Here is a 64,989-nt window from a genome sequence, read left to right on the forward strand (position 1 = left end):
CTGACTGATTTCCAGGCAAGCAATAACAAGCGCTCTGGAGGGAGCTGCTCTATCCTCAGATGAATGGAATTAATAAGACACAGAAAGCTGTTTAATAAACAAAGTCCCCCTTTTTCTCATGTGAGCTGTACAGGAACAGAGTATGTGAGCAGGGAAGCCTTTGCTCCTTCTCTGGATTTCCCAGACTGTTTCCTCATCAAGCCTTTGCCACTCACTTTAAGCCCATCACTTCTAAGCCCCAGCTGCTTTGATCTGCAGCAGAGAGCCCCTGGCACTGCTGACACCTCCCGAGAGGGTTTGCCACCTCTGTAAATCCACATGCTCCACACAAGGCAGTATTTTGACTGGTGTCTCCCTGCCTCCGGGGACAGAATGGCAGGGTTTTGGTTTAAATCTGTTATTCCCCTCTAAGACTCAGCCATTTGTAGCTCATAAATTGCAGTTTAGCAGATAGATTGAGATGTTCAAGTTTATCTTCCCACACAAGTAACAGCAAATTGTAGTGTGAGCCCTGTGTGCAATTTTGCTCAAGTGCCCTGAGGCTGGGAAGTGGCTCAGGGAAGCTGTTTTGCTGGAGATGAGCACTTTCCCAGGCCCATCTTTCCAACACAAAGCTCTTCTCCCTCTGAAGTGGCTCTGGGAAAAGTGATGGATACACTGCAGGCAGAAGCTTTGTAAATGGCCCAAACTGAAACCAGTGAGCTAAAACTGCTTGTTTGAGAAAAACATCTCAGAACTTCTTACTGAGTTGGAAAAAAGGTCATTGGACTTCTTTTAGTTGTGCCTAAAAAGGTTCTGTACATTCCTGGGGAACAACAACAGTCCTGCTGAATCACCATGAGGAAAAGCCTGTATCCAGGCAGATCTGGCTTTGCAGACAAGAAGCCTCAAATTCCTTAGGACTGGAAGGATTTGAAAGAAGAGCCAGCTGTGCAGACATTTAACATAGGACAGCTGGATCCTACAGCTGCTATCACAGTGAAGTTTATCACCACGGGCAGAAATGAACATGGGAAGCTTCTTTTCCTGAGGCACTTCCATGTGGAACCATGGCTGTAATCACATTCAGTTTATCTATAAAGTGCCTGAAGCAATCTCAGGCCCTTCCACGTCTCCACAGCTGAAGGCACAGAGATAGCACAGTCTGGCTGATATCACAGCAAAGGTAATCTAGATTTTAATAAGACAAAAACTAAAGACTTGTGGCAGATGTTGTTTTTAGGGCCGTGGTGGTGTCAGACTGGAAGGAGCATTTCTGTCCCACCTGAGTTCTCTGTCTGTGCCAGTGTCATGGGGTGATCAATCCCAGAGGTCAGACTGGCACACCTGCAAAGCCACAGGAACAGCCCAGGTGTCCTCATGACCCACTCCCAGCCAGAGCTGGGTTTGCTGTTTATGGCAGCACACAGCAATTCCCCGTGCAAGACCCCACCGGGCAATGGGGAGGATTTTGGCCTCATGTCTGCTAAGCCTCATCTTCTGTAGGGAGACACTGCACCAGCCTGGGATCCTGGCCCCCTTCTGCCACTGCATGTCTGGGGGAAAGCAGAGAGAGATGGGGCTGGCCAAAGCCCCCTGTGCCAGGTTTCTGTGGCAGGTTCCAGACCTACAGCACTGGTGGGTGCAGAGCCTGACCAGCTCCCTGTGGAAACTGGCTGACCAAATCTGCCTGGCTTTGCAATTGTCTGCAAATCTGCAGCTCATGAACTGGAACGAGCAGGGAAGGGGATGGCACAGTGCTCCGTCAAAGGCTCCTCTCTGAGAAGCAAACCCATCACTGCTGCTGCTTCCAGCCAGCTCCAGCATGACCTCCAGTATTCACCACGGTTCTCCACAACCCACAGAGACATCAAGTGGCCAAGAATCCACTTGCACGTACTGAGCAGACTGCAGGCTTGCTGAGGAAGGTTTGGGAGGAGAGTGGAACATCTGAGTTTAAGCAAAATTGGGCCATTCATTGGCCAATCCGGCAGGGATTATTTTCTCCACATTTTTACTCAACGTTATTTCTTTTTATTTTTCCTTTCTCTCTTTTGATTATAAGCCTAGTAAAAACATGCCAAAAAAGAAAAAACAAACCAAAACTAATAAAACCACTGAGAAAACACACCCAAACCCCCCACCAAACAAAACAAACAGAAAAGAAACCAGGTGATCCCTGAAGACTGAGTGTACACACCCACCAGTCCACAGACACTGCAGGGTGTGTGACAAAGCCCCTCAACACAACAATCTGCAAAAGGAGACCCTGGCACTGGGGCATGTGCTCAGGCAAGAGAGGCAAATTGATTTCCTGGAGTCTGCCCTCCCTCTCCTTCTCCCTGTATAAAATTAAACTGGTTGTTGTTGTTGTTGTTATTATTATTATTATTATTATTATTATCATTATTATTATCATTATTATTACTATTACTATTACTATTATTTTGTTTGGGGGTTTTTCCCCCTGAATCCCTGCTGTGATGTTATCAGCAACACAAAGCAGAACAGAATAGAGGGGAGATGTCTTTCTTTCAGAGAGTTGGGAAAAAAAAATTCAAAGCTAATCCAAGACCAAAAATCACATCACTTGCTCCTTTCTACACCTTCCCTCTGATAGGGACAGGCTGTAGCTGGGGACCTTGGCAGGAGGTTCAGGAGCCCCAGAGGCACTGAGAGGTACCACCCCCAGCTGATGGTGCTGCCAGGAGCCTGCCAGCACCTTCTGGGAACCAACTTAGAACATCTTGTATTAAATCCGGTGGTTCAGTCTCACACCAGAAGCGAGGAGTTGAGGAATTTGTGGGACAAGCGTTGTGTGCAGGTGTCAGAGGTGAAGGACACAGTCACAGCTTTGCAAGCCAGCCTTACAGGTTTCCTGTGCTTAACTCTGAAACACCACAGCAGGGTCTCTGCTCCCAGCAGGGCTATTCCAGAAGAGATGACTGCTTTCCCACTCCCAAGCAACTCCCATCATAGTCTGCAAAAGAGCTGAGACCGTGCTCAGCTTCCTCAGGAGCCTTAATTAGATGCACAATCAACCCCTCCTGCTTGGAACAAGTAACTCCTCAAGTTTTCAGTTTCCTAGAAGGAACAAGAAGGAAGAGTCCTGGGACAGAGACCGTGGGCTCTTGAGCAGAGAGGCCAGGCTGAAGGCATGAGGAAATCTGTCCCCAGCCACAGGGCAGAGGAGAAGCCGTGCACCAGCACCCACCAAGGACCTGGCTGGGTCAGCTCCCAGTCTCCCTGCTGCTGTAAGCTTGCCAGTGTACAAGGAAAGCATGTCTGATGGGATTGCTGCAGAAAACCTGGCTTAAACCTGCCAGGAGACCGGTGTTTCACACAGGTTCGGGCACTCATCTGAACCAGCAGCCCTTGCAGCCCTGAAACATTAAATCATGACAAATTTCCCCCTAAGACACACCTTCACTTCTCCTTCTCCCAGTGTTGCCTGTGGAGGTTTAATACCCAACTCAAATTCAGCTGCCTGGCTCTGGGGAGAATCAAACATGCATTGCTTCCTGAGCAGCAGAACATGAAAACTGATTTTCCTTCACAAGCACTGCTGTGGATTCTCCTGGTGAGCACCCACAGCAATGCCTGAGATGCCTCTGCCCAATTTCACTAAAGCTCACCTGCTGTAGGTTCAAAGGGTAGAGGAGCACTGACAGAGCTTCAGCTCAAGCCAGGCAAGGAAAAAGGTCTATCCCAAAAGAATTTCCACAGAGGAGCGTTCCTCCAGCTCAAACCAACACCTCCACAGTAGCTAGAGACAATAACTGTGTTTGACAGAGCAAAGCTTGTTCTACTGCACTTCAGATGTCCTCTCTGGGGAGACCAGAGCTCCCCAGGGCTCCCAGCAGTGCTCTTTCATACAGGTTTGAAAATAGCATCCAGATAAACTCTTTCCAGCTGGATCTGTCCTTCCTATTCAGGTTTAGAAGCTATGCAGTCTGTAAGAACTGGCGTTGCTGAAGTCTGAGCCGCACGAGGAAATTCCGCTTTTAAAGAGCAAAGTCTGTCCCTCAGTTCAGCACAGGTTCCAGGAGTGCAGCTGGGATGGGCATCACCCCAGGATGTTCCCTCTTCTGGCAGTGGCACCTCTCTGAGACTGCCCCTGCTGTCTGCAGGCCAGGACAGAGCTGCACAGAGCTGCTCCAGCCCTGTGGGTGTCAAACACACAACTCTATTGAACCCAAAGGACAATTGTCCCCTCTGTGTTTCAGATGGGTCTCAAACTGTGCTACAGGGGACAATTAATCTTCAAAATCAATTTTTTGTCAGGAGGCTACATTTCAGTTGTCTCAGGAATGGTGGTGCTGGGCTGGTAATAACTGTCTGATGAGGCAGCCTCTGAATTCCCTGCCCAAGAGAACACTTCTTATTAATAAGAACTTTTGTCCACAGGTCGTTTTTTTGACTTTGAGAAAACACATTGGTTTATTTACTGTGTTAAAAATCTCACACTGCCAGGAGTCAGAAGATTTGCTTTGGATTTTCATTGCATTGTGAGACAGGGAGTATTTTAAGTAAGATATTCCCCTTTCCCCAGGAAGGCAAAGCAAACCTCCCCAGTTTCTTCTAGAAAAAACACAATAGAAATGCTCTTTTCCCTTCCTTTGCATTTGTGCCCTTTTCCCCCATGCCCCACTCCACAGTAATCCTGATTTCCCTGTTCTCCCTGTGTTTATTTACCCACACAGTTGTTTGCTGTCTGGCTGCTGCATGTGGCCCCCAGGCTCTCTACTTGCCACCATCCAGAGGGACACAGCTCCCAGAAGATCCTTGGAACCTTCCTAAGCACCAACTCCATCCGTGTGCTGAAGGCTGGGCTACCCATGCAGCCAGTGCTGAGCTTGGCTGCCCACAGCCTGGACATGTCAGGATTCATCCAGTGACTCTGCCAGTGCCTGGACCACTGCAGAGGCAGGACAGAGCCCGGGCTCCCTCCTTCCCAAGGGACACCAAGGCTCCCCCTTGCACTGCCTGCCTTGGTCTGGGAGCTCAGCTCACCAAAAAGCAGCAGGGCCTGGGGAGCAGAGTGTTATCAGAGCAATCCTGTGCAGCCAGCACTCTCTCCTGGCTCAGTGGAGACATGGCTTTGCATCTCAGAGCGCAGGCAGAAGAAACCCCAGCTTTTCAGCTGGCCAGCCCCTCCTTTCTGGCTGCAGGATGCTGCTCTGCTGATGCAGAGGGTGCTGCCTGGAGCGTGTCTGGATGCCCTGGAGCCACGGGAGCTGCTGTCAGCCTGAGCCAGGCACATCCCACACACATTTCCTGGTCAATAGTCCAGGGTGTGTCAATACACTGACCTCCTAAGGCGTGCTTCCAGAACCCCAGATCTCCCCAGGAGAGGTCTGCTGTTGGCAATGTGCTTCACATCCCTGGCTTGGCACCAGGCACCTCTCACTGCTACCCTCAACCTTGCCAACACTGCGCTTCCTCTGAACTGGAAGATGGCCCCACATCTCCCCTTTTCTGCTCTACTGTCCTTCCTGTGGAGGAATCCCCAGTGTTTCAGAAAATTGGGCTCTTCAGGAGCTACTTTTTACTGGCAGAGGAATACTAATGAATCGAATTGCCTTTAAGTCTCTGCATGTTCTTTATTTCCAGCTTACCCAGCTAAAGCTTATTTGATTTCAAAGATAATCCAATAAGCATCAGTTAATAAAATTAACTTTGCAAGGATTGGATTTCCCTAGTGCATGAGACAGATTAAGGGCCAGGCCAAAAGGGAAACAGAGCTAAAACTTCTGTTATAAAAAGGCATTTCTGGTAAATCCTGGACATTTTTCTTTGTGCAAGGGAAGGTTCAAAGGACTCCTGCCCTGCGGAAGGCCAGGCCAACACTGTCTGTGGGTGAATAAATGCCTCCCAGGTGTTGAAACAGGCACTGCACAGGTCCTGAAAAACTCAGCTTGTGCAGGCTGGGGCTGCAGGCCCTGAGAAGCAGGAATGATGCTGCAGAAGTGTCACAAACAAGGCAGACCTGCCAGGTCCCCCTCACTGTTGCAGGCTCTGCTGTCCCCAGGTTCACTCTGAGCCCTGCCCAGCCCACCCAGGCTGGAGCATCTCCAGCATGGGAGCACACCATGGTTATCCTGAGGAATGAAACAAAAGGAGGACTCAGGAGGAGAATGGAATATGCAATATGCTTCCAAGCGAGGACAGCAGTGTCTGGAAGACCTGCAGTAGTGCTCCTTTGCATCCTGTAACATTTGTATTGCTGCTTGTGCTACCTGATCACAGCTGGAAGAGCTCATTCTCTATTCAGACCAAACTGAGCTTTCTATAAGCCCTGAAAACGAGGGTGTGGTAAAAGCTCCCTGCTGTCCAAATATGCTCCTGAATGATTAGCACCAGATTCACTTTTAACCACAGAACCATTTTCTTCTCACAGCCAGTGTACTTTTGAGACAGTTAACTCTAAATGGCTGAAGGCAAAACCCATCACAAGGACTCTCCTGAGCTGCTGCAGGATTTTCAGAGCAGGTTGGCTTCTGAGCACTGAAACAGGAGTAATCCCTTTAGTGACCCCAAATACATTCTCAGGCACAAAACATACTTTGACACTTCAATTCACATATCATAAAAACAGCATTTATGTCAAGAAAAAATAAAAAAGGAGCAAGATGCTTAGTTACAAGGAAATGCCATTTACCAGTAGTCTGGGGTTGCTGCAAGCCTGAGCTCAGCCCATGAAAAATTAAAGGCAAGAGAGACCTCTAATGCATCACATATCAGGAGAACCATTAAATAATCAGTCAGCATCCAGTTTTATAGGCATTTTGGGCATAATTCAATCTTCATTCATTTTAGATCATTTCCTTAATGAAGTAATGCGCTGGACATAAATATTTCAGCGCAACTCTCCAATGCTCTTTAAGTAGTAAGCAGCTTTCAGTAACACAGAACCCAATTAAGCTGTACAGGATAAAAACTGACATACAAAAAAAGCTAAAGAAGGACGAGATGCAGGAATAGTGATGGGCCTAAGTCCACAAGACTGGCATATAGATACAGCTGTGCTCCTGAAGAGCCATTAAAGACAATAAACAAAATCAGAACAGAAGAAAAATCTGGGGTTATTAAGATGCTATTCTATAGCTAGATTTCCTCTCCCTTGCATGTGCACCTCAAGCAATTTGAGGTAAGAATTGCTTTTCTTTTTCAGGTTTGTACAGCACCAGCACAGTGGGATGGGTATTTTGAAGGGAATTTCCCACTGATGCTTTTCCTGACTTCATGCTCAGCAAAAAGGGAATGGGTGAGTAAGAAACAGGTTTCCTTCAGTGCTTTTTGCTGTCGTTCACAGCACTAAGTGGTAGTTTTGCTACAGAACACCTCTCTTCCACAGGTTATGGTAGCTCAGTAAGACATTTAAAATCCTTACTAGGAGAGTTCTACAGCAGCCATGTCCCAGCCCATACCCAGCCAGACCCTCCTGCACTGCAGGACACCCACTCCTGTCCCCTTTGGAGGGGAGGCTGCCAGGCCAAGCTCTCAGACAGGGTGGGGACCCAGTGCAGCCTCACAGAGGTGCCACACACCCAAAGTCACTGCAAGCTTCAAAGCTGCAGCCACAGGTTTCTCTGGGATTCACACCACAGGATGATAAGAGTCTTCAAAACAGAAAGCACTGCAAGTCCAAGAAAACTTTTTACTGCCTTTGAGCCACAGGCTGAAGCACTTCACACCAAAAGTTACAGCAAACACGGGGGAGGTAAGCTAGGGAATTAATTTTAGCCTGTGAGAGTCAGATTTGACTCCTCTGAAGAGTAAACCAAAACACTTCACAACAAAAGGAGAGAAAAGTTTAAATCCATCAGAAGGATGGGAAAGAGTCTTTCCAAGTGTGAAAAAGCCGATTGCCAGGGGAGCAAGCTGGGAAGGGCTGGTGATAAAAGGGAGCAGTCGCTGGTGGAGAGTGGCTCCCAGCTGGAGCAGGGTGTGAGTGGTTGTCTTATTTGTCAAGCAGAACTCCCTGTTCATTGGGGACTTTTGACTTCATGTAATGCTTTAAAACTTGTCAAATTTTCTTTTTTTTTTTCCCATAATGTCCTAGTAGCTGATGTGTGGTAGTGAGCAGCATTCTGGGGCTGCCACCCCAAGCCTGAGGTCATGGCATCTCTGCTCACAGCTCATCACACTGGGAGCTTGCCCTGGGCCTGAGGCAGGAGCCCCAGGAAAAGTACTGTCCCTGCTCTTCCCTGGATTACACTGTGTACTGGCTAAGGGGCTTCTATGACTTCCATTCTGCTAACTTTTTTAAAGTTTTTGGGTGTTTGGCTTTGCCACGTATTCAACAATATTAAAATCCACATTTTCCTGCAGAGTTTCTGTAATGAAATAAACAGAAGGTGTTCAATACTGCAAATAAGAAAATTGCCTAAATACTACCCTGCAAGCTCTCAATACTTTAGGTGCCAATGGCTGCTACCACCCGTGCTGCCAAATGATACATACAAAACAAATTTAGAGGAACACAGGACTCCAAAGATGGCTGGTCAGCCTAGAGGAGGAGCCCTCTGTGCTGCCAGCTCCCAGCTGCAGGGTGTGGAAAGGCAGAGGGGCAGCCCAAACTGGGCTCTGTCAGAGCTGCCTGGCACAGCCCTGCAGGGAGCAGCCGCCCCATCCAGCTGCTCAAGGGATGCTCAGCCCGGCAGTGCTCCACTGCTGGGGGGTTTCAAATGCCTCCCCCCAACACAGCCCCCTCGCAATGTTCTTGTTACCCTGAGGACTGGGCAGGACTAAAGCACCACCGACCCCTCTGTTCTGGGGTTATTCCTCTCTCTGCACACGCCAGAAGCGTGGGCTGCATTTCCCTGTGTCCCTCTGGTCCCCTTAGGAGGCACATCCATGAGAGGGGAGCACACACCTGTGTGCTGGGGCTGCCAGCACCCGAAATCCCAGCCCCTGGGTGCACGTATCTGTCCCTGTGTGCAGGTGAGAGTCCCCAAACCCACAAACAGGTGCCTGTCCCGGGTGCAGGTGGGTGTCCCCAAACCCACAAACAGGTGCCTGTCCCGGGTGCAGGTGGGTGTCCCCAAACCCACAAACAGGTGCCTGTCCCGGGTGCAGGTGGGTGTCCCCAAACCCACAAACAGGTGCCTGTCCCTGTGTGCAGGTGGGTGTCCCCAAACCCACAAACAGGTGCCTGTCCCGGGTGCAGGTGCAGCACCGCCTCTGCTGAGCTCCTGCCCAGCCTTTCCTTTCTGGCCACTAGAGAGAGCCCTGGGATAGAACTGGATGCTGCTGGAGCATCCCGGGCAAAAATAATCACTTAAAGGCAGAATAAAGCATTTTCCCGCCTTCCTGACTCTTTTTTTTGTTTTGTTTTTTCCGCCACAAAAATTGTTGAATTTTATATTTATTAATCCAAGTTAATTTTCAAGCCTTTTTTTTTAATTAGCTCAATTTCTCAAGGGAGAGCTGGATTAAACTGACAAATTTCCCTTGTTAAGGATATTTGGGAGGGAAAAAAAAAATCTCACCAGGAAAAACTTGACTGCACACCATGGCTGTCATGAAAACTGAGTAGAGTTCACTCATGTGAGAAATGCAAAGGTTAATACACCCAGGAAGTGTGGGGTAGAGGTATCAAAGCATTTCCATGGGAGTTTGGGAGTGCAGAGGTATCAGTGTGAGCTCTGGTGGAGTTTTATCTGAAGGCAAAAGTGGGGGGGGTTTTTGCCACACAACATTTGAATGTTCGCCTTGCTGCCGGGCTGGGTTGGAATGCTGCAGCCCCGAGCTCTGCTCACACAGCTCCCACTTTGGCACTGACTCCAAACCTGCACAGAGCAATGCTCTGCACACCTCCAGGTGTTCAGCACTGACTTCAGTCTGGGCTGTGTGGGACAAAGGAACACAATTTAAGGAATAAGGCATCCAGCTTCTTGCCTGGCTCTGTACTGCTTTTATAAATAGTCCAGTAGCCCACTAAAATGGTGACCATATGTACTTAAATTTGTTGTTCTTTTATTTCTGCAAGAACTGCCAACACTCTTATTTTTAGGTTTAGTAGCTCATTTTGAGTGTTTTCTGTTCAAAATTCAGGTGGGCCGGACTGTGTCACAGAGTTTGGCCACACCAATTTTCCCTTGGTCCTGGGGACTTTCTCTCCTTCTCTCCCAGGGAACATGTGCTCTATTTGTACAGCTGAAGTGCATGAAGTTAGGAGAATATTTAGAGAAACAAAAGTTTTCAGCTGAGCACAAAGTGACTTCTAAATTACAGCGGGTGCTGGGGTCCTGTCAAGCAGGACATCCTGACTTCAAGCAGACACCTTCCCAAGCCCAGCTACCACTGTGTCCCACAGAAAAGAAAACCACCCCTTGTTGGCTTACCAGCTTCCAACAGGAGCCACTGCTATCAGCCTGGGCCCACAGGGGCTCTGTATTTCCACAGCTAAAGCAGAAACAGCAGGCCAGGAGGGTCAGCTCTGGCTGGCTGTTCCTGCATCCTTGTGGATGAGACAAGCTGGCATTAACGTGCACCTTTGCACAGCTGGTTTAACTCCTGACATCAGGAGAGCTGGCTTAGCTCCCCAGTGGAGCAGGCACCTGCAGAACCTGGTTTGCTGTTGCTGTTTGGCCATTCCAGTTTTCTTTAGCAGACAGAGACCTGCCCACCTCAGCAGCCTGCACTGCTGCTCCTGGTCCCTGTTATCCCCTGGGGATGCTAACAGGACACAGCTGCTGTCAGATCTGCAGTCAGGGCCACGCTGGAGCAGCTGTGGGTCCTCTCTGCCCCAGGTGTGGCAGCAATGCATCCCTCTCCTCCTGTGGGATGCTCTGCACCAACTCATCCAGGTTCCCTGTGGCAACAGTGACAGTCCTGTCTGTGCACAGCACTCCCAGCCTGAGGCTGGGGACTTTTCCAGTAGGACAGTGTGTCTAGGTTTGCTGGCAGTCAGGAAAAGTCACTTGGAAACCCTTGTTCTTGGTGCCTCCCTTTGCCTTTGCAGGAGAGGGCACTGCAAGGAGCCCCTTCCTCCAGACCCGCCTGATGGGAGGGATGTTCCTGGACATTAACAGGCACCTGCAGGCTGGCCTTCAGTGTTTCATCAGCTGTGAGCAATTAACAATTAAGTAAAAATACACAATCAGGGGCTTGGGTGGGGTTTATGTGTCCCTTGGCAGGCTGAGCAGAACCCTTTGAGATAATGTGCTGTGTAGCCAGTAACTGGTGGCCAGTGCCAGTGGTGGGAATAAACCTTATGTACATTTCATCCTCTTCCCAAAATCCACCTCCCTTAGTAAACCTCCTACTGCTGTACCAGCACCTGTTAAAGCTTCTTTTGGCTGGGACAAAGCTCACAGTGCCCAAGCACCCTCTGGTGTCATGCACATACATGGCCATGTCATCACTCTCTGGACGCTGTCTGCACCTGGGGAGGATGAAGAGGGGAGGAAGGAAGCACTGCAGAGCACTCTTGGGTCACAACCTGTCCCAGCTCCAAGCTCGTCCCAGGGAAGGAGATGCTGGTGCATTTCTATAAACCCCACAAGTGAGACACACACAGGTTCCTCAGGCTCACAGTTAAACCCTGCATATGTCAAACATGTTTGCAGTAAAATGAGAAACCATGAAAGTCCAAAGTAGCCAGGAAAAGCTGTTCCTGTGACATGGCATGACGCTGTTGACACAAACAGGAGTCACGTGTGGCATGGCCTGGAGCCCCCAGTGCAGCCAGGGGCTGGCTGCGCCTGGCCTGGCCTCAGAGGGCCACGAGCTGAGTGCCTGAGGAGCAGCTGGGATCTGCCTGGGGGGAAAGGACAGGGGGGGAGCTATTACTAAGCAAAAGCAGTGCCAGGGGAATGGAGAATTTGTGAAAACTGGTGTCAGTTCTCAGAGCTGCCACTCACCAGCAACAACATGAAACAGGAGCAGGTTTTGGCAGAACTGCTTGGGTGCTTGTCTGGGGCTCTCTGGGGTCAGGGAAACACTGACATTCACCAAATACCCAGCTGCCAGACACAAGTTCTGTGCTTGTTTTAAACTTGGTTTGCAGCCTGATCCCAATTCTCATTTAGTAAATCTAATTTTTGCCATTAACTGTGACAGGAATTCTGGCCAGAGTGATTCAGGATCAACTGTTCAAGGGCACTGTTCAAGGATCACTGTCTCTAAAAGAAGAAAGCAGAGTGATGGACACATGCACCTCAGACCTGAGATAACTGACTGGTGTCAGGAGCTATCACTTGTGTGCTAGCAGGATAGTGCACAGAATGTGTTGTTTGCTCAATACTGAAATTGAGAAGGAATAGTTTCAGGAATAAACCAGGGTTTCACATTGGCAGAGGGGATGTTCCCACCTCCAGCCACCTTGTAACCCACCAGGTCTCTGGAAAATGAACTGGGAATGGTGCATACCTACCCATGTGTACTACAGCAATCATTTGTGCCTCAGATACCTCACCTGGTTTAGGTTCTGGGTGTCTGCAGCTGTGATTTGCCTTCTGAACAAAAGGAGCATGGCTTCCAGGTAGGGAACCCCTACCAGCATGGAGCTGGGTGGGAGATGAGGACCTGGACATGCACACAGGCAGGAGTCAGCAGCTGCCACCTGCAGCTCCTCTTGCAGGGCAGTATGAAGCAGCCAAAGGGGCAGTCAGGCTGCTGGGCACTCAGCAATGCTGACTTTGAGCAATCTCCACTGGCTTTACTTTTTTCACAGAGGGAGGATACGTGGGAAGCCTTGATCCATCACCAGTGGCACAGTGGATCCATCCACCACGGCACACCCACAGCCTGGGAGGTGCCTGCAACTTGAAAACCGAGAAAGCAAAGTTCTCTGGTACAGAAAAAAGTTCCCAGGGGCTCTTCAGTGTTCTTTTTGTGGTCCCCACACCCAGTTCCATGTGCACACCACTGCACCAGGTGGAAGATGTTTCTAAGGACTCCAGCTGGCCTTGCTCCCACCACAGCCTAATGCTTCAACAAGTGCCAAGGCTGGCATGAAAGAAGCCTTTCAGAGAAAACAGGCTGACCCAGTCACTGCAGACAAGAGGCTGCAATAGGTTGTAAGTTGGCAGAGCTCTTGGCACTCCCAAGGGCCCTGTTTTTACAACCAGGCTCTTCCCCTGCCAGCCATGTGTGTTTTGCTGACTCCCACTTCCACTCACTGATAATAGCCAAGGGACTCTGAGATGCAGCTGGTGGAAGATAAAGATGACATCGAGGCACTTGGAAGCACTGGGGTAGTGGTGTGACACAGATCCAACCCAAAAGTGAACTCTGTTGGAGTCAGAGCACTCACTTGTGCAGCCCAAGGCCCTGGCCCACAGAGGGAAAGCCTGGTGCACCCTGTGCTGGGGTGCCAAAGGGCTCTCTGCTCCCCTGTGCAATGCTTAGTCTTGGCAAGCAGAGAGAAATGAGTAAATAAGCACTTAAGAAAGGTTTACAGTCCAGAAGCAAGATCCAGAATTTATATCGTGTAACCTCCTCTCTATTTCAGAATGCTCAGTCACAAACTGAGTTTGTGACATGACAATGGGATCAGGTCTGCTCACGTCTGAGCTGGATGTGGCTGCATCCTCAGCTGATGCCTTTGAAGACAGCAGTCAGTCCCAGGGCATGTGCAATTTTTACTTCTTACATTCTGTCCCACCACTGTAGGTACATGTTGTTTGAGGGAATCTTCAAGCAGGCTTTTTGCAAACTTAAAAGTTCTGTTAATGAAATAAGAAAGAGCATCCTATCCTTGCAAATAATCATACTGCTTTATTTTTCAGTATCACAGTCTCAGGAAATGAAACAGTCCAGATCTTTTCCAAGATATTACATAGCCTTTTTTCCATCTGTCTGTCAACAAAATAATCAAATTAAATACAAATTTGTTTGCTTGCTACATCTATTACAGTGGAAGAACATAATTGTTGGTAGAAGCAGCTACGTTTCAGGAACAAAGGGTGGAACAAAGTCTTATTTTCCCCTGCTTCTGTGTAACCCACTTAGGTTTCCAGAAAAGCACACGGAGGGACAGAAGGAATTGGTGAATAACAAAATACAGCGATTTATTGAACAAAATGGGGCAAGGCAATGTTCCCTTTACATTCTATGACAATTCAGGAGTATGAAGCAAAACATGCATACACACACACAGACATGATACTTTGGTTAAATGTCATTCAGAAGTTCTATGCCAAACCTGGTAAAATTATAGAGTGAACAGTCAAAAGAAAACCAAGAATAGGCTTGCATAGACAGATTATTGTCAGTGTGCAATTCATATTTAAGGATTAGCTGTTACAATGCAGGATACACTTGCAGCTCTGAGGAATTTAAGCCTTCTGACTAATCCACCTCATTCATGGCTAATATTTAGATTCAACAGGCTGAAAGTTTACCCTGAAGAGCTAAATGAGACAACTGCAGTTATTTATCTGAGGCAATTAACTATATTGCAGTGCACAGATGCAGCTGGAGACAGACCATGGAGTCTACTTAGAGTGAACACTGATACAGTGGAACTTGTTTCCCATGAAGTAGAAAATATTTATTTATGTGTGCCACTGTCCTCTCTGGGACTCTCCTGAAGAGCCCAAACTGCCCAGCTATGCCTTGCCTGTGCTACTGATGGGGAGGAGGTGGCTGATAGTATCTCCAGCCCAGAAACTGAGGCTTGGGCAGCTCCTGAACATGAAACCCATATCCCACCACCTGCTCTGGGCAGGGCAGTCCAAGTGGCACCTGTGTGCAGCACAGCTAGTCCCTCCCCAGCAGTGCTGCACAGCCACAAATGTGCTGGAGTGCAGCAAAAGGGGATCTCTGCAGGTTTATGCCTGTCCTCTGCAACAAAAAGAAGACAAGCTACCCATGGTGTGCTCCGTGCGAGGGATGTGTCCCATACCCACCTCCCACAGCAACAGCAAAACTAAGCCCTGAACACCTTGGGAGAGTGGGGCAAAACCACTGGCTGGGGACAGACAAAGAGCAAAGCTCAGCCAGCACCACCCTGCTGGGCATTCCTGCCTGGCACAGGGCAGCCCCGAGCTCAGGCACCCGTCAGGCCGTGCTGGGAGCTGTGCTCCAGTTCCTATTGCATCCCATACAGTCCTGCAGGGCCAGTGCTGCCAGGAGGGACAGCAGGGGCCATCTTCTCAGGGGACAAACACACAGGAGATTGCTCTCTGAAGGAAACAGTGAGTTTCATGGACTGGCTGTGCTCAATAACAAGAGTGTAAACTAAGTAGGGGAATCCTCACACTGTCTCCAAGTGCTCCCCTTTATACATATATAAATTAGCAATCCACAGTTAGTTTGCATATAGGATAACATGAATTAAAATAAAAACCTTGATAATAAAAATATATAATATACACATTGATGAACAGCAATAAACTGAATGAAAACACTAGAATGTAACAGTGGCTGTAATTTGGCACAAAATAAATGCACTGACGTCTAGCACTGTAAAAATAACCCATTTTTTTCCATAAGTAGAGAATGTTATCAATCCTGATTCAAATCCTGATAGATGGGAATGCAGAGATATAAAAATACTGTACATACAAGATCCCTTTTATAGAGAGAGAAGCAGACTGCAGCATCCATAACTTCTATCCTTCTTCCCCAAGAGGAGAAATTCACTGATGAGAATTCATCTATCCCTTAAGAGCTGGTATTTCCTCACCCCACCAAGTTCAAACCCATGAAGTTCTTTAAAAAAAAGATGAAATCAACCTGTTGGATCTATCCCTGTGACGAGAACTGCTTCTTGCTGCAGGAAGCTGTACAGTCCACATTAAGACAGTGTTTCATAGCAAGGTGACTCAGGTCAGCCTGCTAAAGACATCGAATATCCCTGCGTGTAAGGCACGATCCCGCCAGGTCACCCGACCTCTCTTCTGCAGACCATTGTGCTTTGGACGGAGGTGAGGAGGTGGTGAGAACTCTTGCTGCTGAGATGAGCCTACCAGGAAGGTCAGGAAGTGCCAGGATTTCAAGGAGGTGAATTTTCCACGTGGTGCTGGATGCCTTGTTAATGCACAGAGTCAGAAAGAGATGCAGGACCCAAACAACCTGGGCAGGGGTCCCAGCAAGGGCCTCAAAATGCTACTAAATCCAGAGCAAACCCATAGGCAAAGCTACTGAAACTTGGCAAGAGTAAACAAGTAAAAAAAAAAAACAAAAACAAGATACTTAAACATTTTTCTGTCATAGGAAAGAAATATTGCTGAGTGTTTTTTTAAAAGATCAGTTTCATTGTGCCTCTTTCCAGGAACACATGTCCAAGGTGCTGATTTTGCATCTCACCTACATAAGCTGCATCTTCTTGACTCTCAGCAGAACTGCGGCTGCTGAGCCCCAAGGAAAGCGGCTCTTTGTTCATCCATAATCTTAGCTCTTGTTGACTTCAGTGGGACCATGGAATCCCTTTTCAAAAGTGGTCACTAAAGATGCAAGTCCAGTTACAACCTCTGCCTCAGGAGGTCTCTAACCTGCATGGCTGCATGAGGATCCCAATATGCATAAGATGAACAACTGCTCTGTTTTTATCCCATTTACTACCTGCTTTCCTCAGCTGCCATTCCTAGCATTTCTCTCCCTTTTCTAGCAAAGCCTTAGGAACCCCCTTTTGACAAGGACTATGGAGTAATAAAACAGGAGAAACACTTACAAGGAACAGCAAATGAATAAAGGTAGGCAGAAAGAAAAAAGGATGAGGACTAAAGGAGGATACAGAGCAAAACAGCCCATAAAGCATTCAGCACCCCTCAAAGGCATCCAAGAAAGCAGCAACTGCTCCTGGGATCCTTCTCTTGGGCTCTTGTCTCTTGGTGTCTTGGCCAGAGAGCTTGACTGGCCACTAAGGAGAGCTTACAGATCCACAGAGGAGGCACTGAGGTGTTCTTCAAACTACCCAGCTTCCAAACTAAACCAACCAGAGGTTTCACTCACTACCATTGACACCAATAACTTGGATACTCCCAAGCATCCCTCCTGAATTGATAGGTTCTTCAAATGTCAGAGGGCTCAGGGTATTCATGACTTCTCTGACTAGCTTAAGACAAAAGCTTCACCAGCCCACTGCAGTGCAAGAAAGTCCATCACAGCCAGACACAGAGGCCCATGGAGGGCTGAATTCCTAGCTGGTGATTTCCCCATGCCTTCTGCAGAGAATCACCAGTTTTCCAGCTAGTACAAAGCTCAACCTCTTTCTGATTTGGCAGGACTTTTCTCCATCCAGTTTTCACAAGTGCACGAGCAGCAATGCCTGGACTAGGGTGTTTGTAGGAAGTATTAATTCTTACAAAGCCACCAGGCATCCATTTCACAACAATAATTACTCTGATGGCAATGAAAGGAAAAAACCCACAGGAAAAAAAATGGCATTTTCAGCAGTAGAAATTTTGACTGTTACATGAAATAGAAAAATAAATTCTTACAAAATAAAACCTTGGTAGATGAGGTTACCAGACAGGGCCAAGTTATCAAATAAGAAAGAAAAAAATAGCATCTAGGTTGGTTTTTTTCTGAATTCTTTTAAACAACATGAACACTTCTGAATGGACAGAGACAGGAGGAGAAGTGGGAACAAGGCAAGGACAGGAAAATCTAGCTGCTGACTGGGATATTTCCTGAGAAGCAGCAGCAAGCAAGACCTTGCAAGTCACTTCGAAGCCCATGCAGGCAGGTAAGCCACAGTCTGGAAGCAAGGGTATGCAGGCAGCAGGACTCTGCCCATACACCAAGTCCTACATGGCAAGGTTAGGGTATCCCTGGAGCAGAGATCCACTGGGGTTCTGTGGCTCTTCACAGGTACTGAACTGCTGCCAATGGGCCAGTGGGAGTAGGAGATGCAAGTCTTTGAGTTATCAGTCAAGGCAAGACATGGCCTTGTTATGTGGTATTAAACCTGCCCCTGAAACTTACGTGAAAAAGGAGTTGCCTTGTCTTCCCAGTGATTTGGCCCAGTAATTATCCTGACCAAGAACAGCCAAGGTTAAAGCCTTACAGCTGCCTTGGGGCTTGAGCTGTGCGCTAGAGGAACAGCAGACAGCCAAGCTCTCTTCCTATTTCCTACAGGTGCTCCCTCCCCACAAAGCTCCAGAGAGCTGCCAAGGCCCCTTTCCCAGGCAGATCAGTGGTGAGGACAAGTCCATGTTTCCTGCCCTAGACACAGGTGTCTCCCCTCCTCTGCAGAGCCAGAGGCAGAACTGCAGCTGCAAGAGCCAACAGAGAGAGTGGTGAGACAGACTTGGTGCTGGCACTAAGGCTGGGCTGTAAAGGCAAGGCAGCCAAGCTCTCTGCCATGAACTGGGCTGGCCCATGGATAACCAGCCTGCCCTGGCTGAACACAATCCAAGACAGTGTCCAGATGTTCAGCTTTGTAGTTCAAAAATACACCTGAAAATAATGGCAAAAAAAAAATTAAAAAGACGAAAAAATTTAAATGAGAGGAGGCCAGGGGAAAAGGCTACTTTTTAGTGCAAGAGAAAAATTATTTTCAAAGAGCGGAGGGAAAACAAGTCAGGATGGAATCACTGCATGGGAAAATATATACAGACAGCAAACCTGCAGACCCTGCTGTGCCCTAGAGAGCAATGATTTTTTATTCCTGACTGGAGCTTGCCTGGGGTGCCGGATGGAGCAGTGGAGAGGAAAAGCAGTCAGCACAGACATTGTGTGGACTGATCAGCACTCCGTGTCTGGCTCAGGTTGCCTGTAACTGATTTTGAATTTGATGCTCAATGCCCACATGGCCCTCTCTCCATCAGCCCCATGTTTACAAGACATATCCAAGTTCAGAAACAAGTTACTCTACTCAAGTGCATCAGCAATTGAGCTAAGAATTACAGGAGATCTGAGTTGGCTTTAATGAAATTCCTTGGCTTCTACCACACTGAAGCTCAAAGCAGGTGACCACAGAGGTCCCTTCACACACAAAGACTGTTTGTATGAGTCTTCCCAAACCACAGTTCACAGCTTCTTGAACTCCCTGGCAAATCCTAAGTCATGCACACAAGGTCTAGCTTCAGTTGGAATTGTCTTTCCTTTTAACTGTTCTATCCTATATCCTGGAGCTGAATGCCTAACACACTCTATTCAGATTGTTGGAAACCCTAGAAAGAAATACAGCAGTTAAAAAAAATCTGTTTCATAGGCCATTTCTGCCTCACCAGTCTCAGAGTTTGGCTTTTGCTGGTAAGGCTCTCTCCTTCCTGCAAGCTCATATGACTGGAGTCAGGTTGGCTCAGCTGTCCTATCCAACACAGGAAGAAACTCAATTCCTCTTATAACTCTCTTTGCTAAGTTATCCTAATGTAAAAAGGACTTGTACTTCTGATGTTCTGCTGCATTGCCATAACCCAATTCATTTCCTCAATTTTCCTGTATTGTACATGCATTTCAACTTGTCCTATTCATCGGAACTCCAGCCAAACTTCAAAAGAAAGCCTCAAAAGAATGTATGAGGGAGCTGTTGAGCCAGTTGGTTGATTGGCACAGCTCAGTGGCAGCTAAATTATACTGCACTGCTCAAGTCATCACAGATGAGTAACAAATTGAAACAAACAATTTTCCTTAATATGACGACACTTAAAAGAGATGATCCTGGGAGTGGAGGGTGGGCCTCCCATCAGGTCAGGGGTCGAGAAAGTTGCCTGGCAATTCCAGTAATGCTACAGAAGAGTCAGTACCAAAGCAAAGGCTAGCACAGTTTACTGCTTCCTACGGGAACCTGGAAAACAGAACAGAAACAAAACAGTCTGTGAGGCTAAATCCTGGTGAAAAAATTACTACCTGCAGTCATATTTTACCTGGCCTGCTCTCTTGTCTGTCTGTCTGTCTGACTGCTAGGGTACTAGTCAAGTCAAAGGCCAAAATAGGAGCTATATGTTACATGGCTCAAGCAAAAGGAAGGACAGATCCACGAGACAGGCAGACATATGCATTTCTTCAAGGGTGTGAATGGTGCTGCAGCCCCATTGCACAGTCTCACTAAAGCAAAGAGACCCTATAAAGTGCAATCAACCTTCCAGCTTGCTTGATGAAGACAGAACATAAGTTTACCAAACTAAATTTTGGAAAGGAAAGTGTCCACATTTAAGTCTCACTAGTGGAGTTGGAAGAAATCTGAGATAGAGTTAAACTCAGACTGCCCCCTTCCTTCCCCAGAGGCTCTACATATAACTCAGACAATGGGCATTCAGATTTAAAACAACTCCAGGGGCAACACTACCCACACTGCTCTGTGCCAAGTGATTTCAGGAAACAAACCAACAAAGCAATGCTGAAGTCCTACAGGAATAAAACCAGCCTGCTCTCAGGACAAGTTTCTGTCTGATCATCCCATCTGCTCACCAGATAGGTGAGGTTCTGTCTTGTATTGGATTGTTTGAGAATAGTGAGTCACCTAAAATCCATCAGAATGTTGTCTTCATGACATTTCTTTGTCATTTTCTACCTGAATATACAGTAATTCATCATTAAGAGATCACAGAGGACATACACACAGCACCTTGACAAATTCCAGGCAGACCAATTCAGTTTTTTAGTCTCACAACGTGCTCAGCAAGTCCAACCCAAACACTGCCCAGCATCACCTGCCTGCTGGGGCATTAATTCCCCTTCTTTATTTGCATCACTTTCCATCACTCTGTCCCCTGCAGGCTCTTTGTGTGAGGAAAAGAGCTGACAATAACCCAAGCGCTGGGCAGCCCTGGGGTTGATCCTACCTTTAGGAGAGTGCTCAGGTTTGGGGATCTGGCGCAAGGGGCTGGGCTGGCTCGTGTAATACCGAGAGTGTTCAAAGCCATCGAGGAGAGGCTGTGACCTGCCAAGCACAGTGTCAAAGGAGTGTTGGGAAATAACTCAAAGTCACAACAGTGCAGCAAGAGCAACATCTCAGCTGTCTGGTCTGTTACTGCCAGTTTGATGCAAACCTTGCCTGGCCCAGACCTTCCACCTGCAGAACAGCTCCTCTGAGCACAGCTCATTACTGTTTCTGCAGTGAGAAAAGCAGAGTATGTACTGATTGTCATGGACCTCTTTCATTTAATAAAGGTTTCAGTTATCAGGAAATAATATCCATTATGAAGTTTACCGCAAACTTCATTCAAAAGGGCAGTGTTTTAAAGTGGTTAATGCTTGCACAGTTTTACCCCCAGAGTATTTTAATATGATCTCTCTCAATCTCCACCTGCACCTCCATTTGTTGTTTCTTTTGCAAGCTCAACAAAAATTCCTAGGTTCATTTCTGGAATGGAAATCAAAGCCACTTGGGTCACTTTCAGGGTTTAGTACCTCATGAAGAGCATTGAGCCAGGGTATCAAGGGATTCAGAAGCAGCACTAGGCTACAGCATGTTCCCAGTTTGGGATGAGACACCCCAAAGCACAGTGCTCTTGCCTGCAGGGTGGTGTTTAAATGCAGAAGTGGGAGCTGTGCACAGGGCTCAGCTGGGAGCAAGGACCAAGGGAGCAGCTGTGCAAATGCATGGTGATTACTCCTTCCTGCCCAGAGATGACATTTGCTTTCACATCCCCAGAAGCTGTTTAACCCTCTCAATGTTTCTCTGCCATTTAACAAATGTCACTGCACAAGCTCATCAATCTCTGTCAGCACTGGGCATGGGGACCAAGATGGGCAAGTGCCACAAGCACAGTGAGTGACGCACGTCACCAAACACCTCATGAGTTCCGTGCCTCTCATCGCCCTGCTCTCCACCGAGTCCCTTCTGGGTGGGTCAGGCTGGTCATCCCACACCTCCTCCCAAGGACTCAGCTTCCCAGCTGCATTCCCCATTCTTGCCAGCCAGTTCAACCTCACCTTGAAGGCCTGTCACTTCTGTGCCGCTGGGTTTCAGGCCCTTCTCTTGACCTTGAGCGCGTGGATTCGCCTGCATCAGACTGATGAGAAGAAGGGAAATTAGCTCGTCTGTGTGCCTTGCTAGACACCAGCCAGGACACTGGGACTACCACAATTCCACGCAGCCCTTTTGTGCTTGGTTTACACACAAAATTAACTACAGCCAGACATGCAAATGGCTGCATCAGGACTCATTTTCAGTAAAAACCCAGCCTCGCTGAGCCAAACTCAATTTCTGCGGTAAAACGTGACGGCAGTAAGGGACAGCTCTGAAGCTGGGGCTGAACACAGTCTGGGTGTGATGACAGTGCACAAGGCTGGGCTGAGCAGGAGGGACCAGCTGCAGGCAGCTGTGCTCCTGCAACCACGGGAACTCAGGAAGGAGGCTGAAAACACCAGAGCTGCTGCCATCTGGCCCCAAGATTAACACCACATCCCCTTTAGCACCTTAGCAGTGCTGACCATAAAATCTGTTTCCTAGCCCCTTCCATGCTGGCCAGCCAAGTTTCTCTGGTGTTCCTCCTACCAAAACCAGGCATGATAGACTTGGGACTTTCATTACACAGCCAGTTATGAGGCAGAGTGACAACTGAAGCAGCTGCATTGCCCTTACACAAACAGAACCAACGAATGCCTTTATTGCAACAGTCAGGATTTCAGCAAAGGGAAGGTCCTGCACCAGGGACTGACAGTGCTTCAGGGAGGCCAGAAGGTGCTGTGACATCCACTGCCATCCTCCAAGGCCACAGCCCCAAGGACTACCTTGCTTGAGGCTGAAGCCAAAAGTATCTAAGGAAGAAGGTGGCTCTAAAAGGCTCAAGAAGCAGCTGAGTAACAGACAGCAAGACCCTTAGATGCATCACCACCTTTTGCTCTCACCATACACTCACATCCCTCTGAAAATAGGAATAACATTATAGCACCTTATTTGTGGTGCCTCCTGAAGCCTGCCATACCTTCCAATCTTGATCATGCCTCCTCTTTTCAAAGGAAGACTTTTCTCTGTCTTTCTCTTTTCTTAAAGCCTTTTTCTCCTCAGCCATCAAGAGACGAGCAATTTCCTAGAAGGGAAACACAGACTCTATCAGATAATTTTACTGCTCTTGTACGTTTCAGTTATTCAAACCCTTTCCCATGGACAGCTGCTGAATGGGAAGGATGCAAATCCAGGATTTGATCCATCTGTGATCAGAAATCAAGTGACAGGGCAAAATTAAGACTGGTGACATGCAACATATCCAACAGCTCCCTGATTTACCGGAACTGCATTTGCAGAACCTTTCTGCCCTCTATCCCTTCTCCTTAAGCAGGTCAGTGGTTCATCTCACAGCATCTTGGATAGTCTCCCATGGGGCTTAGTTACAAGAAATGCTCTTACAGAACCATGAATTTCCTGCCTTTGTCATGGTTGCAACAGGCAGTGCAACTCTCTCACACAAAACCCATCTGGGAGAAAATCACACTGGAGCCCCAGGCTTCCCCTACAAGGAGAGAAATTAACAACTAGAGGGTCAGAGAAAACAAGGGCTGTTTAGCAGATTCTGCAAGTAAAGGAATTCCACAAGTATTTGACTTGTTGCTCACCTCATCTTGGGCTACTTGAGCTGCTTTCTGATCTGCTTCATTAGCCTGGAGGGGGGGGGGAAAAGTGGGGAAGGAAAAACAGAGACAAAAAGTTACTATCTCTGAATTAATCATACTCATCAACCTACTGGGCAGGGCAAGTATGTGACCATACAAATAACACCATCATCCTCTCCAAATACACTTAACTACCCCAATACTTACCTCACAACCCAACTCCAATCCGCCTTTTCAGCTTTTCAGCTGAATTCTGCCCTCATGTGTCTGCCTGGCCACACCACAATGCATTTCGCACTCTGCTGCCTTCTCCAAGATGGGCAATGGCCTGTCTCAATTGTGAGCTGCTTACACTGACTACATGCCATCTTCACCTGCCTGGAAACATTCATTTAATATCACTTTGCTTCAGCACTTTAATTTTGGGGTGTTTATTTCAAAAAATAGGGCTTGTTATTTGGAAGCCAGCTGTCACTCCATATTTGTGTGTATGGAAAACAAAGGTAATTAGCAGAATGCACAGGAACAAGACCTTAGGTCTTACAGTCATTCTTATATATTAAAGGTTTACAAAGTAAAGTTGTCTGTGCTGGTTGCCTTAGTTCCTTTGAGTTGACTCTCTACTTACCAGGAGCTCTTCCTCCTGCAGCTTCCGAGCAATCTCTGCATCAGACAACTCCTGTTCCATCCGGGGACCATCGTACATGGCTTGTGTCCTCCCCCTCAAATTAGTGCCTACAGAATTGAGAAAACAATCAACTCAACCATTCTCCAAATCCTTTGGTAAGGAGATTCCCACTATCTCCTCAGCCACCTGCAAACCCCCCAGTCAAGAGAACCAGAGATCATCACAGTGTAGCTGCCACACCCTGTCTCAGATAACAAATGCAACTCCAAAGCAGAACAGGCCATGTCCCTTGAAGCAGTCTTTGGTGACAGCAGTGCTAGCAAAGGAATTGAATTATAATTTGTCACTCTCTGCATTGATACAGATACAGTGGCAAAACTGGGCAGCAGAGAGCAGCCCAACATTTGATATGAGCACAGCAGAGTCTGAACACACTGCTGAAGCAGCATGGGCTGCAGGGGTTACCCAGGACAGGCTCACATGAGTTTTCAGATAATTTCTTCCTTGGGATGACCCATGAATTTTACAATTCAATGAGAAAACAGAAAAGGAAGCATTTTTGAAGTTCATATAATGCTCAGTTCTTGTTTTGAGTATAGAGTTCTGTTATTTTAAGGCTAAACCTGATTAACACCTTCTATTTCTCTAAGGAAAGTGTTTGTATCATGAGGAAGAAAAGTAATTGTCTCAGTATCTCCAGAGACAGACACACATTATCTTCCTCACCTTATTCATGTGAAGTTCAGTTACATGGCTTAAAGCATAAGCTGCCCCACACTTTGACAGATATAGATCTCTAAACTCTTACTTTAACTAGGTCACCCCTACTCCACTGTGGCTTTAAAAGTAGAAAGATGGATCTGGATCTGTAAAGCCAAGTGCTTGTTGAGCAAGAACTACACAGGTACACATTTCCCAGAAAATTCCACTTACACTGAATTTGGCAAGAATCTTGCAAATAGAACCTAGCTGGATGCCCAGTGCCACTAGTGAACTTTGCCCAAAGTGAGTAATTAAGTTGCCAGCAGGGTTTTCAATAAGAAGTGGATGAAAATTGCTGGTTTTTTTCATGCTAAAGCAAAGTGTCCTCACTTACAGTCCTGCATCTCAACTCCACAAAATACAACCATAACCTAGCATTCAGGGTTTTGTCCTTTTTTTTTCTCCTTACAAGGAGCCACCACACAGAATTTATTTCAAAAACAAAAGCTGGGTGTTAGTTGCAGTTTTCTGGGGGGTCTTTCTTTGGGGAAGGTGTGGTGGTTTTTTTGGTGTGGGGGAAGAAATTTTTTTTCTTAAACAAAAGGATACGAAGGGCACCACCTCCAACAATGCCTTCTTACTCATCCTCTCCAGTGCCGTGGAACATCAGGATATAGAGCAAGAACATTAATGGATAAGAAGAATCCTGCTAAATCAGGGAGAAACCTGGGCAAGATTCCCTGTTACACATTGCAGGGAGATACTGGAGAGAAGCATCTTCAAGGAAGCCAAACATATCTCAGACACCAGTATGGGGCACGCATAGGTCCATCCCCACGCATAAGCACACCTTCCCCATCACTTGGTTACCTGGGTCTCGCTGGCAGTCTCCAGCCTTCCCCTGGCTCACAGCATGAGGGGAGGGGGAGTGTCTCCTGTGTCCTGCCCTTTTGTAGGCTCTTGCCTCACCCCTCCTATGGTCATCTCTAGATTCAGCATCATAGAACTCCTCGTCACGCGCCATCCTGTGTGACGAGTGGCCCTGATGGTGAGATCTGTGTTTCTGGGGGTGCTGTCTGCCACCCCAATGCCAGGTCTCCTGCTCTGCCTCCAGTTCCATCTCAAGGAGGGGAAGGTGCTTTTCTCTGTCTTGCCTTGGTGGCTTTCTGCTGTGCCGTGCTTCCCCTGTAAGTCCATGCTCCAAGTCCGGGTCAAGACTGAGAAGTCTCCTCTCCTTCTCCCTGCCAGCTGTCCTTCTCTCCTGCCGCTCCCAGCTATTGCTGTGATCATAGGCATGGTGCTCGGTCTCTCTTTCCAGGTCAAGGCTGAGATGTCTCCTGGACCTTCCCTGGCTGTCTGTCTTCTGCTCCTGCTGATAGCCACTGCTGGCCTCTCTCAGCTGAGGAGACCTTCGACGGCCCTCTGAGCTGGAGCGCCCGTGTGTGGGGGCACGGCTGGGCAAAGGCGAGGGGGGTCCTCGGCGCTCTCTCTGCTGGTGCCTGCACCTGCCATGACTGTGTGCTCTGGGAGGTTCAGAAATCTGCTCTCTGGTGTCACCCCAGGGCTGCTCTGAGCAATGGGGGGACAAACAAGGAGGGGGGGGTTAGTGGTGCAGGGGTTAATGGAAGTTCGAGGCCAGACTCATAGCAGGGAGAGGAAGACGCTTGATACAAGGTGCTGAAAATGCAGGCAAAGCATGATGAAAGAAAGAATGGTAACAGGGCCAGATAAGGCTTGCAGGATACAAGAGAGGACACAGTGAAATGGCAGCCTGGCTAGCAGGGCAGCACAGGAGGCAACAAGGTTGGAGCAGAAAGCACAGGTCCAACCCAAAAGTGTCTGAACACTTCCTGGACAAGGACAACTCAATACAGAGACAAATTACTTTTAATGATGCCACTGGGGCTGAAAAACTGCCAAGAGAGCAGCTCATCTCCTGATGACACATCACTGCTGAAGGATCCTGAAACCACCTGGGAAAGATCTGCAAAGAAGGGCACAAGATGCTGGAAAACTTGGGAGACAATGAGGGGCATAAGGCTAGGAGGGGCTAAGCAGAGTGGTCAGGTTGGACCTTGGTTTATAAGCACGGGTGAGCCTTGCCCTGGTTTCAGGCACAAGACTCAAATAAAGCAGAAAAGAAGTAAACAGGTAAGATAGGATTTTTCATTTTCTTTAAAAGCAAGAACAGGATAGCTGCAGCATCCAAACATCCACCACAGACTGTCACGTTTCTTTTGCAGACCCACAAGTTCCAAGGCCTGCACTTATTCGTTGTCCAAAAAGAAGTTTCAGCTCTGAATGCAAAGACAGTTATGGATAGAAATTTTAGGGCAGATTAAGACTTCAGAAAACCCAGGCTCCTGACCTCAGCTTTGTAGCTAGAAAAGCTGCTTACTTGGCATTTTAGTGGGATTATTTCCTCTGTGCTTTCCAGAAAGCAGGTAGAATTTTTCTATGCTTTTAGTTTCAGTAATAAACCTGAAACAGCTACGAGGATGCAGCAATCTGCCTGCATACAATCTACTAATTGATTTATTTTTTCAACTAACCTATTTGCTAAGAAAAATCATTGCACTGAGTGAACTATTATCTCTCTACAGCAGCTTTTCACAATGAAAAAAAAATGCCTTGAAGCAGAGATTGATTTGAAACAGAACTACACACACAACCCCCCACCAGAAAAACCCTGCAGCAGCAGACTTTCCTCAACTGTCCAGAGTTTGTTTTACAGTATCTCAAAATATTAAAAATAGATTTCACTGCACATGAATTGCATTCTGTTTTAACAAATAGCTCTGTCTCACTTACAATCTATCTAGATTTCAGAGGGAGAAAAACAAGCCTCGCTCCAAAACTGAATGTTCCCTTCGAGTCATTCTATTCAGAAAAAACTTTTTCAGAGCCAGCAAAAACAGAGCCTACAGAAAATCCACCTTCAAAACAAGTCTGTGTGACTTTTATCCAGAACAGGTGTATTTTTAAAAGTCCAAGAACGGTAACAGGAACTGCTGTGGTCACTCTTTAACTGGTTGGATTTTTTCTGTTCAGTTTTAGATCATACACATGATTTACAGAAAACAAATACCCAATCAAACAATCCAAGTGACTTACTGAACAACAGAGACCAGAGCCTGAAAGCAAGAGTCAGTTTTTCAACAATAGTCACAAGGGTCTAAGAATTAATTCAATTTTGTCATTGAGGAAAGCTCAATAAATACAACAGCAGAGAGCAGGGAAACACAAAAGAGCAAAGCCTGGCTGTGCTGGGAAAGGATTGCTGCAGGTAACACAACCATGCCTGACAACCCAAGCAGGTAATTTGCTTTGGGGGTATCTCAGGGTGATTAATTCATCAACAGGTGCTGGTTCCTGTGGCACCTTCCATGGGGGCCATGTAAACACTCCACAGACCCTGGTGTTAACTCTCTGAAGCAGCAAGTGACTGAGTGAATACAAAAGTGTTTTTCATGGCACAGGCACTTCTGGGAGGAACTCTGCCTTTTCTCATGTTTATTTTTCCACTTTTAAAGAGCTCAGATGACTTTGGAGCAATAGGCCTAATCCACATTCCTCCTGGATGTGGATAAATTTTACCTCAGTCTCAAACAATTAAAAAAAAACCAAAAACACACTTCACCCCCACCAAAATGAAAGAAACTTAAACAAAGCGAGGGCTTTTTGTTTGTTTCAATTCACTGCTAATGAGGACAATACAAACCAAGGCTGCTGAAGCCTAATCAAATGGTGCTCAAATAATTAAGAGTTCCCAGAACAACAAGCTAGATGATCCAGGCATAAAATCCACTCCAGTTCTTTATAGCTTTTAAGAAGCACAGATCAACAGCAGCACTGCTATGACTGGTCAGTCAAACACCTCCTGTCTAACATTCAAAATTATGGATTATTGCAGGAAGAAAACTTAGACCCACAAGATATCCTACCCTCCAAGTCCAAACCACAGTCTTACTTCAGGAAGTCATAGGTTTTGCCAGCTGATTTGTAACAAAATCCATCCTGTCCTACCATCTCTGCATGTACACTTTTGCCTATGTTGTATTTTTTCAGATTTCTCCCATTTATTTCTGAAAACCTGAAGAGTGGGTTGGCCGTAGGACTCCAAGATCAATTTTTCCCAGCTTTGTACATGCAGAAGGACTTGTGATCATGAAGTTTCCACTTGGTTACTGTTTTGCACTTTTGAACTTGGTGCTTTGTACTCTCTTGGCTATCTTTGAACTTCTTCCAAATTGAAACTAAAATACTTTGTGTAAGTTCAAATAAAGGACTTTAAAACTGCCAATGGCATTGATGTTAAAATGAGAAATGAGGTTTGATCTTCATCTTCACAATCTGCTAATCAAAAGCAACCCATCTTCCCCACCACATTTTTGAAGAAGGAACACAGAAACCACCACCAATGCATAGCAAAGCCATCCCCAGATTGCTCCATAATTAAATACACCCTGATTCTCTCCTCCCAGTTTAAAGAAGGTCTGTATTCAATCACAGAAGCTGACCAAAAGGAAGCAATAGAGCACTGTGGATCAAATCATTTCCACACTGTACAGTCCCAGATGATAATCAGAGCAGAGACATTCTGTGGAGATGACCTTGTTCTTCAGTAAGTCATTCAAGGCAGTTGTGCTAATTTTACAGCTTGGGTACATACCTGCAAGGAGCTATTTTTGAAACACATCTCCATGAACCAGCATTTATTCCTTCATGTAGCCGTGCCAGCATCACAAATGAGCACATGTCTCTCTTCAAATACAAGCATGGAATTTCACCAGCATTTCTCTCCACACCTTTGGTGTCACACAGCAGTAACTACTTTATCAGCCACTGTCTTTTTCCACAAGCACTTCTAAAACATGCATGTGTGGCTGTACTTGCACATACACAAACCACATTACCTGTCCCTGTCATTTAGGTCACCTTCAAGGACAATAAAAACTATTCAATTGTCTTCTCTGCCTTTTTTAACTAAATATTTCCTGATTATAAAATAATCTGATTCTGACCCCAGAAACTGATGTAATACTACAGTGCTAAATGCAGGACTGTAGCATAAAGTTGAGTCCTCAGGATAAAGAGTTGTCAGACCACCAAGTTCACTTACACTGCCATGATCCTGACCTTTTATCTTGCAGAAACATACCTCCATTTTCTGCATAATAGCTCTCTTCATAGCCTGTGTGTCCCTGGGACTCTGGGTAGTGCTTCTTGTGCTTTTTTTCTTCCTGCTGTTGTAGGAGACGGGCAATATCCTGCAGAGATAGAAGAAAACAGACATTAAATCACCACTAAAAAGTATCTCCAGATTCTTTTGATCAAATTCTTTATTCAATTATTAAAATCCTTACCAAAAAAAAAAATCAAATTTTCAGACACAATAACAGTTACTCAAATTCAACCCTCCGGATGAGGCTTTCAAATTAATGGGTGACCCAAGGGACCATGTCAGCAACCAGTAGTCAACCCAGTCAGCAGACAACCAGTCATCAGCTCAGTCCAGTATTGATATTCCAACACCATGGCAAACTTCCAGGTTCCTGCTCCTCCTGCACACAAGCCTGCTACGCCCTAATGGCCAAAGCAGGGCAGAAGAGACTGCGTGCGCCATCTCAGGCTTTCCGCGAGGATTTGAAAGTCACAGAAGTGCACAGCCACTAATGGGAGTGGTCTTGATCTCCTCCCTGCACTCTACCAGGGGAAAAAAAAGCACTGAGGAAAGGACTGTCCAGCTAAAGGCACTTCTGACTGGAAGGAGTTCCCCAAGCAAACTGTGAACTCACTTCACGCTGGCTGTAATTTGCAGGGACTACAGGATGCCAGGCAGGGAGATGCATCAGTTTGACAGACAGAGACTTGAAGGAAAAGAAAATCGAAAGGACATTAGGAAGAGCAAACTAGGCACAAGGCAGGAGCACAGTGGGGACTGCAGCCATTTGTCTCCTGTCGCAGTTTTGGTAGATATGCCAAAGAGAAGAGCACTCCATTTTCCTAATTGGTTTTCCTTCGAGATGACTAATGGGTCAACAAGGCCCAGGAACCACAAACAGCTCCCTGGGGCTTGCTCCTCTGAGGCCCATGAGCTTGTGAGTCAGTGAAGCCAGTCTGGAGCTAGGGAGCAAAGCTGGGAGATACCAGCAGGGCATGCTGTCCCTTTGGATGCTATTCATTTAAGCCTTCGTAATCCTCAGGACCTTTACAGAGCCATGCATGTAAAGTGGACATTGCAGGCAGGAAAGGCATGGCTGAAATGCAAACTGAGAGTCAACACCCTCGAGAGCCAAGCCAGCACTGGAGGACATCGGATGGCTGCTCAAGTACAAACTATTATTTCAGGATTCAGGTAAGATCTGCTCTGAGGAAAATCTGGGGATGCCACAGGCTCCTTCCAAAAAAAAAAAAGCCCGAAACAAAACCTCCCCAAACTCCTTCCCCTGACAAGGTTAACCTTTCTAGCAAGTACTGTAAGTCTATAAATATATGAACTAAAGCACATTATCTCCAGGACTGAGACAGCTCAGGACTTGCAAATCCACACAAACCACTTCTTACAAACAGGATTCATAAGCAGGCAGGGCAGGCAGGCTTAGTGCTTCATTTAAAATACCTGCACTTCATTTAAAATATCTGCCTCAGTCCTCAGCTACATTTCAGACTGCCTCAGTCCTCAGCTACATTTCAGACACACCTGGGAACTTCCCATGTACCAGCGGGAAGAGAGAGAATATTTATGTCTTCTCCTTGCTTTAAGGCACAGTCAGCTGAAGCCTGCTCCCAACTGCACAAGATGGTCAGCAGGCAGGTTCGACAGGCTGCAAGGACCTGTTGTTACACCGCTGACATCCCTGCAGTTCTCTACATAAAGCAGGAAGAAAAGGTGCAATTCCACAAGTCAACACTAGTTTTGCATCTCCTTCACCTTCCTGATAAAAATATGACAGATCACTACCTTTTAAGCAGAAATCCTGAAGCCAAAGTGTTCCTCCCACCCTGTTAGCATAAGCTCCTCTTGGAAGCCAAGCCCTTCCCATCTGTCTGGGCAGCCTTTCAGTGCTTGCTTGGATTTAACGGTAGAAGAAGAAAATGAAGTCTTGCACAAAACCCTAATGCATCTGTCAGGTAAGGGCAGATTCTTATTTCAGGCTCTGCCAGGAAATACAGCCTTATGTTCAAGCTCTTCCTGACACAGAGAATGCCACCACGTGCCTCTTGAACATCTTGAGACAACTCAGGCTTCTCAGAAAATCATCTGAAACTCCAGGTTCTCACAGGTGTTCCTCTACTCTTTCTTGAAAACTCAATCTGACAGGATGATCCATTGAGGTGACCAATAAGCAAACCCGTTTGTACACTATGAACAAACCACACCACCCACTCTCAAGCAAAAGGAGCAGAGAGACATTCTGAAGTCACAAAAGGAATCTGCTTACAGATTCCTTACAGCAAGAAACTGTAACAGAGTGTTCAGGCTGTGAAAGACTAAATTGAAAAATGGAGAAGCCAGAAACAGATGGCTGGGCTGAGAGTCCTACTGAAATCTTTGCATTAAAGATAAAGAAATAATGGCCCAGGATTCTCCCAAGCGCAGTCCTTGTCTTCTTGCATTTGAGAAAGCAAGCAGGTCTCAGAGTATACAAACAATTACAACTTCTTACAACAGGGCAATAAACACCTCAGCAAGACTTACCTATTACTTGACCTCTTCATTAGCAAGGCCACTGTCATCAACAACCCTTATGACCCTTGAGTGTGAGGACTATGACTGTATCTTATTCCTGTAACAGGACTCCCCAAAATCTCTCTGCATACAGAGATCTGTCATGACAAGGACTGCCACCATGCAAGCCAACTCCTGTGGCTACTGGCCAAGAAATGTCTGCCCTGAAAAGGCTGCTACAAATAGCCCTGCCATCCCTGCAGCTTTAAAGGTTACCTCGTCTTTTTCCTCTTGCCTGCGGCGCTCCTCCGCTTCAAACGCGAGCTTCACTTGGATTTCCTGAGCAATCTCGCAGTCCTGGCGTTCCCTAGAAGGCAAGGAGACAGGGATTATAGGCAGCTGCAGTCACAGGCATCAGTCAGCCTGGAGAAAGGGATAAAAGAACTAAAAAAAAATCCACCCAATTTACACAAAAGAATTATTACTCAGTGTTAGCGCAGAGCTATGAATCCTCACCAGGGACCAGGACTCCCTGTACTTACTGGTGGCCAAATTTAGAAAATACTTCCCAAAACATCCACGGAGTAAAATGCAAAAGAGATTCATGGGCAGATTGCTAAGAAAGGAGATAGGTACCACAAAATAGGGCAGGCCAAGGTAGTGTTCAGGAGTCTGCAAACAGCCTAATTCTGCTGAGTTTTTGTCCATGTGGTATCTAAGGAGAGGTTCAGAGGTATGGTTAATGCAGGCACTTCTGGGAAGTGGCTATCACATGTAAGCCAAGGAGAAGGAAGTGCAGGAATATGGTACATAGGCCAAGTAGAGGCTGGAGGTGGCAGTCCAGTAATGAATGAGAAATGCCACTGAGGTGGGACAAGATACAAAAGCAGGACCAGTGCCCAGAAGCAAGGGAGCAACATGTGTCAAAACAAGCCACAGTGCCAGTGTGGATGGAGGAACACAAGACTGCATTAACTGGGGACAGGGAGAGATCAGAGCAATTGAGACATGAGAAGTTTGGCTGTGCAGACAGACCAGGAAGGCTGAAAAGCATCTACAAGAACAGTGCCACACTCAGCAGTATGGTCTGATGTCCAGCAAACAGGCTGGAACAATGGCCAAGGATTCCTCAGTGCAATTCAGAAATGGGCTGGGGGATCTGAAAAGAAAGACTAAAAGTTCTCTTTCAGCGCTGTTGAGAATGAGCTAAAGACCAGCTCTAAACATGTCAGGAAAGTCAATCCCCACAATTGCAACTACTGAGAGGCAAGGCATAGGAGGAGAACAGCTGTGAGCAGCAACAAGCAGAGCCTGCCTTATTAGAATACAATGACAATGACCAGGTAGGTGATGAAACCACTACCAAGAGTGGAAGACCAGCAAATAACTGAAGCAGACTGAACTATTTCAAAGCTGTGCTATGTGTGATGGAGCAACTAGTTCTAGGTTTGAGCAAGAATCTGGGCATAAATGACCTAGTGAATCTGGAGGCAAAGGACTGGGAGAGAATCTAAGACATGAGAAGAGGAAGTTAAAACACCGAAGTGCAGACAAGCACATTTTGTTGCAAAACCAAGAAATGTGGCATGGTGGGAGCAGCCAGTGGCACAACAGAACCTTCTTTTACAGCGAGGAAAGAAGGAGAGAAGCAGAAGGGGTGGATATGTGGCAAGGGTGGAGAGGAAAGACAAGAGGGTTTAGAGGACAGATGTCACTAAGAAACAACTCATTTGTCATAGGCAACAAAAAGGCACACACAGCAGGAAGGAAAAGAAGATTATTTCTGTCAACAGCTCCTTGGAAGCAGACCTCTGGACTGGAGTTATCAATAGGTCAAACATTTCAGGACACGAGTTTCTTTCATCCAGGTAATAAAACCTGGACATTTTTGCGTGTGCCTGTGTGTTTTTCATTTGACTCTGGGGACAGATCTGTTCAAAGCCACAAGAGTTCACACGCAGCAAATCTAGTTCTTGAACTTGCTTTTTAAAAAGAGACTTTGGCAAACCTGGCACCAGCAGAGAATCACAGCTCCCAGGAAAACAATACTTGAATAAGCAAATCCTAGGGAGCAGGCTGTCAGTGAGCCTGGTAGTGGATCCTTTACAACCCCAGGCTCTGAGGACATGAAACTAGGTAGAAAATAAGTTAGAAAGGTCAGACACATCAAGGCATTGCACGTCTCCAGTTCCCTTGGCACCTGTGAGCAGAGCTAAGGTGCCAAGTTCATCAGCACAAACTGACTTGCTAAATGCTTAAAATACATCCTATTGAAAACAAACAGGACAGAAAAACAACTAATCATCTTTCAGAGCTAAGGCAACAAGGTCATTCCCTCTCTGTTACCAGCAAGGTACACCAGAAGTATTGCAAACACAAAAGCATTTTCTTCTTTCTGATGACACATCTCGGAATACACCACATTAAATCCTAAGAACAGTTACAGAGGATTAGATTTGGAGGTTTATTGCTCAGCAGTAATTAAATACTGAGACTTGATTACTTAGTCGACACAAACTAATGTATTAACTTGTGTGAGCAGAAGAAAATAGGTTCAAGAGCTTTGACAGCCCTTCTTGCCCTTCAGTTTCCTTAATGTGAGCTTAAGTGCCAATCAGACCCCAGAAATCAGCCAGAGCAACATAAACATCACCATCCCTGAACATCCCACTCATGTGTCCTTCAAACCTGGGCAGCCAGGAGTGTTAAGAAAGTCGGAAAAATTCCACATCAGTTTACAAAAAAGAGAAAAATACCTAAAAGTTTGTGTGATCAGAAAGCTCCCTCCCATTCACAGTGACTGAAACTAGTTGTTTCCAGATGAGGAGAAAAAAAGGGATTGTTTAAGGGAACTGTTCAAAGGAACTGTTCACATCAGTGCAACAGAACTATCACACACTGAGAGCAAAACAGGGAAAGAGCATATTTTCACACTATTTTATTTTAGTAATCTTGCTACTATGCTTAGAAGTGTGCAGGCTGCTCAGCTAGATGCAAGAGATGCTTTTAAAGAAGCATGAAAATCAGGTTTGATGCTTCCCTGAATTCTTAAAAAGAGATGTTTCTGTTCTCTCATTTATCTTCACAAAATATTTCTGAGAGAAATTAGGATTTGAAAGAGAAAAGAAAGCCAATAAATTTGAAGAGCTTTTTTGCTTCCTGTTTCTCAAGACCCCTTAGTTCTGCCCTCTTACTCCTCCCATCACCTTAGCATCTAACTGTCCTACATGACACAGAAAGCAACAGCAGGGATTATTTTGTTGCCAGAGCATGCTACTCTTGGACAAGGAAGAAACAGTGAGAATGTACAAAGCAATAAGGAAGAAAAAGATCCAATTACAAAAGGATACCTCCAACTTCTTTTACTACTCTTGCAGAAGAGCTCCTGCTCTCAGAAGCAGAACTGCTGCGGACATAACATTTTACATCAGCAGTTCTGCCTGTGCTTTAGCTCACCAAGTTTGTAAATCCCATTTTACAGAGTCCTACAACAAGAAAATTGTTTGCAGCTCCCAGCAAGTAACAAAGAAGAATCATGTCTGCCATACAAAACCAATTTTTATGTTGTCATTTACTCACTCACATCTCTAATTGGTAAGAAATAAAACTATTGAAAAAAAGCACAGACTTGAGAGATACATATGTACACAAGGTCTGTCCCAGTGTGCTGGGAACATTGAAAACAGTGGATGATCTGTCACGCTCCAGCTTCAAAGCTTTCATGAGTTGCTGCTTTGAAGCCAGTCCTGTATCTCCCACATCTGCAACACAGAGCTCTTCTGCTCTGTCATTGGTTCTGTCAGATGAGCCATCCAGGCTCTGTGATCCACCACCAACTGCACCTGGTGGGTGGCATTCCAGAACTCAGCAAAAGTTAGGAGGCAGCACAGCTGTAGGGAGATGCATCCTGCCTAGCAGGCCGTGTATTTGCAGGGACCCCCATCCACCCACTTCTCATGAGTGGGATCTGGCTGAGCCCTGTCCCATGAACCATCTGCTACATCCAGTACTCTGCAAGTCCACTCTGGACTGGAAAGCACAGTTTGTTTTGCCCTGTGCTGCCGTGTTTCACTTCTACACCAGCTCCACAGCTGAGAGCCCTGGCACACAGAGAGCCAAACCACAGACCACAGGGTTAAGATGTGGTGTGTGGGGACTGAGCAAACCTGCAGAGCAAACTGGATCAGTCATTAAACACCCTCCCACAGTTACTGCAGAAGTCAGTGACTCCAAGAGAAGGCCTGTCCCCCAACACCCATCCCCATCAAGCCACCCTGGAGCAGCAATTCCCCTTGCCAGGTCACTTCACACTGAATAGCTGCAAGCACACACAGGGGCTGTCAGTGCAGCAGGACACCAAAAGCATCACACCCAGCTCCTCAAAAGCATTCACCAGGCACAGGGCAAACACACCAATATCTGCAATTTCCACACAAAAGAGATTCCCTGTAGCACTGGGTATTTCTGCGGCACGGTTCCTTCACTCTCAGCCTTCAGCCAGGGACCAGATTGACACAAGTGGCCAAGTTACCCCATTTTCACAACAAGCAGTAGAATGGGAAGGCTCCTTCTCATGGACAGGCAACAGTATCTAAGGCAGGATGGGCTCCAAGACCACCTGCTCACACACTGCTCTCATTCCTCTGTGCCAGAGCCTGGTATTGCTACTTTTACAGCAGTGGACAGCCAAAGGAAAAAAAAAAAAAAAGCAAAAGGCTGATGAACCCCACACACTGTCAACTCAAAGCAGCTGATATTAATTAGTGCTCTCTCCAAATGGGACTAGCATTCCCATTCCAAGATCTCCAGCACAAACTCACAAGTCTTTTTGGTGTTTCTGGATTTGAGCACGGGCTTTCTTATCCTCCTCTTCTTGCAGTTGCTTGGCCATCTGCAAGTCATGTTGCACCAGACGATTACGCTGAACATTCGTGGCCAAGTGATGCTCAACTGGAAATAAACACAGACAAGAACCCTCAAATCAGGCTGCAGAACTTCACTGCCTGAACACGATAAACCAAGTGGGAGGGAGATTCCAGCCCAGAAAGGAAGACAGATCTTGGCAGGGAAACACCAAGCAATCTCTCTAAAGGTGGGAAAGTCCTGAACTGAAATTATGCTAGCAGATTGAGATTGCCTCTTTTCAGCACTGAGGGGGCTGTATACGGATCTGAGAGCAAAACAAGTTCTGCGTATCTTAAACACATCCAGAGAATGGTTTTAGGCTTTGAATTTCATTTTCTGACCACAGAAAATCACTATAGACAAATGAAGTGGGTCTGGGAGGGACCACCAGAGGCCAGTGAGGATGAGCTGAACCTAAACCACTTATTATGGATAGTTTTCTAATTTGTTCTCAATAACCTCTACAGAAGAAAACTCCTCTCACTCTCAGCAGAATCAGTTCCAAAAATCTCCCTACCTTTATATTTAGCAACAGAGCAACTTAGTGCTCCAGTGAGTCCTTTACCATACATGGATATTGCCTGCCAGAAAAAATGGCTACATGAGCTACAGCCCAGAGTCCTCTTTAATTCAATGGTCTCAGGTTCCAGCACCAAGGGCATGAGCAGCTGCACCCTTGGTGGAGCAGCACGAATGGCATTAGCACCTGATACTGGCAGATACTAAATCCATGAGAAGCTGATTAGAGAGGCCACCACACCTGAAACTGCAACATAAACATACCCAAACTAACAGATGAGCATGTTAAAAAAAATCATTTTAAGATAAAGCACCAGTCACTCTGAAGTTTCTGGGTGTCTTTTTTTTCCTCCTTTATAAACTCTTCTAGTGTATAGCTGCCCTACTTCAAAATGTCTGAAAAGGAAGGCTCCTTTCAAAAGGCAGACACTGGTAATTCTGAAATAAGTAAACAAACAGACCTCTTCTGGTTGTACTTTAGGTCAGACTATAAAACTTGAAGCTTCCAAAATTGCTAGTCATTTCTAAAAACCTTGCACAGCAACAAAACCCCAAGTGCACTCCTACATGCAATTTTATCATAAACGGCACAAACAAACTCAGCTCTAAAGGAGAGCACAAAATTGAAATATAAAATGCAGCTATCTCTGGGGTACAATGTGAGCTGGAGCAGAGTGAAGTGTAGTGTTACAGGATAGTGAAGACAGCAATAATAAACTATATTCCATTAAAAGGAAAAAAATTAAATAAAAGCAGGAAGCATTTTTCTTAGCAAAATCAAATAAAGCCAGATATCTGTTGGGACAAGTTTGCTTCAGTTTGCTCTGAAGATTGTTGCTACTTACTCTCTTGTTCCTGTAAATTATGGGCCAAGGTATGATCTTCCAGAATAGCGAAGTCTCGACACACTGAACAGGGAAACAAAGTCAAGAGAATTAGCACCAGAAAAACTAAAAACAAACCAAAAAAGCATCAAATGAGCTATGGCAGTCAGGAGAGCCTATGAACTTCTGACAGTTTCTACTAGTCAAGGTTTGGAATTGGCGTTTTTCCCCCACTCCTATCATCATGTCTATTTTGTCTGTGTTTATTTCTTTGTCCTTGTTGGCATAAAATGCCTTCTTGACTCTCCCCTTGACCTCCACTTCAAGAACAGAATAGTCCATGCTACTACTGGACCAGACCTTACATACAAAGCTCTATACCCATTCAAACAGAATATATATAATATATTTTTACCAATGCCCACACTGACTGCATTCAGCTAAAACCAAAGGCAAGCATCTGTGTTTACTGTGACTTTCTGTGCCAGGTTAAAGAATCTGAGAATAGTATTTACATGGCACAAAGGGTAGGTGCACGCTGGCATCTCTCCAAAGCTGAGCAGACTGAGCTCCATGGCTCTCACTGCATTTCTCTCAAGGCATTTCTACCAGCTAAGGTATCATTTTCAGTTGTTTCTTGTAAGCTTCACTGACTGTCTAAAAGCAGATGTTGGATTTGCACCTTGAACCCAGATATGGGATCAATCACAGCATTATGGGCAGGGATAATTACAGCTTCTTCAAAAGATGCTGAAAATGACCTTGAGACAAGTGAAATGGGAAACAGATGAACTCACTTTGGCACCAGTTTAAAAGCAGCAGATTTTTGCCAATGCCTATCACTTTCCCACTTGAACTTTCAAAGGAATGCTCTACCTACACTGTAGAAAAACACCAGAGTATATTTTTAACTTGTTATGATAGGCAGTAGGACAACAAAACACAAGCCACATACATACTGGGACAGGGACAGACACAGCATCAGGTTCTGCCTTTTAGTGGCAGGTTCACATCAGCTTCTCTGTGAACCAAAGACAGACAATGACCTCTCCCCCCAGACTGCAGAATGGGGCTCCTTTTCAGAGGTCTGCCAGACCTGGGGTTTCTGCCTGCTTTGAGGGGAGTTTTAGGCAGTGGCACCAAAAAATTTACACTAGAGAGGTCTGTCATTTATTTTTCTCTCAATGTGACAAGCTAAGAAGCTTAACAGCACCCACAGAGGGGAATATCTCCCACTTGAAACACATCACAAAGCAGAGAACTACAAGGTGCTTCTGAAGCCACAGAGGGAAGTACAAACTCCTCCTGCTGCACTCCACTGGCAAAACCTCTGGGGAAGACCGAGATTTCTCTTTAGCAGAGCACAGGCACAGCCTAAAAGATAAACTCAAAATAACCCCAAAAGCCCCAGAATGCATCAAAAGTACAAGGGGAATTTATGAAGATCCTGTTTGTGAAAGGGTTCAGAGTCAAAAAAGATAAAACATTTCCACTGCCACAAAGGAAATGAGAAAGTAGCTGCATTTCCTAAGCCACGATCCCACAAGCCTTCCCTTTTCTCACAGATGCACATGCTCCACTAGAGAAGCATCAAGACTTTACTCCACACCCAGGTATCCTCACAAAATATCTGGAAGAGTTTGTAGTTGTCTGTACCAAGAGATCAGATAATGCTTTACCATATTCAATGGAGTTTTTGGTTCAGTCTGCATTGAAAGGTGTTTTAAGATGACAAAAGCTCCTAACAGCCAGATCAACACTTCAGGGAAGGACAGTGACACGCAGCAGGGTGGAGATGAGGACAAAGGTTACAGTTATATGATCCCACAGTGGCCCACTTTAAGCATGAGTAAGTCTGGATGGTGTAATTAAGGTTTTGCTGTTGCTTTTTTTCATTGCAACTTCTTTTAAAAAAGGAAAGATGATATGAAACTCAATAGTATTGAAAAGCTTCCAGTGGCCATTTCTGTACAAAGAAAAAAATGTTGCCACCAGAAGCACATATAGGCCAGAGCAGCATCTTCCCTGGTGCAACTTCCAGCTTCTGACCCAAGGCCACCTAGGTCCAGTGCCATCCCTAACATGGCCACACAGCACCCAAACCTGGGGCTGTGCCCTGCCACCACCTGTCCCACATCCACACAACACTGACAAAGCAAGGGGGAATGCTGCCCTGGGATGAGCCACCAAGTTGCAGGGCTTAGACATGAATAAAGGAGCTGGGTCTTAAGCCAGTGATATTGACCCACCAGCACAGAGAGAGGGAAGCTGGACAGTTACCAGTGATATGCATACTGGAATCTTCTCCGTGTCTGGGTTCCCTGGTGCTTCCATCTCACAGAGGACAGACACAGCATGGAGCGGACTGGTGGGGCAGCAGAAAGCCTTGGCTTTGTTCACACATTTGAATTATTTGAGCATTGCTGAAGAAGCCATTTGGCTGCACACACTCTCCTGTTACAAACCCAAGCAGACAGCTTGAGCACACAGCCCTCTCTTTGTGCTGCTGTGGCTGCTGGCAGGGCAGGCAGCACAAGAAGACCTTTCGTCACTGTCAGAAACTTGGCTGGGCTGGCTGCCTCCAACTCATCTGAGCACATTATCCTCAAGACCCATCAGCCTGAGAACAACGTGCTAAGGAAGATGAGAACATTCCATTACAAACACAACGAAGCCCTGTCAAACAGCCAGGTGGCAAAGGATGGGGACACCTGCACCTCCCTAGCAGATTTGGGGCTGATGGCAGTGCAGAACATTCCCTCACAATTAGACCCAGTACCCATGGCACCGAGCCAAGCATGACAACAGCTGCAAGTGAGGCCAAGGAAACTAATCCTTGAAGACTCACATCTAACAATGAGGCAAGTATGAAATTATTGGAGATGTGAACTGGCCAGGCATGGTCTGAAATGAAGTTTCGTAAGCCCTAGTTCTCATTCCCTGCCCAGTCTCAGCAGGATACAGCACAATCATTACTAGCTACTATGTACACTGGGTTTGTGCTGAGAAATAGGATGGCCCCAAGGACAACAGACTCAATTTCCCCTCTCTGACAGGCTTTGTATTTAAGGGAAAAGAAATCCATTTCCTTGCTCCCTAACTGTATGTCTAAAAAATGAAAGATGAGATTAATATTACCTTCACTGTTGCAAATTAACTTGACTTCCCATCCCTGGGCCCTGGCTGGGAGCCACCAGGCAGTCAAACAAGCAGCAGGGGGGCAATCAGAGCAGCTACAATTGGCAAGTCCAGCGAAGCATGGAACATTCACAACAGGTTTACCAAGTCTGATTGAGCCAATCTACCTTGGCACAGCAGGGAGCAGACCAGGAAAACACTCTGGCACAGCTGTCAATAAAGAAATGCCTGCCCAGGAATCCCAGCGGCTGCTATGGCCAGCAGAGGTGCCAGCTGGGGAGGATGAGGGCAGAAGCATCAACCTTACAGTGATAGCATCCAAAATCCATGCATGGAAGAGGGAGGTCAGTTGTCTTGAGGAATCCCCGAGAGCCTCCCTGCAAGCTCCAAGCACAGGTCTTCTCCTCTGGTAGTTCTCACTGGTAGTTCTCTGTGCACTGGTGCATCTGAGGCTCTTGAAAACATGGCTGCAGCCCTGCATTTATGGCTGACATAAGAAAGTCCCTAGGTACAACAGCTCAGCAAAATTTCATTAAGTAACCTCTTCCTTTTTATATTCTGTCACCCATATAACTAACCTTCTCCAGCATTACCTCAGTTCCAAAGCTCAGCATTTTTAACACCCCAAACGGTTTCAAACAGATCGAGATAATCACAAGAGAGGAGCAAAGGCAGCCTTAGATGTTGCTAGTGAGACTCAGGTGTATGACAAAGAGGTAGGTAACACCCAGAAATGGGTGCTGTGGTGCACTGTCTCAGCAAGAGGTCAGCCCCTACTGGCTTTTCAAGCAGGGTTCACAGCAAAACTCCCCCCTCACTTCTGCCTGAAGTCTTAGATCATGTTTTGACATTCACTGTGGGTCCCAAGGGCCCCCTTGGTTCACCGTGGCCCATGTAATGCGTCCAGGATACATGCCAGTTCAATGACCCAGGGACCACAGATGCATGTTGCAAGTATTTCCTTTTGGGTCTTAAAAACCATCTCTCGCTCCTCCCCCCTCCACTCCCAGCATTTTCCAGACAGCACTGTGAGATGGGTAATTCACAAAACAAACTAGGTGTGAGTCATGCTTAGTTTACAGCATCTGCAGTTCTTGAATTCTAACCTAAAGGACAGAAGGGAGAGGAAAGACAAAAGTAACATGAAAAGCAGTATCATCAACTAAAAATCAGCTTTAGGGCCTATAGAGCTGATAAATTAATGGCAAGTATCAAATGCATCCTTTTACAAGCCAGCAGCCTCAGGAGGATGCCTGAGTTATGTAGATTCCTGCAGATTAGAAAGCAAGTTGGGATTTCTTAGAGACTCTTACCAGCAGGGACTGGTCAGGCCACTCCAAGCCAGATATGCCTTCAAAATCTGGGAATTATTTCCTTGCCCAGCTGGAGGTGAATGGCTGCCCTGAGGGCAGCTTCCAGATAAAACATGCAACTGGGATGTTTTCTTCCCAGCCTCAGCAAAGCTGCTCTGTGAGATACATAGCCCAGCCTCAGCAATTCCCATTTCTGCCCTGCCTCTCCCATTACACCAGGAGCTCCTGCTACCACACATGGGTGCTGACAGAGGCTGGCTAGGACACGTCTGGCTGCAGCATGTACACAGATGACATTCCTAGGGCCTCGCTCACCAGGCCTCATCATGCCAAGGAAATCAGAAAATCATGCAGGGAGAAGGTGGATCCCAGACAGAGGGCAGGTCTGGGCAGTCTGAGAAAGGGAACAATTTCTGCTCCACAGTCACAGCACCAGAGCATCACACATAGCTGGGAGCTATGAGGCAGCACAAGGAGACTGGGTGACTCTGTGGGGAACCAAACTAAGGGGTCTCAGTCTAATTCTCAAAAATGTAAACATGCAAAATAATAATCATTAAAAATAAATAAATCACCAAACCACGATGGTTTTTTACTAGTAGTCTTGGCCTGGAAGCTAAGAACATCTAGGGATTTGGGAAGGAGGTTATCCTCTCTGCTCTAAGCTAAATGCCTTGAGGTCAAGGCAATGAGATTTTTGTGCTCTGTCTGCACCATTCTCCATCATTAAGCTCTCACCTGCCTAACAGCGCTTCAAGAAGGAAGACAATGCCTTTTGGAATCAAACCCTCAGAACTTCGTTATATTTTTTTAATCTGCCTCGGGACAGAAATCATCAACACTCACAAAGTGCCTTCTCTGAGGCTACTAGATTGGCAGTCTCACTTCTGTAAAGAAGCCTGCACACTGTACCACAGACCAGTCCCAAAGCTGAGGGAGTATCTGCTGAATACCTCAAAGCAGAAGGTGATGTGCTTGCAGTGTAAACAGGAAGCTGGAGATACTCAAGATAGTGGAAAAATAGCACAAGGTACCTCAAAAGGTTATCCTTTGAGCAAGCCCCAGCTACAAAATTTGATAAGATTTATCATTCTGCTTTTCTACAGAAGGCTGACATGTTTTTCATCACTGGATAATTCCACCCTACCTGGTTTCATCTGCAATGTTTCTAAATAAGAGCAAGTCTTCTTATTCCCAAAGCTTAAAACACAAGCCTTAGGTTGAAAATATTAAAGACCAACTTTTTGACTTCCAGAAGAAAATGCTGAGTTCGTGCATTTCAGTCACAAAATCCTAGAATAACTTAGGTTGAAAAAAACATTAAGTCATCAAGTACAACCACTGATCTGGCGCTGCCAAGCTCACCACTACAGCACACCCCTTAGTGCCACATATACACATCTCTTTAGTGTCTCCTAGACTGGAGAATCTCCCAAATACTTTCTTGTTTCAACCACTGGTCATCCTTATGCTGAAGATGGTTTTTTTTTAACATCCCATATAAACTTCCCTTGACAGAACTTGGGCCAATTCCTCTTGTTCCATCACTTGGTACTTGGAAGAAGAGGCCAATGGCCACCTGGCTGCAACCTCCTGACAGGGACTCGTAGAGAGCAATAACATCTCTCTTGAGCCTCATCTTCTCCAGGCTAAACACCCCCAGCTCCTCAAGGACTTGTGCTCCAGACTCTTCCCAGCTTCACTGCCCTCCTCTGGACTCATTCAGCACCCCAGTGTCTGTGCTGTAGTGAGGGACCCAGAACTGAGCACAGGATTGGAGGTGTGGCCTCACCAGTGTCAGAACAGGGTGATGGTCACTGGCCACACCATTGCTGATCCAGGCCAGGATGGCACTGCCCTTCTTGGCCACCTGGGCACACAGTGGCTCATGTTCAGCAGGCTACTGACCAGCACCCCCAGGTCCTTTTCCACTGGGCAGTTTTCCAGCCACTCTGTGCCAAGACTTTCAGATGTACCTAAAAATGGCATTGAGCCTTAAGAAGTAATGACATCCACGCTTTGAAAATTCACCCTTTTCAGCCATGTCCAGTTGGGTCCCCAGTCACAGAGTACCCTGAGTCACAAGAACTATCCAATACTTCCAAGTCCTACAGCCAACATTGCTGTTACAGCTGCTGCTTTCTATTGCAGGGGCTCAACACACAGAATACATTAACACTTTAAAGCAGAGAGCAGATATGATATGTGTTAATGTCTCCAAGTCATTACCTGCCAGGCTCAGAACACTCATCTCTGTAGAAATTTCTTTATTGCCCCAGTGTCCATCTACCTGTCCAGGACTGCCTACAGCCAAAAGACCACCAGTGAGCTCAGCCATTGCATTGTGGACCCACCAATAACACCCAGGTGGGTCTCTACTACAAAAACTTCAAGGTAGGTATGGCTTGGCTGTTTGACACCACAGTCAAAGAGCAGACCTCAGGCAGCCAAACACTTCACTCACAACATCTGAGATTGTAACTGAGTCTGTGTATGGAAGAAGATAATCTCAACCATCAGCGAGAACAAAAGCTGTTTGTGTAGCTCATCCTGTCCAGCATTTGACACAGCTTCAGTTGACTCAGCTAATACCACATGTGCAAAAGGAACAACCAACAATAAAGACAGGGAGTTTTCCTAGAAGACAGTTTTAACCACTACCTCCCAACCATGGACCACAGCAATGCAAACAACACTTGACTCCAACAGCTGTGCTTTACCCTCTACCCCAAAGGCAAACTACCGTACACACCACTGGAGAGCAAGGCAGGAGCTGCCTTCACCAGGAGAGGGCAAAATCCCTGGCCCACACAGGCCCCATGAGCACCACTCTAACTGTAAAGACACACCTTTAGCTGTGCCCCATGGATCACATGATACCCCTTTTCTTGAAGGTTTTTTTTTGTTTCTTTTGCAGACAGAATGTCATGGCACCTTTAAACCTAGCTTTAAACCAAACACCACTCATTTAAATTGGTGTATGGGAGGGGTAATAGAAAAACAGTCTTTTATCAAGTGCAACCCAAAACAGCCACCCACTCAGAAAACTGCTGGGGCATGGAGCTTGCATCTCAAGAGATTTGCACTGTATGTACACTCCCTTACCCCACACCCATCTCCAATAGCAATCACTGTATTCTGTTGTTTTATCTGTTCAATTCAGCTTTTATTTCAGCATTTTAACTAATTTTACACCACACAAAACTTTCGGAAGGACACATTGAGTTTCCCGGATAAGCAAAATTTCTGTTCTCTTACACACACTTAGTTTCCCAAGTAGGCAAAACTTCTATTCTCTGATGAATGCACAGCTAAACCCCTTGTTCAGTCCAGCAGTTTCTCTGCAGAGAGCTGGCAGGCCCACTTTGTGGTTCAGGATGGCTTTCAGGAGCCATGGCACCCTGGATTGCAGATATTTCACCAGCATTTCTCAGCCCTCAGGCTGTGGTGAATAACCTCACACAGCAGCTCCAAAGAGGCAGCTGGGAGCAGAGATAATGCAAAGTGTCAGCTCTCACAGGGTTCTCCTCTAGCTTAATCCTGAAAGATAATGTAGAAAAATACAAGGGAGACAGGATGCAAAAAGGGAGGTTTGAACGCCCCTCTGGTACAGCTTCATGCCCTGACTCAGTTTAGTGACTGCTTTACAAAAGGCTGACTGCTGGAAACCTCACACCCACACAGAAGCTGCCAAGTGCCAAAAAAAGGTTCAAGTTCCTCTCTAAACCCCACAGTGTGCTTTTACATGACACTGACCTGCAGTTGTACAGAGAAACAATAACCTCTGGAAAAAACAAGCAGAATAAAGAGCCTCCAGAGATGCCACCTTCTCTTCAGCCTTTGCACAACTAGAGCCAACCCTGACTGCTGCATGGCTTGTAGCTAAACCAGAGCTGCAGCTGAAAGGACACACCACAGTGGCAGTGCACATTCAAATCAGCCAGGTTTTATTCCTCCAGATCACATACTAAGAGAAGCAAAGCTCCAGCAGGATGGGCCTCTGAGCAGCCTCCCAGCCTTGATGGAAACCCTACCAGCTGCTGCATTCGAAGCAGAAGGTATCTGAACTAACCCTGCAGTCAGCTGCGATTCTTGCACAGATTCCCATCAGCTTCCTTTTCCCTAGAAAGGTGGCTGCTAGGATGCAAGCAAAGGCTCCTGTCTGCCACCCGTTCAGCAGCTGCCAGCACTGCAAAGCTGCTCTGCAAGAACAACAATCCTCTACCCAACCAACTGAGGTTGTTGGTTTGTTTCAAAAGCCTTTTCCTTTGCTCCACTAGCTCCTGACGGGTACTCTCCCCTCTCCCCCCTTGCTTCCTGTGTTTAAGTTCTCCAGGTTTATTAGTCAGTTCTGGGGAACACAAAGTACCAAAGCTGGCCCCTGATCAGTCAAAATTCCAAATCCATCTACAAGTCAGAAATTAGTAAAGCTACAGCACTAACAATACATGTTCCCTTTCCTGTCACAACCTTTTGTTGGCACACTGCCCTGAGTGCAACTACAGATTTAAAACCCTGGCATACAAGGGTAAGAATAAGTCTCTGGCTTCTGAGACCAGATGGACAGGGAGGCAGAGCTCCCTGTATAATTTTGAAACAAACTGCTTTGTGGCATCTGAGCCCACAGTTCATATACATTGCAAAGCATGAGGAAGAAGCAGGCTGGCAGCCTTTTCTCCTCTCCGAGGGCACTAAATGAGCTCCAGGTCAGTAAAGGTAAATTTTTTTGCTTTGGGAACTGTATCACCTTCAGGTGATATTGCATACTCACAGCTTCTTAAAAACAAGAAAAAGTAAAAAAAAGAACAGTTAAATCAGAACCAAGTTAAGTTCACCTGTTACACAGCCAGAGGTGGTGCTGTGGGCAATGCCAGCTGCCTGGAATACCAGGTAACCGAGCACTGAGCTGGAGACAAACCTGCTTTTTCCACCTTGCATCAGGGATGTGTGGAATCCAGGCAGGGCCGTGCAGCCCTAGCCAAGGACACAGTCCTTCCAGCACTGCAATTAAGGTCAGGAGAGCCCAGCCTCTTCCCAACATCAACTTCCTTTGGAAACCTGGCGCCAGGCAGATGGCCTGCAGGAGAGCACAGCCCTGCGAACAGCAGAGCTCTCTGCCTGCCATGAAAACAGCCAACACCCTGGTGGCTTGGAAAATTCCCAGGCCTTCTCCGTGCTGTGCTCCACCACCTCACCTCAGCAGCACTGCCAATGGCTCCAGGAGCTGCTGCTGAATTTAGGACATAAATCCTTCCCATTCCACCAGCCAGCACCTCAATAATAAAACTAATACCAGAGCAGAAGGAAGGGCCAATTCTCTGCACCAGGATGCTACCAAGTAATGCTTGCTGTAACCAGAACAGATATAGATATAATAAGCTGCTTTTGCAGTGCAAAGTCATTGTGCTGTGCAGAGATGGAGAAGCTTTCCATCCACACCAGAGGAGGCTTCCCTAAGCCACACCAGCATTATCCCAACCCACGTGCCAAGTCAGTGGCAACAGTCCCTCTGCAAGGAGCATTTTTAGCCAGAGCACACTCCCCCCTCTTGTCCTGGATGTAAAGAGCCAATGCTACACATATAATGCAGAAAGGAATTAAAACCCCTGCCTTCTCACCACCAGGAAATACTCCTGTTTGCATAAACTTCCTTCCTCCCTTTTGCCCCATTATTTCTCATATCACTCCTGTCAGTGTCTTTATGGAATGTCTGTTTCCCAGTGTTTTCAAGTATTTCCTCATTTATGTCCTTTTCCCCTTTGTCATCACTTATTGAACACTACATACTGAGCCCACATAACATTTCCTCTTAGAGTTGACTCCTCTAGCTACAAAGTTCTGGTTCAGCAAAAGGGCTCAGGAAAGGATGAACGAAAATGCACACAGGAACTGCGCGTGGCTTGTTACACCTCTTCTGAAAAGAGAAGTGAAGAAAAGTGACTCACTCACAAACCCACTTTGACTTTCTGTCCTGAAGAGCACATAATGCAGGGTAGAGCTACCAAGTGCACACAAACCAAACCTCTACCAAGCCAGGCCAAAGACGGAAAGATCTCCCTATTTTAGTTCGGCCAACAGAGCATTGCGGCGGTGGCATCATGGGTTGGTGTGCAATTAAAATAACTATCAGTTGAGCTTCAGGAACCTGACACAAAATAATTGGGCAGGTGCAGATGAGCTGTGCTAGGCTCTGAGCACGCTTTCATCTATACCTTTCTCCCCAGGAAGAGTAACACTTCTGGCAAGCTTAATTCACAGGGTGCCTGGAGTTACAGGGTAAATTTTATGAGCACTAAGGCCTGACTGATCCCCTTTGCTCAAGTTAAGGTTCTCAACAGCACTGCCTTGCAGCCCTTACAATGCCAGTCTGATGCTGCATCCTCCTGTTCTCTTCCCAGCCCAGCTAAAAGTCCATCCCCACAGCCGTACAGTGTCAAGGCCACACAACACTCAGTGAGCTGTGTGGTATCTTTTCAAGTACTGAGAAAGAAAACAGCAGGAAGGCTTCAATTTCTACTTCTCAAAAAAGAAGTAGAAATGAAGTGTCAAGGGACTTTCACAAAGTCCTATACATGTTCTATGAAAAGCTATGCTGTAAGGTGAACAGAGAGCACTGCTGACACACATCAGCCTCCAGGGAGACTGCAGCTTTCCAAGTGGAAATGTCCAGCAAACATGCCCTTTGCTCCCTGCAATGCAGCCAACCAGCAACAGAACAGCAGCTGTTGTTATCACCTTCTTGAAGAACAGCTGAAGGTCAAGCCAGCAGTGAGTGTCACACCAGAAAATGGACCCAAAGCTTCTCAAGTTTTAAGGCACTTTCACCAACAGACCAACCTCCTCCCTTAGCCCTTCAGCCTTCAAAGCAGCACTACACAGGAGTAGCAGTGAAGGAGCAGGAAGCCAACCAGCTGGGGACATTCTGGAAAGAGGAGAAGGAAGCAGGCAAGGATCTTGCCGCTTTGTCCTATAAATCAGCACATTCATGTGAACTGGATGATTCTGAGCAAGAAAAAGAAAGCTTATTCCAGCAAAACAGAAGTTTCACACAGCTCCAAGGCATATCCCGTTGTTTTACCAAGTGGGATTTTTCTTGCACCAGAGAGAGCAGAACTGGCCTTTCCTGCTTCTTGCAGCAGCCATCTCCAACTCCTGCCTGGCATCCTCTGATGTTTCCCATGGCCAGAGGAAAAGAAAGATTAAACAGAGGCCCATGGTGACCATAAACACACTGCTCAGCTGGGAGCATTCCTCAGAGACCAGCAATGGGTGATGGACAAAGTCACAATGTCGTATCGTAAACAGGAGAAAACCCCCCGCTGCTATCTCTGTATCCCCAGGAATCAGGGCAAAAATAGGATGTGTCCCCTCATAGCCCCATCCAAAAATCTGTCAGGAGTCATGGAAACATCTCTGCAAAAAGCATCAATGGAAGTCTTGGGGTATCTTTCTGCCAAAGCTTTTCGAGCAATCTTTTTGCCTCAGTACAACCTCCACAGCAGCTCACAGAAGACAAGTGTTAGGGATTTAGGGATGGGAGGAGGCAGACCTGCTTGTTCAGCTGCCTTTCAGAGCCAAGAGCATGAAATATGCTAATCCTGCCCATCTCTGCCAAGCACTGCAGACCCAGAACCACTGAATGCAAAATAAAACTTTCACCAGCTTTAACCAGAAGTGAAACGAATGCCACAGCCTCAGCTACAGAATTCATGCATGCTGGAAAAACAGATCTCCTATTATCCAGAAGAGCTGGATGTGAGCCAGTGACCTGTGTCTATGTCCCATCACTCTCCACCTCCCCGCTGCCCTCAAGCCATCCATCTTGCCTGAATTTCTCAGAGCCCTTAAACCCTGAAAGGAAGTCACAAAGCAGAAAATCATGATGCTGCAAGGAAAAACCCCAGCTGGAGCCAAAGGGCATGGGGCAGGTGGCTTCACAATGACCCGGCTGACCCTCAGCTGCTCTCAAAATTGTTGCCCTGATTATACTAATCCAGTTAAAGGCCAATGCTTCCTTCAGATGAATACAGCTGACAGCTTATCCCTCAAAACCATTCCCCTGAAAAACCCCTAAGCAGAATCTTTCCTCATCAGACACTGTGCCAGCCATTCACACTTCCTCAATCCTCTTCCACCTCTGACAGACATCAAATTTCTCCTGTCCACTCTCATGTTGCTGAGCACACACAGGCACCAAAGGCCTCATTATAAGCCAATAACCTCAGTCTGCTCCATGGAAGCCTGACACATTGCACCTCAGACCTCATCCTCCTCCCCAGTCACTTGGAGGGTCAGTAGCCAGGAGGTTTTTATTGCAGGGGTCTCAGCAGAGGTCATGTTAAGCTGCAGAGGTCAGCAGAAAGGCCTGTAGCTGGGAGGAAGACTGATGCTAACAGCAACTTTTATTCAATTTATGCTAAGGCAAAAGAGAGCCAGCCAGACTGCCTGCCCCAGAGAACACCTTGCCAAGACAGAAAATATTCAAGCTCTTCCTGCTTCCCCAAGGTCACAGTCAGAGCTGTATCTTTTACTATCACGTTTTAGATACTGGCCACTTGGGTAGCAGATTACAAGCAGCAACATTTGAATGTACAGCTCCCTAAAGTCAAATCAGGTGCTGAACAAAGAGTAGAAAGCCATGTGAGCATTGTTGTATCTCTCCATGCACAGGTGCCACAATCAGCCTTTGTGAAGGCTGGAGCTCCAGACAGTAGTGGCAGGGTCAGTTCTAATCATCAGCCCAGACATACCACCCTTGCATTTCTTCACAGGACTACTAAAAATAAAATTCAATAAAAACATTTCAGCCAGTGCAAACTTCCACAGTTCTCCAGAGCTGCACACTACTGGGGCAGAGTTTAGAGTCCCCCCCTGCCCCACCTCTCCCTTTTCTCTCCTCACAGAGAATTCAAAGCAGCAGGAAGATGAGAAGCCCCTGGGAGAATGCTCGGACCTGGGTTTTTTCTGCTGCTGCCAACAACTGATGGCTCTTGGAGACTGCAAGGGATGAAGGACTGAGCCTCAGCTTGAGCAGGCAGGCATTCCCTTCAGAAAGATGTTACCTCAGACCTTTGGAAAGACAACAGCAGACAGGACCAGAGGTACATCCTCCAGAGAGGGGTATGGTTTGCACAGCTCCAAAACACCTCCCTTGCAGCTCAGCCTGCCTGCCTGCAGCCAGAAATGCCTCTCAAGTCCAAGGGCTCACTCACAGCAGGCAGCCAAAAGAGGGTGGAGCCCTTCCCAAACACAGCTCCTAGGAATGCATCAGGTCACAAGAGATGAGAGGCAGTTAGAGATCCAGCAGAACCCAAGACAGTTTTATTTGCTTTATAAGTAGCTAATCAAAATAATGTTTCTAGGATGTTTTTATCACCAAAAGTCTCACAAATTAGACCTCTAGTGAAAAACATCTACATACACAAAGCTGAGCAATCTCCTGAGGTAGGTCAAAAGAGCAAACAGCAAAGGCTGCTTTGTGAAAAGCAAATATGTCACAGACACTTGGGAGATGAACAGAAATGCAGGCAGAGAAGCACAGGCCACAGATTGCAACTAACACCAAAACAAATAACTTACAGGAGGTTTACTGACCACAGAGGTCAGATCCACTCTATTACTCATGGAAAAATGGGTCTGTAACACCAGGCTGCAGCAGCAAGGTGTAGTTCATACTAGGAAAAGTGTGTTTTGAGGGTGTACTTTACACCAGTAAATCCCTGCCCACAAGATAAACTGGACCAGCTGAAGTGGTTTTCACCAGCAAAATACCATCCACATCAGGCCTTGAGCTGATAGGAATGCTTTTAGAGATAAAAGAGGAAAGTAAACACAAGAAGCAAGACTTCCTGCAGCACCTAGCTACAGTTATCAGATCTTCACTGCCATCACTCCCACTTTTAGAAGAGCTTTTGAGATCACTCTAGAAGAGGAGGATGACACTGTCTTTCAGCAGTCCTGGCTACCTGCACACAGGGACATAACACCTCCTCTCCTGAAGCAGAGCTGGTGAAGAACAAAGTACTCACACCAAAAGGTTCTTCATTGTTAATGAATGACTAAGCCAACCTTTACCCTAGACAAAGAAAGGGAATGCTTTTTCCAGAAAGATCAACAGTGATTTCTCTATCAGGAACAATAAATATTTCCCTCGGTATGGCAGGCAATGCTTTTCTTTCCTTGGCTGGCATTGACACAGAGCACGAAAAGACCTAATCGAAACCATAGCTCAGACTCAACACTTTCCAAAACAAAAACAAGTGATGCCATTAAACTAAAAGCGTGACACATGCCTGAGGCTTTGCAGAACATGGCTCAAACCTCATCTACTTTGCACGTTGCTCTGGCACACTACTTTAATCCCATTGCTATCAAGTAACAACAGATCGTAGTAACAGGACACTCTTGAAGCTTAATCCACACTATACCATAGGTGCAAATTTCCCAGGGACTGGTTGAGTTACACTGTAACGCTGTACATGTACTTTCATTCAGAATGTAAATGACCTCAGCTCAGCCCAGTTAGTTCAATTCAAAAATTAATAAAGGCAAATCAAATCCAGCCTACTTAAATTGTGAATAAAAGCATCTACACACGGATTTATTTCACTTTAATCAACCTGCTGGAAAGGTTAATTGGATTCATTTTCTTGAGTTACCAACCATGTGTGGACAGACTCTAAGGATGAGATCTTGACCACACTAAAATGGCCAACAGTTCTGCTAATGACTTAACAGGACGAATATTAACCCCTAAAACATCAGCTTCAGCTTTTGTTCCAGTAACACTGAGTGAAGCATTAAAGGATGACAGGAGGTCAAAAGGAAATCCCAGCTGCCTGCACAGAAATAGGCTTTCTACTCTTGGCCAGCTAAATCATCAAATTCACAACTGCTATTTTGTAAGAATTGAAATTTGAAAAAAAAACCAACAAAAAAACAAAAGACCAGTGGCAAGAGAAACAAGTTTAAGGAAGTTTGGTTTCTTTTAGGCAGGAAACCATTGCTCTCTATTACTAGAGAGTAAATCTAAACTAACTTGATTATGACAGACCTTCTACTGGTTTGTATCACAAATCACTGTCAGAAAGAACAAACTATCTCCTACAAAGCTTTCTAAACCCGAAGCAGCTCCAGGGCACATTTAATTGAGCTCAAAGGCACACGTGTGAGGCAGACACTGCGCTAACAGGGAAGCCGAGGCCAGCCCAGCCCAGCAGAAGGTGAATCCGTGTTCTGAGTACAGGCCAAGCCAGCGGGACCCCTGAAAGCGAGGGGGGCACGGGGGGCTCTGCGAGGCGGGAGCTGCTGCTTGGCGCTCCCAAGCCCAATGCAGGCCAGTATTCATAAAAACCAGCAGGTTAAGTGTTTCTAACCGGGGCCTCAAAATCACCAGTACCCCTCAAATCGCCAAATCTGTGGCTATTCACAGTTCTGATGCCATTTTTCCAACGGCCCGAGCGGAGCCTCCGACCCCGGCCGAGCCGTAACTGCCAGGGACGGACAGACAGACAGATAGACAGACAGACATCCCTGCTCGTCCATCTCCCGCAGGGTGCCCCGGCTGCCTCACCCCCCGCGGGAGCGCAGCCCCGGCCGGCGCCTCCAGCCCGCCTGCCCGGGCGCGGCGGGGGGAGCGCGGCGGAGGCGCCGGCGGCAGCCTCGGCCCGGCGCAGACAAAGGGCTGCGCCCTCCCCCAGCGCCGCTCCTCGCTCCTCCCGGGGAGAAGCGGCGCTGCCAGCCCGACCCCCGCCGCTCGCCCGGGGAGGGGAGCCGGAAGCGAGGCCAGCAGAGCGGCCACGGCTCTCTGTCCAGCGACTGCGGCTCTGTCCAGCCACTGCCGCTGCTCCGCCACCGGCCTCCACCTCTCGTCCCCTCCCGCCACCCGCCGGACACCCCGCACCGGCAGCGGGACAGCCCCGCCAGTCCCGGGAACCCCGGGGCCACGGCCGGAGCACGGAGCGCCCCGTCCCCTCCCGCTGACCCGGCTCCCCGCCAGCGCCGCGAACCACAGCGGCGCCTGGAAATTGTAAAATGATAACGTTTAAGATAAACCACCCCAAACCGACAGTTTCTCTCCTGCCTCGCTCCCATTTCCCCCACACCGCCCCGTCCCGTCCAGTACCCCCTCCTCCCCGCGCCGGGGTGAGCCGCACCTTCCTTGACTCCGGGCAGCTTGGAGTGGTCGATGCCGATGCCGGCCATGGCCGGGCCCGCGCCCCGCTGAGGGCGGCCCCGCTGAGGGCAGCGCGGCGGTGCCGCCCGCGCCCCGCACCACAAAGTTGGGAGCGGATGGAGCCGGCGCGGCCGGGCCGTACGGCGCGGGAGAGCGGACAGAAAGCGCCGGGCGGGGCGGAGCGGGGCCGCCTCGCCGCCCCTCGCCCCCCTTCCGGGGAGGCGGACGGGGGCGTCCCGGGCTGCTTCCCCCTCCCCTTCGCCGGCGGGGCTCGGGCAGCAGCTCAGCGGGACGGGCAGCTTCCGAGGGCAGTTATTTATACATTTGAGATTTTAAAATATCATTATTATTATTATTGTTTTATTGTTTGGCGGGGGTTTGGGGGTAGGGGTAGTCTTGGCTGCTTTGAAGCTACGGCCGGGAGGCCGGGGCGGCTGTCAGACCGCTCGGACAGCTCCGGTCCCCCGGCGCTCTCCCGTACCGGGTCCGGCTGCCTCTGCCCCCTCTCCCCAAACCAGCCCACCCCTGCTCGCACTGTTCCGCCGGCCTGGCAGAAGCAGACGTGTCCCGGGGGAGCCTCGGAGCCACTGCCCAGCGGTGCCACGGCCCCGCGCCTCGTCCCTCAGGGCGGGGGCGGTGACGGTGCTGGCGCGGGCACCTCTCCAGGAGAGGCCTGAGAGTCCCGGCCACGGACACCGTGAGAGGCCTGCGGACCCCGCAGTGCTCTGCCACACACGGGTTGTGCCAGCTCTCGGCGGAGACGGGAGGACTTCCAGCTGCTGCCCACCTTGGTTTGCCGGCAGCAAAGAACGTGATGATGTTCCGTGGGCAAAGGGGAGAAGATAAGAGGAAAAGGATTTGGGGTTTAGGGATGTCTGAGCTGCTCTGGGCTGTGCTCAGCACAACCAGTCACTCATGCCAGCTATGTTTGATCATAATGCATGACACGGAGGACTGTGCAAGCAGAAGAAGAAGTTAATATTGCCACATTCGAAATGAGTTACTCCCAGCATCTGTTCCAATGACCCATGGCTCCTGTGCCACTGATGAGCAGGGGAAACAGAGGCTGAGCCTCTCCAACAGGCTCTGGGAAGCTCTGCCCTGTGGGTGAATGGGATATGAGCTGAGAGGGAGACAGAGTAGGATGTCAGATGTCAGAAAAAACATCAAAGAGAATATCATTTCCATTTTATTAAAATCAAAAACATTGAAGAAAATGACCAAAAAAAATTATTTCCAGAAGGTTAGCCTTGTGCTACTCCTGAATTTTCTAGTCCTGTTTCCTGGAACTCAGGAACTGTCTGTCCCAAATTCTGCCCCTTTCAAACAATACTTCACCAACCCCAATGTGGGTATGCATAGAGTGAATTCAATCTGACTGCCTTCACTTTCCCTTCAACTTCTTAGCCTCCTGCATGAAGAAGCCATGGAGTTGTGTGTTTGTGATCCCTTCTCACATTGCACACACCTAGTACACCTCTCCTGTGTGCTGGCACTCTCAGAGCTGATGGACCTCCTGCCTAGAGGGTTGTAGGACCCACTTACAGAGAAGCAAGCAGTGCACAGCTGAGCCTCACTCCACAGGTTCTCCATATGATCACACAGATGGGGATTAGTCACAGGGTCTTGCCCCTCCAAGGGGCAGCTCACACAGATTATCTCCTGTCACAGTCCCAGCTCTGCCTAGCTCCTCCTTCTAATCCCCCTGCCATCCACACAAGCAGTACAACTGGACTTCTTGCAAATAATCCCCATGGTTTCAGCCAGCTGTGAGATAATGTCTGGTCTAAAATCCATTTCTAGTTTCTCCTAAATTAGAATTTTTCTGAACTCATATATTCCTCTGGACATCCTTCACCTTTTTCATAATCAAGCTTTTTGACCACTTAATAAGATTTTTTTATTGGACAAAAGTGAGGCCAAAAGAAGAGGCCAAGCAACCAGGACTATGCAGCAGAAGTGGCAATGAATGTACTGATCTGACACAGATCACACCTTTCCAAGCCTAGAGTATGGTTTTCTCCTGTCCTTCCCATGTTATAAAGTATTCAAGTCAGAGCAGCAGAAGCTGAAATCCTGGAGCATTCACATTTACACAGCAGCTTTAATGCATCAGAGCCCTACATTTATGAACAAAGCTTTAAAGCTGTCCATCCCAATGGTCATGCACTTTACTCTACACACACAGCTCTTTGCTGTAGTCTTCAGTAATGAATTTATATCATATTAAGTTGTCTGTCTAGGGCCAAAACCAGCAACATGAATTAGTCATAAATCTTCACTGTATTCAAGAGATTCCATGTTGGGATGATGTGGCTTTGGCTGCTCTTATGAGTGAACTGTCTTCCTGCATGTGTTTAACTTCACTAAAGTAAGATTTGGTACCCAGTGCTCAAAGTCACAGCAGAGCAGTTCCTGATTTGAGGTTTCTAATACACAAATTATTGTCTCCTAATGCCTTCCTGTAGCTATATTTATTTATCTTGCAAGGTCTGCTGAAGCTCAAAGATAGCTAGTGCATGGTGAGCCCTGCTAGAACCTAAGTAAACTACAGGAACACAAAGCAAATGACATTTTGTTCTTGCTGCTGGAAATGTGGAAATGCAGGGAACATCTCCAGCTGTCAGAGCACAGAAAGACTGGAGCAGGCTCCTGGGAAGGGTAATGCAGGCAAAACCCTGTCAACCTGTTCCCTTAGGCAGTGTATTACATACCAAATATTTTCTTTGCCTTCTTGACATCAGATTTCTCTCACATTTTATCTTGATTTTTGAGAGAGTATTCAGATGAAGTTTCTGAAATTGGAAAGTGGCATGTATCACTTGATTGTAGAAGGTCCAAAAATGACCACAGCAGGACTGAAGGTAAGAAGGAATGAAACAGGAACCAGGGAATGAGTTCCTGATATAATGCTGGCACTGCAGCAGCATCACATTTAGGCTCCCCCAAAAGGCTCCTCAGTGTGGTCAACCTCAAAGCGCCCTCCCAACTCTCACTTGTGTCTGCAGGCTGCAGCTTCTAGGCAAAAAGCATGAAAGGTGTTTGTTCTGAGAGACTGTCATCAGCTTTTCCTGTGCAACTTGTACAGCACCTAGCTTAACAAGTTCTACGTGTTGCAGTGGGTAGGTGAATCCCAATAAAGCTGGAAAAAGTAACCACTTCCTTTCATTGAAGATAACAAGACAGTGACCCTTCACTCTTTTATAAAAGCAGGTACTTATTCTCACAGGGCCTTCTGTTGGAAGAAAAATCCATATTGTTTCCCATGAAAAAAGCAGAATTCGATCTGACTTTAACTCTTCTCTCATGGAGTAATTTTATTCAGAAGAGATTTTGCAGGGCACTAGTCCAACCCCCTACTCAAAGCAGGACTGGCTTTAAAATCTGATGAGGTTGCTCAGTGCCTTCCCCAGGTGAGTTTTGAAAATCTCCAAGGCTAAAGATCACACCACCTCCCGCTATCATTTTTCTCCTTGTGTCTTGGTGGATTTCTCCTGGCTGCAGCCAGCAAATCTGGACCCTTGTTCTTGCACTGTGCCCAGTTTGGTTCTGCTTTCCAGCTGCTCCTCTCCATGGCAGACAGCATATACCAGGCACATCTCTGAGGGGTGTGTTCCACCAGAGAGATGGGGCAGGGGCTCAGACATGGCACTGCAGCTGGACTGTGCCACCACACAGGTATTAAATGCCAGGGAGCTCCAGCACTGGGCACTTTGCCTGCCTGCATCCAGGCATCTGATCTGCCCCTAAACACTGGAGTAAACCCAGGTTGTTGTGCTGGTACTCACACACACTATCCCAGCTTTCACAGCATTGAAAACACCCCTGAGAGGATGCACAAAGGAGAAGTTGGGATACTTTAAACCAGAAAAAAAAAAAGCACCACAATCTGGACTGGCCCTCAGAAAAGTCACAGGGAGCTTTGATGAGCAGGAGCTGCCAGACAGAGCTTTGGGACTAGGAGCTAGGATTGCTTTATGCTGCTAATATCTTTCTCCAGGCAGGCAGAGACTGTTTAGTGCTTGCTTCTTAAATAAACTGGGCACCTCTCCAAGTCTCCTGCTGTCATTTTAGGTCAACAGGATAACAACAACTGTGAAATAAATTAAGTCTCATCAAGATGTTCACTTTTGACAGAACAGTCTTTGTTAAAGTCTCCTTAATGATGGCAAAGCTCACTTCCAACTGATGGGGCTGCTGTCTGAATAGACACAGAGAATAATTATCCTACAGGCAGGAACTTGTGCATCCATTAATGGCTAATGCAAAGAGATGGGGAAAAATAGTTCTAGGTCTCTCATGCTATCAGGCATTGCACAAGCCTATATCCAAAACTAGTATTTCAGAGATGACCGATGCCGGGGAACTTCCTTCTGGGGACATAAGCTCTGGTTTTTCTCTCCAAAGTCAAATTCCTGTATAAAGCTATAAACCCAGTGCAGGACTCCATTCAATCTGCAGGAAGCCTGAAGGATGTGAGTGCATTGTCCCCCCCCTGTGATAAATAAAAATCAAGAACAGAACCTGCCCCCAGCCCAGAGCAAGGATGCTGCAGGGCCTCCCAGGGAGGGAGACAGGTGATGTAGTGATGCAAGGGAAAAAACAGACAGGGGAAGAAAAAATAACACTTCATACATCAACCTCCCTGCATTTCTAAGCTATGACACTTCAAGAGAGGTTTGAAGTCCTGTGCCAGAAGGGGTGGAGGAGAGGAAGCTAACATTACAGCATTGGCAAGGAGCGCCAAGAAGCAGGTGTGTAATTTCCGTAGGTAGCTGAATGGTGCCTTTGGGAATTCAGGTTCCCTGAAGAACAAGGACAGCAGAAACCTGCAAGGATTAAGGTATTATAAAGCTCACCAGGGGTAATGAATGGGGTGATTGCAAAGAATAAGCAGAGGAAACATAACTTGTGCTTACATATAACAAGGAGCACTAGGAAAATCATGAGCCATGCCACAACAGAACAAGGGGGTTTTTTGACTGTCAAGTTGGAGAGTAAACATGTGCAATCTGAAGTGAGATATGCCTTCCGAAAATCTTACTTAGAGGAAAGTATTATTAAAAGTGTTACATAGTAGAGGAGAGAAGAAGAAAGTAGCTAAATGTGTCATTCTTTACTCTTATGTCAGAAGAACAGAACCCACCAGAATAATACATTATTCACTTAGTGCACTGCAGGGAGCTGCCTGCAAGCCTGCACAATCAAGGCATAAGAAGCATAACAAATGTGGCAGCCAGTGATGAAGCACCTTGGTCATCTCAGATATTTACAGTCACTACTACCTGGATGAAACCTCAACACACTGATGTTGTAAGAGGGAATTTGATGAGGGCTGAAGTCAGTGCCGTTCTTGCCTAGCAGTGACTTTGCTATATTCCACTAAGAAAAATTTCTAGGTCTACCTAAAAAAAAAATTGCTTAACATGATTGCACCTGCCCCTCCTCTTCTGGATTAAAAAAATAATAAAAAAAATTCCTGTGTTATCACTTGTGCCAGCTTTGCTTCCCAAGTTGCAGGGTGGTAAGGCATGAATATATCCTATAGTTTCAGTTGGAGCCCTCATTTCAAATTACTTTGTATGTGCAAGTCTACAGCCATAAAATATTGGTGTTCTTTCAACAAAACACCCTTTTGCATGTGCAGAACTCTCACAGAGTCTCAGTAGATGGGGGTGCAAATGGAAAACTAAGTTAGAAGACAGGCTCTCCAAAAGGCAAAGTTTATGGTTATCTGCACAAGTTTCACCAAAACACTACAGCTCTGCGTATGCTCCAAGTCATCCCTTGGGTGACTTGTAGTGACAGTTTTCCAAAAAAAATGGGCAACATTTATCAATAAACCAAAACACCAGATGGTAACTGAGCAGGAAGAGAGGGAAAGGGGAATGACAGTGAAAGCTGGCACTCTTTAGCAGATAGAGTTGACCTCCACATCCTTAAAAGGGCCCTTACCTGTATTTTTAGCAGGAAATTACCCAGCCTTATCTTTACTCAAAGTAATACATGCACAAGCTGCATTCATCATCCAGGATGAACTTGGGGCTTGGAGAAGGCAAGTCAGAAGAGAGAGGGGTCAAGCTCAGGGTAAATCTGGTGGTTTAACCAGGTCATACCAGATCATGCCTCTTCAGGACACTGTCCTGGCATGGAGGTCAGATTAGATTACACAGGCACACCAATAATTACCATTCAGGAGCATCACTGGAGGTGTCTTTGAGACCAGCAGGTCACGTCACATTTCAAAGCAGTAGAGGTTTCCATAATTGCCTTCCTCTCCTCACCAGGAGCCTCAGCCAAGTCACCCTAGTCAGTAGGGAGGCTGATTCTGGAGGAGGTGCTTCAGCTGGGGGTTAAGTGGCAGAAGTGAGAACTGGGACACGACTGCTTCTGCTCCCTGTTTTCTCCCTAGGCTGCCTCATCCCACATCCAACACCTTTAGAGTCCTGTTTTATTCTTTCAGCCCCTCACTCCAGGGCAACACTTCGGAGTTGCCTTGTTCTCTGAGAAGTTGAATGGATTCCTGGCAAACCCTGGACTGGAAGCAAAAGTCAGACAGGCAGCCCAGCTTCACTCCTTACCCTCCACAGCCTAAACTATAAGGAACTGGTTCTCTTTAGTATGATGCCCATCAAGTATGAGCTGGTGATGCTTCCCTCTGTGATCTTTGGTTGCCTGCACTGAGGTGGCAGCTGAGCTGCTCTACACTGCCTTGGACCTTTCCCTTTTCTTTCTCTAAGCAAGAAAACAGTTGAACCACAGCATCTAATTTTGTATCAGTAACAGGCCAAGCAACAGCTGAGCCCCAAAGACAAGCACATAGAAGGGGGAACAAATTGCATGAGTCAGACTAAAAGCTTCATAAATATTGACTGGTTTTAACAGTCCCCTAAGGAGCAGAGAATCTCATGGAATCTTTATAACTACATCTTCCTCCCCATTATGCAATCCCTCCTCTCAGGAAGATGCAAGGGGAGTTAGTCTCCTGGTTTATGAACACAATATTTTAATTCTTCTCTGCAGTCAAGTTGCTCTGGCTGGGACTTTGCACCACACATCAGGAGGATATCTGAGCACCTTCCAGTGGTGCTTTAAATAACATTCTGGAGAGTGCTTTGTTCTCTCAAGTTAGCTCCAGCATAGAAGTGACTTGGTTAGAGGAGAAATCAGACATTAAATGTGTAAGAGATGAAGGCTGAAGAGCACAGGGTGAATTTCAGTATCTCCTCTGATTCCTACCAGATAAAGCACAGCTGGAGACTCAGAGGTGCAGACATGCAATAGGTATGTAGACAGAAGAGATAAATAGTAATAAGTGTACAGTGGTGATGCAGGCAAGAAAGGCAGACACCATGGGAGAAAGGAAGGACTTGGCTACAGAAGATGGAAACAGTTTGTTGTGCATGTGAATAGACCGAGGGGATAGAGGCATGTGGTGGGACAGGTGGGATCACTAAGCCACTGCTCAGGATGGAGAGCAGGATAACTCTTGTTTTTCTAACATTGTGCACAAAGCTCACTTCACCCCTGCCGTGAGGGCAGCTCTCTTTTCTTGCCTGCTAAATGCTTACCAAATTCTCCCTGATTTGTTGGCACTGTCAATCCCCCTTTCTGTTTTTCCCTCTACAAGGCATGCCCACTCCCCATTTCCAAATTTCTTTGTTGTTCCTTATCCTCATCTTATTCTTAGGATCATTCTAGGCAAGAAAACCACACCGAGAGAAGTCCTGTCTCTATCAGCTGAGGCTTCCGACTTGGAGAGAAGTCTCACACTTGGTGCAGAGGTTGTGGCACTGTTCATATGTGCTTTCTTAAGCATCTTTAGTAAAGGCACTTCCCTGATAGGTCCTTTCTCAGCAGGTTGCTTGCTTTGGGATGAAACAAGCTATGGTTAAGTGGAGTCCATAAGACAATGACAAAGTCTGTGGATGCTCATGAGGTTCAGCTGAAATACATGGTGCATGTGATGTTTTATGTGTTCTCAGGAAGCTCTAAAAAAGAGAATATTGTGGGTTTTTTCTGCCTCTTGCAACAACTCACTCACCCCCACCACCACCCCCCCACCCCCACCCCCCAATGAATTCTACCTGTCTGAGGCTTGCTGTGGAACAGCAGAGGTTACTGCTTTGGGATTAAACTCAGGTTAGGTTATTTGGAGGCTGCAGCCCTACCTACGTTAGAGACAACTGCAAAGCCAAAAGCCATTTCAGAGAAACTGGATTTTTATATAACATACCTGAAAACCTTAATTGCTCTAAGATTTACCCATCCGCCTGGCAGGGAAGAGGAGTCCATGCACAGAGAGAAGCTGAACATTTTGAGGAAGATGATGTCAGAGAGCAGAAAGGGCCAGCTGTTCCCTAAGGAACAGGGAGCCAAGTGCAGTGACAGCAGGACAGGGACCCATCCTGAGAAGGGCAAGCAGGTCAGGATCAGAGACTGCAGCCAGGTTCAGTGAAGAGTCCCAGCACTCAGGGAAACCCATGACAATGAGGCAGATCCCAGGTCAGGATGGAATACACTGGTCAGCATCAGGCCTGATGGCAGCAGTCAGAGACAAACACAGCTCAGTGAGCACCAGACAGGTCCACAGAGACAGGACATATCCACAGCCAAGCAGGGAAGTCCACTTGCAGGTCTGGGTCCAGATCAATAGGAACCATGGGCAGGCAAAGACAGCTGAGCTCCAGACCAGAATTCCTCCAGCATAGCTCTAGGAAAAACAGGAGAGCAGGCTGAGATTAAATGGGTCTCATGAGCTGATGGGCAGAGAGGGTGGTGAGGCCCCACCTGAGGGCACTCAGGACCGTTAACATCCCGACACTGACACTCCTGTTCATCTCTCTCCCACTGAGAGCTGGTGCAGCTGCATTTGGTGGCACTGCTTGAACTAAGTCTTCTCTATTCCTACCCTCTGAACTGCTGACCCTTGTCAATTTTCCATTTTGGTCATATTGAGTCATCTGAAGCCTGAGTAGCTTTGTGGAAAGAGAAACTTCTACATGAAGGGACAGACTGGGATCATGGGAGGTAGAGGTGGAGCTCACATCTTCATGTTCTCATTATCCTTGAACTCCAGACACAAATGGATAATTATCAATGACATTATCATTTATCAGACATTATCAATGAGTGAAGTAATAGAAGGACTGTGGAGACTGCATTGTTTTCCTATGGAGAATAAAATATATAAGAACAACCAAAATGTAATACTATTTCTAGCACCTGGACTAATGGGGTAAAAGCAAAGGAATTTTCCAGGTGGGAGCTTAGAGAAGCCCAACAGTACAAATCAATTATCCCCTAACTTCAAAAAATAAAAAAACTTCCACTAGTGCCTGGCAGCAGCTGTGAGGCTTCTCCACCAACCCATCCCCTGAAAGACTTCATTCCTCACAGCATCCAGTCATCTTCCTTCTCATACATAAATGTAGCATGGCAGTTCCACACCTTCACCAGAGCCATCACTTGAAAGGTCTGGCACACTCTCTACATGAGTTGCTTTGGGTGCTGAACAGTTGCAATGATCCAGAACTGAAGATTCTCTGCAGTGAAAGAGGAGATCCCAGGAATAGCTCAACTTCCTGAAAGAGCCTGCCAATAGCCCATGAGATCTTGTATCCAAAGGTAGGGAAAACCAGTCAGAGATCTGTGGATTTTGCATAAACTCATATGAGACAGAGAAACTCACCTTCTGTATCCAGGCAAAGTCAATTTCCCTGCAGATCTCAAGA

At 46.8% G+C, this 64,989-nt stretch overlaps 1 protein-coding gene across 1 annotated transcript; it reads right to left on the reverse strand.

The window, feature by feature from the left end:
• Window positions 1-13,684: 13,684 nt before the first annotated feature.
• On the reverse strand, window positions 13,685-55,387 carry CCDC50 (coiled-coil domain containing 50). The gene is made up of 11 exons (XM_084212565.1): window positions 55,236-55,387; window positions 38,651-38,713; window positions 37,202-37,331; window positions 32,658-32,748; window positions 29,871-29,979; window positions 24,008-24,114; window positions 23,383-23,427; window positions 22,755-22,859; window positions 21,760-21,839; window positions 20,667-20,764; window positions 13,685-19,669 (listed from the first exon to the last, which is right to left on the reverse strand). The coding sequence occupies exons 1-11, from the start codon at window positions 55,282-55,284 to the stop codon at window positions 19,650-19,652; spliced, it is 897 nt and encodes a 298-aa protein (XP_084068691.1). The 5' UTR covers window positions 55,285-55,387; the 3' UTR covers window positions 13,685-19,649.
• Between the last annotated feature and the right edge of the window lie 9,602 nt (window positions 55,388-64,989).

This window comes from Fringilla coelebs (assembly GCF_963513975.1).
Source record: "Fringilla coelebs genome assembly, chromosome: 10".
NCBI lineage: Eukaryota > Metazoa > Chordata > Aves > Passeriformes > Fringillidae > Fringilla > Fringilla coelebs.

Bases quoted from the DNA above. Each gene is read 5' to 3' on its own strand.
- CCDC50 (XM_084212565.1), bottom strand. From the start codon at position 55,284: ATGGCCGGCATCGGCATCGACCACTCCAAGCTGCCCGGAGTCAAGGAA. The intron at 38,714-55,235 runs GTGCGGCTCACC...TTCCCTGTTCAG, and splicing joins GCTGCCCGGAGTCAAGGAAG to TGTGTCGAGACTTCGCTATT. The intron at 29,980-32,657 runs GTAACCTTTAAA...CTATCTCTGCAG, and splicing joins GGCAAGAGGAAAAAGACGAG to GATATTGCCCGTCTCCTACA.